Raw genomic sequence first — 65,033 nt, 5'->3', positions numbered from 1 at the left:
ATGTGTCTGTTTTTATGCCAATACCATGCTGTCTTGATGATGACAGCTTTGTAGTAGAGGCTAAAGTCTGGGATTGTGATGCCTCCTGCTTTGGTCTTCTTCTTCAAAATTACTTTGGCTATTCGGGGCCTTTTGTGGTTCCATATGAATTTTAGGATTGCTTGTTCTAGTTTTGAGAAGAATGCTGGTGCAATTTTGATTGGGATTGCATTGAATGTGTAGATAGCTTTGGGTAGTATTGACATTTTGACAATATTTATTCTTCCAATCCATGAGCAGGGAATGTCTTTCCATTTCTTTATATCTTCTTCAATTACCTGCATAAGCTTTCTATAGTTTTCAGCATACAGATCTTTTACATCTTTGAGTTAGATTTATTCCTAGGTAATTTATGCTTCTTGGTGCAATTGTGAATGGGATCAGTTTCTTTATTTGTCTTTCTGTTGCTTCATTGTTAGTGTATAAGAATGCAACTGATTTCTGTACATTGATTTTGTATCCTGCAACTTTGCTGAATTCGTGTATCAGTTCTAGCAGACTTTTGGTGGAGTCTATCGGATTTTCCATGTATAATATCATGTCATCTGCAAAAAGCGAAAGCTTGACTTCATCTTTGCCAATTTTGATGCCTTTGATTTCCTTTTGTTGTCTGATTGCTGATGCTAGAACTTCCAGCACTATGTTAAACAACAGTGGTGAGTGTGGGCATCCCTGTCGTGTTCCTGATCTCAGGGGGAAAGCTCTCAGTTTTTCCCCGTTGAGGATGATGTTAGCTGTGGGCTTTTCATAAATGGCTTTTATGATGTTTAAGTATGTTCCTTCTATCCCGACTTTCTCAAGGGTTTTTATTAAGAAAGGGTGCTGGATTTTGTCAAAGGCCTTTTCTGCATCGATTGACAGGATCATATGGTTCTTCTCTTTTTTTTTGTTAATGTGATGTATCACGTTGATCGATTTGTGAATGTTGAACCAGCCCTGCATCCTAGGAATGAATCCCACTTGATCATGGTGAATAATTCTTTTTATATGCTGTTGAATTCGATTTGCTAGTATCTTATTGAGAATTTTTGCATCCATATTCATCAGGGATATTGGCCTGTAGTTCTCTTTTTTTTACTGGGTCTCTGTCTGGTTTAGGAATCAAAGTAATACTGGCTTCATAGAATGAGTCTGGAAGTTTTCCTTCCCTTTCTATTTCTTGGAATAGCTTGAGAAGGATAGGTATTATCTCTGCTTTAAACGTCTGGTAGAACTCCCCTGGGAAGCCATCTGGTCCTGGACTCTTATTTGTTGGGAGATTTTTGATGACTGTTTCAATTTCTTCGCTGGTTATGGGTCTGTTCAAGCTTTCTATTTCCTCCTGATTGAGTTTTGGAAGAGTGTGGGTGTTTAGGAATTTGTCCATTTCTTCCAGGTTGTCCAATTTGTTGGCATATAATTTTTCATAGTATTCCCTGATCATTGTTTGTATCTCTGAGGGATTGGTTGTAATAATTCCATTTTCATTCATGATTTTATCTATTTGGGTCATCTCCCTTTTCTTTTTGAGAAGCCTGGCTAGAGGTTTGTCAATTTTGTTTATTTTTTCAAAAAACCAACTCTTGGTTTCGTTGATCTGCTCTACAGTTTTTTTAGATTCTATATTGTTTATTTCTGCTCTGATCTTTATTATTTCTCTTCTTCTGCTGGGTTTAGGCTGCCTTTGCTGTTCTGCTTCTATTTCCTTTAGGTGTGCTGTTAAATTTGTATTTGGGATTTTTCTTGTTTCTTGAGATAAGCCTGGATTGCAATGTATTTTCCTCTCAGGACTGCCTTCGCTGCGTCCCAAAGTGTTTGGATTGTTGTATTTTCATTTTCGTTTGTTTCCATGTATTTTTTAATTTCTTCTCTAATTGCCTGGTTGACCCACTCATTCGTTAGTAGGGTGTTCTTTAACCTCCATGCTTTTGGAGGTTTTCCAGACTTTTCCCTGTGGTTGATTTCAAGCTTCATAGCATTGTGGTCTGAAAGCATGCATGGTATAATTTCAATTCTTGTAAACTTATGAAGGGCTGTTTTGTGACCCAGTATATGATCTATCTTGGAGAATGTTCCATGTGCACTCGAGAAGAAAGTATATTCTGTTGCTTTGGGATGTAGAGTTCTAAATATATCTGTCAAGTCCATCTGATCCAATGTATCATTCAGGGCCCTTGTTTCTTTATTGACTGTATGTCTAGATGATCTATCCATTTCTGTAAGTGGGGTGTTAAAGTCCCCTGCAATGACCACATTCTTATCAATAAGGTTGCTTATGTTTATGCGTAATTGTTTTATATATCTGGGGGCTCCGGTATTTGGCGCATAGACATTTATAACTGTTAGCTCTTCCTGATGGATAGACCCTGTAATTATTATATAATGCCCTTCTTCATCTCTTGTGACAGCCTTTAATTTAAAGTCTAGTTTGTCTGATATAAGTATGGCTACTCCAGCTTTCTTTTGGCTTCCAGTAGCATGATAAATAGTTCTCCATCCCCTCACTCTCAATCTAAAGGTGTCCTCAGATCTAAAATGAGTCTCTTGTAGACAGCAAATAGATGGGTCTTGTTTTTTTATCCATTCTGATACCCTATGTCTTTTGGTTGGCGCATTTAATCCATTTACATTCAGTGTTATTATAGAAAGGTACGGATTTAGAGTCATTGTGATGTCTGTATGTTTTATGCTTGTAGGGATGTCTCTGGTACTTTGTCTCACAGGATCCCCCTTAGGATCTCTTGTAGGGCTGGTTTAGTGGTGACGAATTCCTTCAGTTTTTGTTTGTTTGGGAAGACCTTTATCTCTCCTTCTATTCTAAATGACAGACTTGCTGGATAAAGGATTCTCGGCTGCATATTTTTTCTGTTTAGCACACTGAAGATATCGTGCCAAGCCTTTCTGGCCTGCCAAGTTTCAAAGGAGAGATCAGTCACGAGTCTTATAGGTCTCCCTTTATATGTGAGGGCACGTTTATCCCTTGCTGCTTTCAGAATTTTCTCTTTATCCTTGTATTTTGCCAGTTTCACTACGATATGTCGTGCAGAAGATTGATTCAAGTTACGTCTGAAGGGAGTTCTCTGTGCCTCTTGGATTTCAATGCCTTTTTCCTTCCCCAGTTCAGGGAAGTTCTCAGCTATAATTTCTTCTAGTACCCCTTCAGCACCTTTCCCTCTCTCTTCCTCCTCTGGGATACCAATTATGCATATATTATTTCTTTTTAGTGTATCACTTAGTTCTCTAATTTTTCCCTCATACTCCTGGATTTTTTTATCTCTCTTTCTCTCAGCTTCCTCTTTTTCCATAACTTTATCTTCTAGTTCACCTATTCTCTCCTCTGCCTCTTCAATCCGAGCCGTCGTCGTTTCCATTTTGTTTTGCATTTCGTTTAAAGCGCTTTTCAGCTCCTCGTGACTGTTCCTTAGTCCCTTGATCTCTGTGGCAAGAGATTCTCTGCTGTCCTGTATACTGTTTTCAAGCCCAGCGATTAATTTTATGACTATTATTCTAAATTCACTTTCTGTTATATTATTTAAATCCATTTTGATCAGTTCATTAGCTGTTGTTATTTCCTGGAGATTCTTCTGGGGGGAATTCTTCTGTTTGGTCATTTTGGATAGTCCCTGGAGTGGTGAGGACCTGCAGGGCACTTCCCCTGTTCTGTGGTGTATAACTGGAGTTGGTGGGCGGGGCCGCAGTCAGTCCTGATGTCTGCCCCCAGCCCACTGCTGGGGCCACAGTCAGACTGGTGTGTGCCTTCTCTTCCCCTCTCCTAGGGGTGGGATTCACTGTGGGGTGGCGTGGCCCGTCTGGGCTACTTGCACACTGCCAGGCTTGTGGTGCTGGGGATCTGGCGTATTAGCTGGGGTGGGTAGGCAAGGTGCACGGGGGCAGGAGGGGCAGGCTTAGCTCGCTTCTCCTTAGGTGATCCACTTCAGGAGGGGCCCTGTGGCAGCGGGAGGGAGTCAGATCCGCTGCCGGAGGTTTGGCTCCGCAGAAGCACAGAGTTGGGTGTTTGCGCCGAGCGAGCAAGTTCCCTGGCAGGAACTGGTTCCCTTTGGGATTTTGGCTGGGGGATGGGCGAGGGAGATGGCGCTGGCGAGCGCCTTTGTTCCCCGCCAAGCTGAGCTCTGTCGTCCGGGGGCTCAGCAGCTCTCCCTCCCTTTGTCCTCCAGCCTTCCCGCTTTCTGAGCAGAGCTGTTAACTTATGACCTCCCAGACGCTAAGTCGCGCTTGCTGTCGGAACACAGTCCATCCGGCCCCTCCGCTTTTGCCAGCCAGACTCGGGGGCTCCGCTTGGCCGGCGAGCCGCCCCTCCACCCCAGCTACCTCCCGCCAGTCCGTGAAGCGCACACCGCCTCGCCGCCCTTCCTACCCTCTTCCGTGGGCCTCTCGTCTGCGCTTGGCTCTGGAGACTCCATTCTGCTAATCCTCTGGCGGTTTTCTGGGTTCTTTAGGCAGGTGTAGGTGGAATCTAAGTGATCAGCAAGACGCGCGGTGAGCCCAGCGTCCTCCTACGCCGCCATCTTCCCTCCAACCCCAGAGATCAGCTTTTAAAAGTATGCAAATATATACAGCCTTGAGGGGCCATGAGCATAAGCGCCCCCTGGCCTCCAGAGTCAGGCATCAAGAGGCATCTTCTAGGTAGCAGCTGCAAAAATCAGGGCAGCAGACACATATAAAGGCTCCTTTCTGGAAGATACTGGTGCTTTGGAGTATGGCAAAGGGAGAACGTGAATATGATGCCTGCCAGTTCTGTGCCCAGAGAGTGTTCCAGCAGCAGTGTGTGTGTTGAATTAGATGTCTGTCCCTCAGGCCAAGGTGATCCTCCACTTTGCTCTGAACACAATTGGGTGCCTCAGCTAGGCCCTGGGGTGGGTAAGTCCAAGTGCATGAGCCCTTTAATAGCTTTTTCTCAGATCACTACCATTTTTTTAAAGTTTATTCATTTATTTTTAGAGAGACAAAGATAGCATGAATGGGGGAGGGGCAGAGAGGGCGGGAGAGAGAGAATTCCAAGCAGGCTCTGTGCTACCAGCTTCAGAGCCCGACGTGGGGTTCTAACACATGAACTGTGAGATCATGACCTGAGCTATAATCAAGAGTCAGACGCTTAACTTACTGAGCCACCCAGGCACCCCACAGATTATTACCTTCTTCTGGGTCTCAGGATGCATGCCCTGTTGGCTTTCATAATAAGATGTTTTGGGAGCTCTCAAGTGCATGTCTTAAAATTTGGGATGACTGATTTGCAGCAATGTGGATGGAACTAGAGTGTATTATGCTAAGTGAAATAAGTCAGTTAGAGAAAGACAAATATCATATGATTTCACTCATATGGAATTTAAGAAACAAAGCAGATGAACATAGGGTAAGGGAAGAACAAATAAGATAAAAACAGAGAGTGGGACATCTGGGTGACTCAGTCGGTTAAGCATCAGACTTTGACTCAGGTCACGATCTCTTGGTTAGTGAGTTCGAGCCTCCTGTCAGGCTCTGTGCTGACAGCTCAGAGCCTGGAGTCTGCTTCTGCTTCTTATTCTTCCTCTCTCTCTCTCTGCCCTTCCCCCACTCATGCTCAGTCTCTGTCTCTGTCTCTGTCTCTGTCTCTCTCAGAATAAATAAACATTAAAAAAAAAAAAAACAGGAAGGCACACCATATGAGACTCATAAATACAGAGAACAGGAGCACCTGATTGGCTCAGTTTGTTAAGTGTCCAACTTCGGCTCTGGTCACGATCTCACAGTTCATGAGATCTAGCCCCATGTGGGACTCTGTGCTGATAGTTCAGAGCCTGGAGCCTGCTTTGGATTCTGTGTCTTCCTCTCTCTCTCTCTGCCCCTCCCCTGCTCACATTCTCTCTCTCTTAAAAACAAATAAGCATTAAAAAATACTTAAATTTTTTTAAATGTTTATTTATTTTTGAGACAGATGGAGACAGAGTGTGAGTGGGGGAAGGGCAGAGAGAGAGAGACACAGAATCCAAAACAGGCTCCAGGCTCTGAGCTGTCAGCACAGAGCCGAACGCGGGGCTCAAACCCATGAACCGTGAGATCATGATCTGAGCCAAAGTCAGACACTTAATCAACTGAGCCACCCAGGCGCCCCTAAGAATATATATTAAATACAGGGAACAAACTGAGAGTTGCTGGAGGAGAGGTGAGGGGGGATGAGCTAAATGGAGGATGGGCATTTAAGGAGGGCACTTGTTGGGATGAGCACTGGCTGTGATGAATCACTGGGTTCTACTACTTCTGAAACCAATACTACATGGTATGTTACGAATTTAAATAAATTTTTTAAAAAGTTGGGGTGACCGATGTGGGGTTTGAACCCTTCATCCTTCAGGGAGAAGCTCTAGGTTTTAGTACACTTCAAGTTATGGGTTGTTCTGCCAGGGTGTGTTTTATGGTGAGATTGTGTCCCAGTCTCTCCTACCTGCTTTGATGTGGTTTTCTTCTCATTTGCCCAATGCATAGTCACCACTCAGCCACATTTGATATTTTGAGAGGAAATTGTTCCATATGTAGCTTTAGATTCAATATGCTGGTGGGAGGAAGTGAGTTCAGGATCTTCTAGTCACCATCTTGAATCTTTCAGATGAACCTAAGAAGTAGTTCTTTGAAAAGATAAAGTGACAAACCTTTAGCTACACTCACCAAGAAAAAAAGAGCACTCAAATAAATATAATCAGAAATGAAAGAGGAGATGTTACAGCTGATACCATAGAAATGCAAAGGCTCATTAGAGACTACTATGAATAATTATAAGCCAGCAAGTTGGACAACCTAGAAGCGGATAAATTCCTAGAAACATATATAGCTTATCAAGACTGAATCATAATAAAATAGAAAATCTGAACCAGAAAGGAGATTGAATCAGTAGTTAAAAACCTCTCATCAAGAAAAATTTAGGACCAGATCGCTTCACTGGTGAATTTTACAAAGCATTAAAAAATGAATTAATACCAATCCTTCTCAAACTCTTCAACAACAACAACAACAACAACAAATAGAAGACAGGAAACTTCCAAACACATTTTATGAGGCCAGCATTAGGCCAACCCTAATACCAAAACCAGACAAGGATACTACAAACAAAATTATAGGCCACTATGAACATAGATGCAAAAGTCCTCAACAAAATATTAGCAAACTGAATTTCAACAATACATTAAAAGGATCTTACACCATGAGCAAGTGGGATTTATTCCAGTGATGCAAGGATGGTTCAACATCTGCATATCAGTGTAATACACCACATTGACATAAGGATAAAAATCATGTGATCTTTAAAAGAGTCCCACACTAGTGACTATGAGTGAACAAGAACATTTTCCCTCAGTGGAGGAGTTATCCTGTATAAGTGATGCTGACCAGCATTTTGAAAACAAGAATAGACAGAACATGAATAACCTGTTTCATTGGAATCACTACATAACTTTTAGTCTGAGTGACAAACCAGGCTTAGGGTGACTCTCAGCAAAATGGTTTTAAACCTTGTCTCCATTTTCACCCTCTGGTTATCTCTCCCCTGGGTTTAAAAAAGTGAAATATTTATATTACTTGAACTCCTCACAAGGTCTCTTGACACCAGAATGTTTAGCTAAGCAGGATTCCTCTGACACTCGAAAATGCTTTTTTTAATACAATGTTTGTGCTATTTCCAGATTTTCCTCATTCATAAAGCATTCCAACATAGAGGAAATAGTACCAGGACTATTGCATTTTATTAAAAAATGCAAGCTGTCTTTGAAGGGCCCCAAATGCATAGAGTGAAGCCACAAAATACAGGTCTATGTTGGTTTTTACATAAAGCCAACAATTCATTTAAGCCTCCAAAAGCCATCGTTGTTGCCAAAGTAATTCACTAGAAATGTTTGGGGAAGAATAGTGTAAACAAAGCCCTGAATAAAGAGATGTTGTCCAATCCAAACTGGGTGTTCATGAGACTCTGCCACATCCCCCTGGACCACTGAGGCTGAAGGTGGAGGAGAGTGGGGCTCATAGAAGCAGGTGGTTCACTGAAGTCTTTGCTGCTGAGCACCTGCAGCCCAGCTCATCCATCCCTTCTTCATAGTTCCCAGTGGGAAGGCCACCACTGCTTAGTTTACATTTATTCATATAATAAAATACCCCAGCTGGAAAGTATGCTTTGACAGCACACTTCCTCTGATGGTGTTATGTTGTTATATTCCACAGCCACTTACATACTTATTGTGGTTGGTAGAACAATGAGCTCTCAAAAGCATATACCCTCTAAGCCCTAGAACTTGTGATACATGATGTTACAAAAGGACTTTGCAGAGATGATTAAGGATCTTGAGATGGAGAGATGATCCTGGATTACCCAGGTGGGTCCTGTGTGATCACAAGGGAGAAGAGAGGGAAGCAGGGAAGGAAATGTGACAATGGGAACAGAGGTTGGAGAGATGGGATTGCTGGCCTGGAAGGTGGAAGGGAGGCATGAGCCAAGGAATATGGACAGACTCTAGAAGTTAGAAAAGGCAGGAAAACAGATTTTCTTCTATAGTCTCCACAAGTAATACAACTGTGTTAAAACTTTGGAGTCCTCTAGAACTGTAAGATAATAAATTTGTGTTGCTTGAAACCACTAGGTTTGTGGTAATTTGTTACAGCAGCCATAGGAAATGAACATAACTGTAGATGTTTACATTTTCTGCCTTAATATTTTGCCTTTTGTGAGTTACCTTTATTGCTCACAGAGTTAGAGTGGGGCCTGTTTTCCTACTCTTGACTCTGGGTTGGCCATATGATTTGCTCTGGCCAAAAGAATGAGCTAGAAGTGATGGTGTGCCAGTTCTGGGTATAGGCCTGAAGGAACTTTGTGTGTCTGCTCACTATTGCACTTCTGTCATTGCCATGATGAAGGCAGGCATAGGCTAGATGTTGGTTTGAGGACAAGGATGGGGGACATTGGAACACAGCAACCCCAATTAAAGTATCCCAACAGCCATAGGCCCCATCTAAATCATAGCCAACTGAGCACAACTTAGGTCATCTGGGATCCTTAGTGACCTCCGAACTATAATAATAAATTGTCACTTTAAGCTATTGAATTTTGGGATGGTTTGTTACACAGCAGTAGCTAAGTGATACAGTGATGGCAACTTGGAAAGCAAAGCGGTTTTTTTGTTTTGTTTTGTTTTGTTTTTGTTTTACAATCTCACTGTAATGTTTGCTTCTGTTGAGTGCATGGTCCAGGCCATAAAAATTTAGGAAGTTCATTTAGGCTGGTCACAATCCTACAGTCTCATCTTACACGTGCAATAACCAGGAACAGAGTAATCAGAGGCTTCTCCACTCACCTGCCCCCTCCCTCCCTCCACCCCCAGAAAGAACTCACATTGTAGCAGTCTGTAGATCTCCTTTTTATTAGTTTATTGAAACTGTAAAATATAATAAGTTATATATACAGGATGAGACAAAACTATTAACAATTAAGACTTCACTGGTTAAGGCCCACAGCTCCAGCTTAGGGTGTTTCCTAAAAGTTTTTAAGTATAGCAAAATAATGAATGTCTCCATACAAAATGTCAGGGTGGAAGTCCCTGTTCTGGTCAGTGATAATCATTATGGTCACATTGATTTGAATTCCACAATGTAGGCTAAAGCTCATCAGAATAGACTATTCTTGGATTTATGTCCAAATAAGTAGATGACAAAGGAACGTTTAGCTCTATAAGGACTAACTTTCTAAAAATGGCAGGTTGAGAATCACTGAAACATGGCATGATGCTGGCTAGACATCTGGCCCCAGCATTGTAAGTGTGAAATGAGGCAAAGCTCTGGGTCCAGGAACAGCCGCCTCTGCTTCTTCACTGAAAATATTGTTCTTGGGAAACTGCAAGCTGTCTCCCTGGAACAGCATTCTTATCACATGTGACATTTGCAGCCTGATTCAGGGGGACAATCTCATCATCATCATCACAAAGCAGGAGAAAGGGGTGCCATAGGATTTCAAAGAGGGATTAAAAGGATAATTAAGTTTTGCCATGGAGTATTTAGCTTGTAGGATATAGCAAATAGGTTCTGAAAAACAGCAAAGAGACACAGAAAATGATGATATTAAATATTCAGGACCTAATTATGATCCTATCACAGTATGTTCTACATTCATTGGTGGGCAATTGCTTGTTGGCTCTAAATGTATGACTGATTTCCTCTCCCCAAAGCATTTGCTCAGTCATGTGACTTATAATTTTAAAAACATCGCTTTGTAAGTCAGAGACTGGTTTTAATTTGGTAATAACTATAGTCAGATCTGTCATTAGGAAGCTCAGCAGTGAACTCTAAATTAAACCCCTGGTATGATCACTACCCTGGCTCCCATGTTCTTGGCAACTGCAGGTGTAGTAAGAGATTTTGCCAAGAACAATGCCAGTTTATTACTTTACCTCTAAGTGTATGTCAAACAATTATAGTTACTCCGAGTTTTTCTGCTTCTAGTCTCATCTTGATGACTCATCTGTGTTCACTTCAATGTGCACCTTGAAGGCCTGGCATTTCCTGAAGTCCACTTTCCTGTTGCCCACCTAAACCTTACTTTTCCTGATTACAGAATCACAGAATAATCTCTCTTTTGCAAAAGAGAAACTGAAGCCCAAGAGGGAGAAGAGAATGGCCCAAGCTGGCACAACTAGAATCAGGTCCTTGGATTTCAAGCCCAGGCCCTGCCTGTGTGGTGAGGCTCCATTTTCCTTGACTGGCTCAGAAACCCTCATGTCACAAGGCTCATTCACAAGTCTCAGACACTCAGAATCTAAAATTATGCATGGCTGAATTCCTAGGAAGTCACCATTTCTCTTTCCACATATAGCTGACCACTCATTTCTGTTTGAAGCAAAAACAGGCTGACACATAATTTAAATGGACTGTGTCTTTGAACATTGCTGCCCCCAAAGGGTCAAATCTGACTAGGGATGAGAGTGGAAAGCAATTCATGTGTAATACAAAACCACTGGGTCTCAGGCCTGGGAATCAGGCAATAGGTGAAACTGGCCACTGACTGGACACAGGTCTACTTGACTGGACAAACACATGCCTTGTAGATCAGTAACAGAAGGCAGGCCACAGAGTGAACTCTTCCATTAGTGATTGGAAGGGCTGTAGGAATATGAATGACCTTAAGAACAGCCACTTAAGATATTAACAGACTTGTACCAAACCTGACACACTATGTGGAGTGTGACATCTGCCTTTGGTAGCCATTTCACCAGGCATTCGAGCTTCTTTCTTCATGATGCTGCCCTCCTTCATCACCCCAGTGGGGAGCCATCTCCCTCCCTCAGAACTTATTATGTTTTCTTAGTATCCCCTCATCTAGACTGTTTGATGTTTTCTAGCAAGATGGTTTGTAGACACGTCTTCTGTCTCTCCTGAGGTTGTAAACTCCTTAAAAACAGGTACTAGATTCTTCACCTCTGCCATCCCCACATTGTTTGGTTCATCTGAGCACCCAAAAACATCCCTTGAATGAGTTGAATAAATATTCATCCTGCCTGGTGAGGTACAGGTGGGTAGCTGGGACTATCCCAACTTTAATCTTTTATTTTTGGTTAGATTAGAAGACAGGCCTCATTTCCTCTTGTTCCTTGGAATGGCCTAAGGCAAATCCTCGTGACAGCAGAAAAAGCCTGACTCTTGGCAGTCTGTTGCCAGCACTCACAGCTCCAGAGCCCTTGGTAGATCCTTGGTGCCTCCCAGGGAAGGCAGACTATAGGCAGGCTCCTCAGGATGTAGTGGGTGGCTGGGAGGCAGGTGGCACAAGCCCAGCCCACTCCAGTATGTCTGCACACAAGGACTCCACAGCATCCAGCCGTTCAATCTGCACCAGTTTTGTGAGCAGCTCTGGGATGCTGTAGCCTGCTGTGCTGATGCGATCAAAGAGCTGCATGCCATCTGTCATGCCCCCAATCTCATCCCTCTTGAGTCCAAAGCTCTCGGCAAGGTGGCGCCATGTTTTCACAACAGCCTTCTCGGAGTTGTACGTGGAACTGAGCATTCGGCTTGTCTTCTCAAGGCAGTCAAATGGCAGCTCTGTGGGGCTGAGACCTGCGGACAAATAGCCACAGTCAGACATTGCAAATGGCAGTCAATAGAAGCTCAACACCATTAAAAATTATTTTTAAAACTTAAAAAAAGATTGTAAAATAAAACACAGATGCAGAAAACCATATAAAATAAGTGCATAGCTTGAGGTGAACTACACCCAGGACTTTGCCAGCCACATGAGAAGCCTTACCATGGATCCTAACCCCAATAACAGCCCCTTCCTCCTAGGAAAATAGCCACTATATTGACTGTTACAATAATCCCCTCAAGAACACTGTCAGCAGTCACCAAAGCCTTGAATATGGGCTACCCTTAGGTCACCGTGCTTTACATGGAGCTGGGCTGAGGAGGGAGTCAAAAGGACAGACAGTATTATGCCCTTTATGGAGACAGCAGTCACCTTTATGAAAAGTGCTTTCAAAGACAGCCCAAAATTGGTGTTACCTGAGCCAACTTACTGCAACCTGAGTGGTCCAATGGTTCTCAATCTTCCTGCCTGTTAGACTTACCTGGGAGCATTTTTAAAAAATGATGTATTTTTACTTTTGGCAGCTGGAGTAGACATGCTTTTCCTGATTGCTCCTAGTAAGTACAGCTAAAAACCCTAGATGCTCTGTACAAAGCAAACACAAAGAAACTCTGGAAAGTGGTGAGAAAAGACAGACTGGTAGAGAGCTTGGGAATAGAGCAATGACATGGTGCTGAGCCTTTTGCATCATTATCCCAGACATGGAGCTGAAGAGTCCGGCAATCCAGAAATATGAACAATAACAAACCAAAATTGTCCAACAGATGCCTGCTCCAACTAAAGCACTAGGAAAAAAGAAGCTTAGCAAGAAGAAAACATTTAGACAGTAACTGCTTTGTTACAGCCAAACACCACAGAGAAAACTGTGGCCCCACCCTCAACAAGGCCAGCAAAGCCTGGATGTCCACTCTCCATAGGCTGTTACATTGCACCAGGTTTCAGGGAAGGCAAGGTCAAGAGCCTGGACTTTATCATCATCAGCTGGTAACAAGCCTCCCAGCCCAGTGGTATCAGTGGAGACCACTTGGAAAAACAGTTTCCCACCCCACCCCTCTGCCATCAACAAAAAGAGATTCCTACTTGGGTGTAAATGAAGGCTGAGTGGGAACCTAGATATTCACCTCCATAGAGGTATCAGAGGAAGCCAGATACAACAGAAGGTTTAAATAAGACACAGAGTCTCATAACATGACATAAAACTCTCTAGATTTCAATAGAAACCCACTTATCATACCAAGAACTAGGAAGATCTCAAATGTTCTTAATTTTACTTTTGAAAATATTTCCAAAAAGGGATAAGGAGTGTGAGGCAGGGTCAGCCAAATTCTCTGTGGTTTTTGTAGCTAGAAAAATCTCAAATAAAAATAGAAAATATCAGAGATAACAGAGATGCTAGAATTACCTGACAAGGATTTTATAGAAGCCATGATACAAATGCTTCAACAAATAATTACATACATGCTTAAAACAAATGAAACAAATAGGAAGCCTTAGCAAAAGATAGAAAATACAAGAACCAAGTAGAAATGTTAGAACTGCAAAAATACAATCGAGATAAAAAGTTAAGTAGATATGCTCAATGGCAGAATATAGACTGAGGAAAGAATTAGTGAACTGGGTAACAGAATAGAAATCACTTATTTGAACAACAGATAAAAAATAAACTGAAAAACACAGAGCCCCAAGGACCTGTGGGGCTATAACAAAATATCTCACATTTTTGTCATGGAGGCCTAGGAGAGGAGAAAGAGAGTGTGGATGAAAAAAGAAATAACTGAAAATTCCCCAAACTTGGAAAGAGACATAAGCCTACAGATTTAAGAAGCTGAGAAAACTCCAAACAGAATACACCCAAAGAAATTCATATCAAGATACATCATAAATTCATGGAACTAAAGACAAAGGAATCTTGAAAATAGCAAGAAAAATCAACACTTTACCTACAGGGGAAAAGTATTAGAATGAGAAAGTATTTCTCATCAGAAACCTGGAAGCCAAAGGGATGTGGTACTGTATTTTCAACTATGGAAATGAAAGAACTGTCAACACAGTGCCCCATGCCCAGTGAAAATACCTCTCAAGAGTGAGGGGAAAATCAAGGCATTCTCAAAATGAAGGAGAACTAAGAATTTGTCACCAAGAGAACTACCCTAAAAGAATGACAAAGGGAGGTCTCTAAACAGAAAGGAAATGCTAAAAGAAGGAATTTTGGAACATCAGTAAAGAGCACAGTAAGCAAAAATATTGGTAACCACAATAGCTTTCCTTTTCCTTTTAGGTTTTCTGAGTTATGTTTGCTAGTTTGAAGCAACTGATGTGGTTCTAAATATATAGAGAGGAAATATTTAAGACAACTATAAACAGGAAGGACATAAACAGAAGCTGTTGTTTTTTTTTTTAAGTAGGCTTCATGCCCAGTGCGGAACCCAGTGGGGAGCTTGAACTCATGACCCTGAGATCAAGACCTGAGCTGTGATCAAGAGTTGGATGCTTAACTGACTGAGCCACCCAGGTGTCCCAGGACGTAAGGTTTTTATACTTCCCTTGAACTAGTGAAAGGATGACCTCAGTGGATTATATATGTATATATAATACAGTACCTAGAGAAACTGCTAAAATAGCTATGGAAAAAGATGCACTCAAAACATATAGTATACATCACTCAAAAAACATCAAAGTGTATTTCTAAATTATGTTCAAGTGACCCAAAGGAAAGCAGGAAAAAGAAAACAGAGAAATGAAAAACAGGGACAAAAAAGAGTAAACAAAAAATAAAATAGCAATCTTAAATGCTAACATATCAATGACTATGTTAAAAATATCCTAATTATATGCTATCTACAAGAAGCTGATGTCCAATATAATGATATAGGCAGGTTGAAAGTACAAGAATAGAAAAAGATATACTATGTAAACACTTAATAAAAGGAAAGCACAAGTGGCTATTACATCAGACAGAGTAGACTTCAGAATAAAGGAAATGACCAGAGATAGAGAGGGACATTAATAAAAGGGTCAATCCACTGTCTGTGAAGACATAGCAATCCTAAATCCATATGCATCAAACAACAGAGCTCCAAAATATATGAAGCAAAAAACTGAAGAACTTAAAGGAGAAATAGACAATTCCACAATTACAGTTGGGGACTTCAACACCTTTCCCTTAGTGATTCATAGAACAATTACTAGGAAATCAGCAAGAATACAAAACTCAACAACAGAAGGAAAATCCAACCATGAAGAAAATCCAATCAACATTATAGAACACTTGACTCAACAATAGCAGAATACAGGCCTTCAATTTCAACAAAAGAATTTAAAAGAATTGAAAGAGTGTATTTACCTACCACAATGGAATCAAACCATAAATCAACAAATAACAAAGATAACAGGAAAATCTTCACACACTTGGAAAGTAAACAACAACCTCTTTTTTTTTCTATTGTCAGGGATGAAATTTGGTTTATTACATTTATTTCTCCATGGAGTTATTGCATTTAAAGACATGGTTTATTTTTCAAATGAAGAGACTTCTTTTCAGAGATCTTTATTAGGTTCCTGTCAGTTCCCTTGACTTTCCTTTAGAAGAAAATTGCATATGGGGGTGGGGGAAGAAAAGATATATGGATCCTCCTCTTTCTGGGAGGTTTTAGAACCAAAGGCTGTTGGTGTTTCCCATGCAGGGATGAGTCACCAGCAGTCACTTTCTCCTCTGTGTCCTTTCTGCCGTGAAGAGAGCCACTGGCACTGGGAATAACTCCACAGTGCTGCCCTCCACTGGGCAGCTGAGGTCCCTTGGCCTTGCCAGCCTTATCACACAGGCTGACCCTGGGGCATGTGTATTTTTGGAGAAGAGATGCCATATTTCAGCAGGCAGCCAAGTAGAGTTCTTGGCCCCTAGAACTTATTTCTGACCAACAGAGCACCCAGCCAGGGAGCCTGCCCCAGGCAAGGTGTGCTGGGCTCTAACTGTGCGGAGAACTGAGAGCACCAGGCTCCACTCCTGCTGCCTGGGCCAGACCTTGAAGTCCAAGGAGGGATGCCAGTGAGACCAGGACTGAGTGGCCTGATGAAGCCGGGAACATTCCCTAACCTCAGTGATGAGGGGTTTTGTCTCCTGGGTGAATACAAAGGTGATTTAGAGCCTGGATTGAGAAGAAGTGGGCAGTGTGGATTCCTGTTTCAGGTTGAAATGTTTATATTCCTAGTCCTGCTGCCCATACCTGGAGGGTACCTGCTGTGATACAGCCTGACTTTGCTTGCTCCAGAAGCATCTTTGTGGATGGAGACCATTACACAGGGAAAGGGCAAGGCCAGCTAATTATTGGGTAAGTGACTGAAAACACCAATGTGGGGACAGCATCTGGGGACACTGGAGGACACTGTTCTCTAGATCATCATGAATCCACAGTGCCCTAGACAGGCTCTGCCCTGGGGATGGGTGTCATCTTCTTGTCCTGTGAGGGAAAGGGCTGTGGGGAGTGCCAGGCAAAAGTTTAAAAAAAAATTTTTTTTTAACGTTTATTTATTTTTGAGACAGAGACAGAGCATGAACAGGGGAGGGCCAGAGAGAGAGGGAGACACAGAATCGGAAGCAGGCTCCAGGCTCTGAGCCATCAACCCAGAGCCCGACGCAGGGCTCGAACTCACGGACCGCAAGATCGTGACCTGAGCTGAAGTCGGACGCTTAACCGACTGAGCCACCCAGGCGCCCCAAGGCAAAAGTTTTAAATAGCTTCATGCCAAATCCCATGTCCTTCCACACCTGAAGTGGGTTCCCCAGCTACTGGGATAAGGAGCATGACAAGCTAGAGTGGGCGGCCTTTCTCAGCCCTCATGGGGCCTCAGGACTCCTACCAGAGCTGTTTCCTACATATTGATGATTGGGACAAGATCCTTGGGGAAACCTGGCTAAGTGTTCCCCAACAGTGCATCCATGCTTACCTTCAACAACTCCACACACATTGGCATACACATCCAATATCTTTTTCCTTCGACTTTGAATCTATAGGAAAAGTTAAGAGAATGTTAATTTTCACAAGGGAAAGTGGTAGCCATCAAAGATACAAATTCTCCATTGGAGTGTTGGCAGCTTCTCTCCCCTGACTTCTAGTCAGAAATGCTGAATGGCACCCTCACATGAACATCTCATCAGGAAATCACAGGGAGAAAGCCTTTTCTTCAGGTCTCTGCCTGAAGCACATTCAGTATTCACAGAGGTAGAGGCTGCTGCTCCCACTGGACATTCAGGCTCACAAGACTGTGTGGGAGGGTAAGTGGGGAGGACCCCAGCCGGCTGGCGGTGGCCTGAGATGCTATGGCCGTGTCTGTAGCTATCCACAGACTCTTCTCCCAGAGCACACAGCTTGGGGTAAGGACACAAGGCCCATGCTGGATGAGTGCAGAAGGGACCCTGGCTGAAAAGTCCCATGCCCCACAGGAGCCAGTACCTCTCAGAAAAACTCCATAGGCCTCCAGGGTCCCTGCAAGTGATGGGTGCCATTACAGACATCCCTGAACTCAGGGCAGCCCAGAGCATGGCATCCCTGTCCAGACCCAGGCCAGATCCAGATTCCCAATGGAGGGACTTTTTTTTACCCTAAGCTACATTACCTAGCAACATGCTGACCTGGGGTTGGGAGAATAGGTCCCAAGGGGCTGCCAACGACCCAAGTGCTACACACTCAGGCAGCCTGGGCAGAGCTGTGCTTCTTTGCCCATGCACCCTGCCATGAGGGTGGGGGCCTGATTTAGGTGACAAGCCCTTTGGACAATTTTACATGAAAAATGCATATTATGTATGTGTGTGTATTCATATGCCCATTCCCACCCCCACCCCACACATATACATATGCTTGTCTGCTTAGATACACACCAGTATGTTTGCAAAGGTTTTTTCCTGTCCTATGGTATCCCAAACAATTTTAACTTTTTTCTTTCTGCTTATTTTCATTTTCTTTTGTAAAGTTCTATAATAGAGAGATAAGTTTCCTATTTTTTTACTATATCGTTTTGAACCTGCCACTCTGTCTAGGTTCCTGGCGGTGGGTCTACTGGGGAACGGTGAGCGTGCGTGCGGCAGCGCCAGGGCCTCACCCCGGCTGACTTCGTGGCTGCTGACTTCTCCCGGGCCAGGTGAACCAGCGACAACAGGCACAGCTCTGGGGAGCCCTGCTTGTCAGTGGCAGGCTCCTCATCACTGTCCATGCTCCGGCTTAGAAGCTGCTCATTCTCCGATGATGCGTCATTCTCGCTGTGGAAACAGAAGGGTGTGTGTTAACTGCAGCCCTGATACGTCCTCCCAGTGGGGAGACAACCGGGTCAGGGACTTGTTCCCCATGCTTTTACTGAGCAGCTTCTGGGCATGAAGCGAGAGAGACGTGCCCCGCTCTTACTCCTCGTCCTCTGCTATTTTCCTAACTAGTGACCCGGATGTTGGGTGGCCTGCAGGTGTCCTGTCAGAGGACTCACAAGGTGTCTCATGAGCCCCGCAGGGCTGGGGTCCAACAGTGAGGGGGACGGCATCTGTTCATCTGTCCACCCCCACCTAGCTCAGTCAAGCTTTCTTAAATACGTCACAGCTTCCTATATTTAATGCAGGAAAGTGCCAGGTTCAGCCTCGTGTCTAAACGCAAACAGTTATGTGGCCAGCACCGAATCTCTGCAAGCTCTCTGGAATAACCCAAAACAAAGGTGAATGGAGCCTGCCTGGGGACCCCCTCTTGACTAGGGGGTGACCTGGCTGAAATGTGTGCATTGTGGTGGGGGGGGGTCACAGAGAGCCTGGTGAGAGGCTCCTGGAAATCCCCCAGGAAGTCATGTGGGCCCACGTTCCACCACTGCTCACTGTCCACAGCCCTAGGCACAAGTGGCGTGGAGCTTAAACTCTCAAAATCATTCCAAATATATAAAAAACAGCATTCTTTTTTATAGGCATCCTGCTGGCTTCCTGTGGTCTGGCTGAAGACTTACAAAGAATTATTCTTTTCTAGCAACTGGGTTACAGTAATGAAGCCCACACTCAAACACAACTGTAGAGACCAAATAAAGGTGAGGCCCAGTAGGTTCAAGGGACTCACTTGGAGTTGGCTGGCCTGCTGCTGTCTCCACTTGACAGCAGGCTAGGAACAAAAGCATGGTTGTCCCCAGAGACCACTGACTGTCCCAGGTCCTTTCCCTAAGAACTGAGAGCAGGCAGAGGGGAGAGGGGCTCTGTGCCTTGTCTTCTATAGCACCATCGTTGGGTTTTAAGTTTTACTTGACATTTACATATGAAACAATTATTATTTTTCCAAATATTTTTCCAAATTCCCCAAATTTCCCTCATTCTTTAGATGAAGCTTAAGTCATGGGACACATCCCTGCCCTTTTTAGTATTCTTTTTTCCTTACTTTTGAGAATGAGAAAAGGCTGGAAGAACAGAAGAGGAGAGGCCGCCACAACACCAGGCTGGATAGACTGGAGGGTGGAGGAGAAACTTGTCCCCAGGGAGGCACTCTGCAGAGCCAGACCCTGCATCATGGACCCTGCATGCCCTGGGGTTCTGAAATGAGGTCAGTGGGAATGGAGGCACTCACAGGAAATACCTGCCATCTGAGGGCCTGCTGAGGTGGACACACTTTCTTTTCTTCCAGCATGCAAAGATTTCATGATTTAAGTCTGCTTTCTGACCTTGTGTCAGGGGTCTTGAGAGATGCTGGGGTTTTCCAAATGTAACATGTTTAGAAGTGCTTTATTAACACCAAAGCTCTACATGAACATGTGGATTCATGATCATTCCTACAAATGAAAGCCTTTGCAAGAGTTCACCCACCACAGGAAGGTCCCAGGCCGGAGGCCAGGACAGGAGGCATTGCTCCTCTGCTCTTCCTGTAACTAGTTTGGGGGTCTCCCATGGCCTCTGTGCCCCAAATACATGGGCATTTGGGTAGATGGTGTCCTGGAATGGCCAAGTGGGTGGAGGCTGGACAGGGTGCTGATACCATGCGGTGGGTTTTCGGAACCTAAGCAGGACCAAGTTCAAATTACCATCTAAGGGGCTAAGGAAAAGTTCACTTCCCTCTGCCCTAGACATTAGAGCCAGGGCTGATTCTACATCTTAATGTGCACTATGTATGGTGCAAATTTCATATGCCAAACCTCTTCCTTAAGAGGCCTTACTTCACAAGCATTAGTGGTTGGTCTGGAGCCTGTACAATGTGGGCTCTGAAGTCAGAGCTCCAGGGGCTCTGGCTCTCTGCCCTGCCACTCATGGATGTGTGACCTCAGGCATGTGACAGCTTCCAGACCTTGGCTTCCCACAATCAGGGATATTATTAGCACCTTGCTCATGGGGTGCTTACACTTAGCATGGTGCCTGGTGGCCAGATGTCTGGTAGCCATCATCATCACCTGTGCCATTCAGGGTTTAGGGATACTAGTGCTGGCCTTAGCACTAGTGATGTCAGTGTCAGTGCTGGCCACAGTAGGCTGCTGGAGAAGAAAGGGGCACTCGCAGGCTTTGGGTCTGCACGCAGAAGGTGGATGTAGAAGAAGAAAGCCCAGGGCATCTGGCCCTGGAGCAAGGTGTTAACCACCTGCCCCTCATGCTGCCTGGCCCCTGCTGCAGGTCAGTGGTGAGGGTGAAACCTGGTACTCACTTGCCTTGCCGGTCTTGAGGCCCTGCTCCCTCTGGAGCCTCCAGCCAGTGGCTAGGCTTCTCCATGTGCTCCCCATCTGGCAACCCAGCTCCCCTTCCTGCTCAGGAACCCAAGAGGATCCCTGACCTCACCTTGGGCTGGGGGCTGCTCCACCCCATGGTAAGTGGCTGCCTTGGCTTGGCTTACCTCTTGGCAGTCTTGGCTGGAGCTGCGGTCAGCTTCTCAAATTCGTCCTTCTCGGAGAAAATCACCACGCTGTCTGCAGATAAATGGAAAGGTTGGGGGTGGGAGAAGGGAGCTGGAGTCGGCCCGTGACTCTGAGCTCATCCTTCCCTGCTCACTTCCTCTTTAGCAGGCCTGACTGGTGTCTAAACCACACCACCCTCAAAGCCAAGCACAATGTGGGGGCACTGACACTTTTTCCTGCAGCCCTGTTCTACGTTGCATGGGAGCACCAGTGTTATGAGGCCAGGCTGGTGAGTGGGGCAGACAACCTCCACCCTGGAGATGGACACCCGTGCTGTGGGGGCTGTGTATGCAGACCTTGGGCCTCTTTCTTCTCCTCTTCCTTGCTCACTTGGGCTTCCACACTCTTCACTGGGTGGCTGGTGCAGCATGCTGGTTGGAGAAAGGGAAGGGTGTGAGGAGCCTGGCTCGCTGACAGGGTAAGCTGATGGAGCAGTCTGAGAGTGAGGGTTTGTGGGGTGGGTGTAGGGGCATTGGGGAGCAGTCACCTGGGGCTGAAGGCTTCGTCTTCATGATGTAGAACATGATGATGAGGACAATGGCTATGGCCATGATGAAGATGGTGGACATGGCAATGATCAGGGCTGTGGCCAGGTGCCCTTGGCCTGAGAGCTCTGCTGGAGGCAGGGAGAGAGGGCAACATAGGGCTCAGGACTCCCTACAAGAGCCCATCAGGCCGGCAGGACCCGCCCTCTGAGAAGATGGCAGCGCCTGTGGCAGGAGATGCTTCCAGGGGACCCTCGGAATCCAAAACACATGCTTAGCCTGAGACCCAAGCTGTACAGATTTTCTTTGGGAATAATGTCAGGACTGCCCAGGAGCTCTCCTGGCTGGTCTTAACTAAGGCTGATCCAGACTTCTCTGGAACCCCATGGTTTGGGTTCACTCATTTGTTCCTGAGGTGCTTGCTTGTGCTTCTCCTACTTTGGGAGCCCTGGGTCAGGTGGGATATGGAGAGGAAGAGACCCATGAGCAAGTGTCCTGAAGACAGTTCCACCCAAGGTTTTTCTGAGGGCTAGAAATTCTATTTTTGGTTTGGCTCTGTCCTGTGTCTCATGCAATTTCAGTTGCATGTAATAATCGGAGTCTCAGGGCAAAGGTGGTACAGGTGCTGCCACACCTCTTCCTCTGTTCTATCACCTCCACCATGATTCTTCCCCGGGGCGGTTCGCCAGGCGGTTCTCACTCATTTCCCCAGTAATGCCTGCTGTTGATACATACAATGCCCTGATGTGTGTTCTAATTCTCTGAAATCACAAGATTCCTGTTGTCATGAGGCAGGATCCAGGTTACCCACCATGGGAAAGGGATAAGATCTAAAGCACTGGGGACCATGTAAGGGAGGTGGCAGCCCTTTAGGAAGAGGCATAGAGCTTGTAGCCCCAGCACTGCTTGTTTCCACAGCTGCCCATCCTCCCCAGTGGGGTGTGTCTGCAGGAAAACTGGCCTCAGCTTGTCATGTGGGGAGTATCATTATTTGGATGCCAGGTATGGATGATATAAATATTGTAATATTCTCTGTGGTGTGCTATTCCTGCCCCTCACTTGGGGTCTGGAGGAAATGAGACTCATATATCCTAGCAAAGTCTTCCTGCTTTGATGCTCTGTGAAAGTACAGGTCAGGTTTGGAGAGCAATGCCAAGGCTGGCACGCTGAGTGCACTGTGGGATTTTGAAGGGCCCCCAAGCCTCACTGAGACCAGGGCCCTAAATATGCTTAAATAACAGCATTAAAACTGCCAGATGGCAGCATGAGGCCTTGATCTGAGAGAAACATGGGTCTTGGGGTCTCCTGCCCTCCTCAAGATTTTCCATCCCTAAGGGAATAGGTAGTGAAACGTAGTTACTGGAAACAAATATTAAAGTGTTGAACTCAGCAGGTTTATCTGAAAGCCAGCAACAGAATGGCTATTGCTGTCAAGCCCAGCCACGGCCAGGAAGCTGGCTCCCCTCTGAGGGGCCGCCTGTGCTCTGAGCACCACCCTGCCATCCCCGGGATGTGCTTTTCTTGCCAGCATGTTCTAAGGGGCCCAGAACACCCATGGAGAGATCCATTCCACTCCTTGCAGAGATCATGACCACCTTCCTGCTACTGGGGGCACTGAGGAGCCCTACTGCTATTCCTCATAGCTGCTTCCAGCCTCCCTTTTGCTCTTATCCAAGCCCCTCATTTCCAGCTGGCTAGCTGCAGAAGTGCAATCCTTACCTTTGTGAGCGTGCTGGAAAGGAGAGAGGGTGCTGCTGCCAGAGGTGCTGGGGAAGTTGGCAGAGACTCCGGAGCTGGCTCCTGTACCTGCAATGAGAACCCAGTCACCGCGTATTCCTCGGGATGACCTGGACAAGCCCCACCTCCAAGGATGGAACGCAAGGTGTAGTCGCAGAGCCTGGAGATCTAGTATTCTGGATTATGCAGGGACTGCAGCAAGGGGCATGGGACAGGGAAACATTTTAATCTCCTAGAATGTTTCATAATCCCTAAAGAGTGTTCTGACCTCCCAAGGGTTAATCTTTAAGAGAAGACACGTAGGTAAATCTGCTAAGACTAAAAAGTGGTGCCTCACCAACTCAATATTTCTATGAACAGAGGTAAAATATATGCAATCTATAAAGATGAGAAAAGTACATATACATACAAGTATTACTGGAGGAAAGTAATAATTGAGAAATTTCTTCAATTACACAAAACAGAAATGTCTTTTTAATACTTTTTCTAGTTATAAAAGTAATATGTTCCATTATTAAAAATCAGGAAAAAAATGGGAACACAAGAAAGAAGTAAAAGAATTGCTAGCTGAAGTTGAAAATTTGGTGTGTTTTCCTTTAGGATTTTCCTAGGATTCATTTTTTTTAATGTTTATTTATTTTTGAGAGAGTTAGCATGAGCAGCAGAGGGGCAGAGAGAGAGGGAGACACAGAATCTGAAACAGGCTCCAGGCTCCGAGCTGTCAGCACAGAGCCTGACCTGGGGATCAAACTCATGGACTGCGAGATCATGACCTCAGCTGAATTCAGATGCTCAGCCTACTGAGCCAACGAGGTGCCCCTCCTAGGATTCATTTTTAAAAATACTTGTGCTCAAGCAGTTTAAGAACAGAGATGAACTTTGCCTTCTTTCAAAACTGTGACTCCTAAAACTTCCCTTCTCTATTCCTTCTGTCACTTAGCAGGGATGAAATGGAAGCTGGTTTTGTGACCAATTGCATCACTGAGAAATTGGTTAAAACAAAGCAAAAATGTTCTGCCACAGAAAACACAACATCCTGATAGCCAATCTTCCTGTAGGCTGGACTTGAGTTTTGCCATTAACGAAAATGATCATGTTTCAAATATGCTTCCTCTGTCTCATTTTTGTCTCTGCCAGTTCTGGAGTAATTTGTGAAGTGTCCTTGCATGATCCCAAGTAAGGGCAGGTGAGCTGGCCTCTCCAAAAGTCACACACTCGGTCCCCCAGCTGGCCCAGCAAGGAGTGACACCTGCCCTGGGACCCTGGTCAGCCAGCCTCAAGGCTTCCATGAGAGCCATCTGTAACACAGACAGTTTCTTTAAGAGAAGTCATTCAGGAGAAACCACACTCTGTAAGTGGTATTTCCAAAACTATCTGTGCACACAGCTTGGGTCAACTTGGGAGATGGGCACCACAGCCAACTGGGTGAGGAAAGTCCTGTTGAATTATCCACACATCTGTGTCCAGTAAGTAGACAAGGTCACAGGAGAGCAGGGCCAGAACAAAAGAGAAAACTGCAAATACAATGGGGACAGACTGAAGATTGGCTCCCGGGGTCACTGTACTTCTGTTAGGTGCCATGGGTCTCAGGGCTGGCCTGTCACTTGGGTTTGCCAGGAATGTAACTGTTGCTGCTGGATGAGAAATGTCATCTGCAGGTGGAGGAGTCAAGAGGTGGGCTCTTTAAACCACACACCTACTGTAAGGAAGCACTGAGGGGTGTGAGGCACACATAACCCCAGCAGCCCCTGCACAGGGGCCAGCCCAGGAGCCCAAGAAGGCTTGTCAACAAAGTCAGCTTGGGGGCTGCTGGGACCACCCTGCCACCCTTCCAGCCCAGGCCAGAGCAGTCTTGCTAAATCAGACCTCTCAGCACCAGAGGTGTCTCCTGTCTGGGGATCCATCACTTCTGGAGCCCAGGGGTCTAACTTATCTGGTGCTCCTGGTCTTTGCCCTTTCACCTGGTCTCTGTCACCTGCTGTGCTGCCCCAGACATGGATGTGGCTGTGCCAGGACCACCACACAATGGACGGAGCAGTCCCCTCCCCTGCACAGGGCACTCTGAGTTCTGTGGCTCCGGCTTCTCTCCTCTTTCTCAACTGCTGGTTATGGGGATCACTTCTTAGCTCTGCCATTACAAGAGGGGGGGCATGCTGAGGGGTGCACAGGGCACCAAGGCAGCAGGCCCATCTGTGGTGCCCAGCCCTGCACACCACCATGGGCTACCCTTGTGTTAGTGCAGACTGCAGAGCTGACCCACTCAGAATGGAGGTGGCCCGCACCTTCCTCCCCCCAACCATCCCCAAAGTTTTTAGCCTTTTCACTTGGCCTCAGAACCAGTGGCCTCTCAGGAAGTGCTGGTGGGAAGGCGCACCCCCTCTCCGTCTCCCTGTGAGGGCTATGTGCACACGGCAAACCCTGGGGCTGGGGGCTCTGCTGTGTGCACCTCACAGGCCATGCGGCTCCCCTTCATCATGGTAAGGGGGCTTCAACTGCATCCAGTCAAGTAGGAAAAGCAACATGGGGCATGGCTTTAAGCAGAACCCAATTTCTTTTTTGAAAGCAAACAGGACACTGAAAATAAAGCTAATCTATCTGGTAAGGGGCTGAAAGGAGTTTAAGCTATTCATCAGGAAAAAAAAATACCCATGGGCTCTGTTTGTGGATTTGTCATCTTTGTCTCTTCTTGTCCCTTTCTGCCAGGGCTTGCTGGCCAAGGCTGGGTGACAGAGTCTGGGGTTAGAGGCACAAATGTGCCCAGGCCTGTGGTCCAGGGAGGAACAATGAGAACAGCCCAGCCACACACAGACTTGTGAGATGCCTTTGCACCCGACTGGCAGGACTGCTCACACAGTGCCATCAGCAAACAAGGTGTCCAGGCTACTGCATGTCTGTAAAACACATCTCACTACACCCAATGGACAGCTCCTGAACTCGGTCAGGTGGCAAGGTGGGCCCTGCCTCCATCCTGGTTCACTAGACATTCCCCCAATTGAGCTCTAGCCAGTGTCAAATGAATGGCCCTGGCCTGCAGGTGCTGGGTGGGGTGTTCTCTGGCTGTTCAATGATCCCTGAGCCTACTAGAAAAATGTTCTGTTCTGAGCACATCCCAGGGAGAGAGGGAGGGTAGGCAGGAAGGCTGCATGATTAGAGGTCTATCTCTGTGGGTAGGTGCCCTGAGTACAGCAGGCCACCAGGCCACCAGGCCACTGCATGGCAATTTCCCTATTCCAGATTCCCCTTTGGTCTAATGAGGGTTAACTCAGTACTAACACAAGTATTTGGTGTCCGGGAGGTTTCCCTCCACTCCAACACATGGCACGTTTTGGGTCCACTTGGCCTCCTTAGAATGGATTGTTAGGTGAACATATTTCTCAGTAGTTTCTGTCGGGTGACCAACTACTGGTCTATCTTACACAGCATAATGCTCCCACTGGAGCCTAGCTTTGAATAAGCAGAGATAAGTCCTTTACACACAGAGTCAGAGAAGTAGATGAAAACCATAGGCCCAGAAAATAGGCAGACATCTTCACACAAGGTCTATATTAAAATGAAAGCAAGTGGGTCCTGGCTCTGCTTAGCTCACTGGTGTGTTCGGGGCAGACTGACTTGGACAGTAGGTAGGGGAGGTGGGGGTTCTACATGGTGTAGGCCCATTTTCCTCAAGAGGATTTTGAGAACTGTAAGCCTGTGGCTCAATGCAGTAATACCTCTATTCAATGTGATGACAGGACTTATGGGGCCTTTGTGGTTTGTTAATCCACACAGTTTATAAATATGCTGTATGTGTTAGAGACTGCTGGTCTTCTCTGCATAGGGCAAACAGGTTGGATTTTCAGGAGTGGTTTGTTTGATTCTTAGAGCTGTCGGCGCAGGTGCCCCCAGGATGCTGTGTTGGCCCAGTGCCCCCCAGTGGCGGAGCCTGGAACAATGGGCAAAGCTGCTGGAAACTTGGCAGGAGGGTGTCTCCAGGATCTCCCTGGAAATGCAGTCTAGGAACCCACCCCAGACCTGCCTTGTCGGGATCTCTTTCTTAGCAGGACTCTGTGATGGGTGTACACATTCCAGTTTGAGAGACACTGTGTTAGAAACAGCTGGCCGCTGGCATTTGGGAATGCCACAGCTCCACATTTAGTGGGCATTGCATGATGGCATCTGAATGAAACTTGCCACAGCTTTCCTAAGCAGAATTCTCCAAAACAGACTCTGGTTGAGTCTATCCTGGGCCCGATGCAGGGCTTGTCGTCACGGAGGAGGGATAATAAAAATGAGGACATTGGGACAAGTGAGGACCCAGCCCCGGACCTGACTCATTGGTCCCTCCAGCATTCTGTGAGGGTGAGCTCCTGTTGGTCTGGTCCCACTGGGGCAGGTGGGGGACAGAAAGTCAGTGTGGGCTACCTGGGGTGGGGCCATGCTCACCCATTGGGCTGTGGAACTCTGCCATCTGCTCCCTGAGCACCCTGTGTGGTACTGGGTGGACTCATCATCCACGGTTGATGCACCATCCCTCACCACATCTTATGACACAGATATCCACATTTTAAGGATGAGGAAACTAAGGCATAAAGTTAAGTAACTTTCCCAAGAGGGGAAACTCATAATGAAACCCAAATCTTCCTGGCTATGGCACCAGGCCACCTCTGTGTTATCACACCACAGATTCCTTTATGAGGCAGCCCTCAGGCATAAGTTCTTCAGAATGTGCGGGAAATAAAAACAGACAGTGCTGGTTCACCAAGTGAATAGTGCTCTTTGACTTGGGCTTCTTCTTTTTTTTCCATCTGGCGCTGATTTGCCAGGACCCAGATAGGGATGGGATTGGAAGTGACTGCGGTCATTGCTGCATCTGGAAGGAAGCTGCACACTTTCCTATGGGCAGGTCACAAGCAGGGAGGAGGGGAGGCTCCTCTGGGGGTGCTATGAGCATCCAGGGGTCTCCCTGTTGCACTCTAGTTGGTTTAGAGAGAAGTCTCATTTGCACTTGCTTTGTGCTTTCAATACTGCAAGTATTTTGTGCACGTAGGTCAGCCCTATTGGCATACTGAGAGGATATTAGTTTCTCAATTATACAGGAGAGAAAACAGATGGAGGGTGGTTCCTGGCTTGCAGGGTTTTTCACAGTCCCTGAATACCAGGCTCCACAGTAACGTCCACTAATTTCTGTTCTCATGAGAGAGAACAACTGGCCCAAAGGCAAGATGATCGCAAACAATGGCCCCTTCACCCTACATTTCATAGAGCTGTGTAGGGAAGATGCTTCTGTAAGATGGAAGAGGAACCCCTGTACAGAGAGAGGGGGAGTGCCCTAGAGGGTGGGGGGAGATGTGACAGCTCCTGGCTGGCCTTCTCTGGTATGGTGTCTTCCAGACTCCTGCATGGGTGTCTTTCAGGGGGCTCCTGTCACCACTGGCCAGCTCCAGGTCTGCATTATATGCTTTGCCCAGGGTCCATGCCAGGCTCTCTGACCACAGGTTTGTACACTCTGCTACTCACTGACTCTGGGTAGTTTCATGCAGCAAGTGCCCAGGTAAATCACATCAAAACTAGAGGGAGCGTCTCAGCTTGGAGGCAAAGGAGTTCTTGACCACTGACTGTAGGCTCAGGAAAGGCAGCACCTGATGGGACTGGGACAGCCAGCCAGCGATGTCAGGATCCTGATGAATGAGGCTTCACTGACTCTCCTGGCTCTCCTGGGGTGGAGCTGTTGAAGGCAGTCCTATGGATTTGAGTCCCAGGGTCTTCATGGAGGCTGTGGTCACAACCAGCTTTTCTGATTCTATTGGCTGCTCCTGAGCAGGAGCCTTGGTTTGAAAGATCTTGGGACTGAAGCTTGGTGCATGGGGGAAGTGCAGACCCCAGAGCTGGAGAGAGAAACTCTCACATGCACACTTGAGACCCTGACCCAGACAGGGCTCCATTCACCATGACACCCCACAACCTAGCTGGTTACCTCTCCCCATTTTCCAGATTGGCAGACAGAGGTCTGGAGGCTTGCCCCTTGACTCTTGGCTTCAGTGTCTTTGCTGGCCTCTTTTAGGGCTGGATGCTATGAACCCACTACAAGGCCTTACTGGAAGCTGGTTTTCAGTTAAGCAATTCAGGGCTGGGGGCTGGGGAGAGGATGCACTTATTTTCAAAGTGTCAAGGGCTCAGGGGCTCTGCTTTCTCTCCCCGTGTCGTGGACCCCATTGTTGGACGGCAAGAGGAGGGAGGCACCCCTCCCCTGCCTCAGAGCTCTTCCAGCCATCTGGCTGGTTATGGAAGGCCTGGGCAAGAACAAACCTCATGTGTGTGAGCTTGTTTTCCAGGTTCTTCACGCAAAGAGACTTTTCTGCATAGGTGGGGGAGTGCCTCACATCTTCCCAGTGAGAACTCCATCCCGGAACTATCTGGTATTGAATCAGTTGGGATCCTCTAGCAGGAGGCAGTGGCATGGTGAGCAGACTTCACCACGGGACCTGCTGGAAGCCTGGAGCCCTTGGCCCTCCCCCAATTTGTGAATTAATGAGCATGTGGCTGGGTACAAAGCTTAGCTTTAAAGATATGCAAATCCATTACTGCCAGTGCATCTACTGAAGTTATCTAGGAAAGAGGGATGGCCCCCCAGGGGCAACCTGCCACATGCTCACCTGCCCACTTGGGGATCTCCTCCCCCTGAACCATAAGGTGCTGGGGGGGGGGGCGCGGTGTGGAGTGGTGCTCCTTGTTTGCTTCTCTCCTTCCCTCCCTCCCACTGCTCTTAAGGGCAGGCCCTTGTTCTACTCCCCTAGGCAGGAATATGGTGAGAACATGGAGTGGGGGAGAGGCAGGGTCCCCGCACAGCCCCTCTTCTGCCCTGTGGTAGGAGTGGGCCTGGGGGAGAGCAAGGAAGGGCTCCTGCAGCCCAGGGACAGCTGTCCACCCACTCTCTTCCATGGCGTCTCTCCAGACCATAGATCCAAGGGGCCACATGCTACATTCTCTGGAGCAGAGGTCCCTGGCCCTTCCTCACAGATACATGCAGTGAGAATCAACCAGAATGAGAAGGGGAAAGAGACAGCTTAAGGTGGGACTCTGAATCTGCGAGCCTCACTGATTACATGGGCTTTGTGGAGTCCAGTTCATTCACTGTGACCACTCCTCATCTTTCCCTTGGTCTCATCTGGTTTGAAATGTATGTACAAGAACTTAAAATTGTCTAGTACTTTGCAGGACTTTGCAAAAATACCTTGGCAACTGTGATCTCATTGGTCTTTCCAATAATTGCATGAGATGGAGGGTTCAGATTTTAAAGCCCCATGTCACAGATGACAAAACTTGTTCAAGGTGTCAGGTGACTGACTCATGGTTCAGCTATAGCAGACTTCCCTTCAGGGACCTGCTGCCTGACTGGCCAGGCCATGGGAGCATTTTTGTTTATGCCTTCACTGTATTCATCTGCCTGGGTGCTGGGACTGGCTTATTTTTACAACACCGCATAACAAGAGATACCAGTGCTGAAGCAGCAGTGTTCCAATGGAAGGACAAGGGCACTCACATTCCTTGGTGTTAGGGGGTGCCAGGAGGCAGGAGTAGCAGACCATGCCGTAGATGTTCCTGGGTCTATTTTCCAACATGTAGTAGCTACAGGGAGGGCGAGACAAGACAAAGCAGACAGGTGAGCCAGGTGTCACCACAAGCAAGTACTGATCACTTGGCATGCCCATGATTCAGGCATGATCCAAGCATGATCAAAGTGTAACCAAAGTCAGGGATGAGACACATGCCATGGGAATCAGGAACCCTCAGAAATAGCAGCCCATTTTGACCACTGAGTTTCCCTGGGAGTTTTCAGCATGTCTTGAAATGGAAAAGTAGTTTTTCCAACAATAGGCCACTTTGGGCCTTTAAATCTCCTTTCCTTTTTGATTGTTTTCACTGATGAATTTGTTGTGTGTGTGTGTGTCCTCATCATCTTCATCCACATCATCGACCAAAGTGTCTGTGTGCCTACCACATGTAGACCCTGATTAGCTCTCTGGGAGTTCCAGCCAGCGAGCCAGATCCCCCTGGAGGAGGAGCTTCCCCCCCTCAGCAAAAGCCTGTCTCAGAACCTCTAGCCTGGCGGGATTACTGGCAAATATGTCTATGAGCCCTTACGATACTGGCACCTCACAGACCTTCTGCATGCCTGCTGAGATTGAATGGAGCTGGCTGCACTGTACAGAAAGCAGCAATGTCTAGAGAGGTCAACGCAGAAGGCCTTAGGGTTGGCCTGACATACAACCAGGTCATAACTGAAATTCCTTTGTTTCCACCTCAGGAAGCACCTGACTCAGACCCTGCATGAGCTCAAGTGTTCACACTGGGGTGGCATGTACTGAATGAAACAGAGAAATCATTCACAATAAGACTGTGAAGTCGTTTACCCCCATTGATGCCACGTATTTGGAGCCTCCCAGTGTCAGTGTGCCAGCCCTGATGACCACGCTAGCCTGCAGAGCTCTGTACCCTGAGTCAGGACCCCTTGGACCTGGCGATCCTCACCTCCAGTGCTCACAGGCTCTGGCTCCTTTCCACATGCAGACTTTGGCACCTCTCTTGGCATGTGCCTGCTTTTCATAAACACACATTCAGCGGTGATCATGAAACCATTTATCACATCATGAGAGGTCGATTAAGTAACGTGAGCTGGTGCCAACATTTTTCCTTATGATTTCAAGAGATGAAAAATCCCTCTTCACTATTGGCTTTTTCCATGGTTGGTTTTTAATCTCTTTCTTATTAGCCGTGCACACCCAGGCCCCCACTGATGGCAGGGTAGGTGGCAGCATGGCAGGGGTGCTGGGGTTGTCTTTGGACTCCAGCCTCCATGAGCTGGACCATTACCAATAACATTATGATCATAATTGCCTGCCCTTCCTCAGGGCCTTTTATCCTCAGATCCCTGTGTATCTCATAAACATTAATTAGTCAATCTTAAAACAGCCCTCAGAGAAGCCACAACAGCCAGTTTTACAGTTAAGCCTTCTGGAAAAAGCCTCTCTCAAACATTCTGCTACTCTCCATAAGGCATCTGTGCCTGGGACACAGGAAGTGACAGTGGGGCCTATGGAGCACCTGCTCCCAAGAGGTGGCACGTGTCTGTGTGTGGCCTCATGAGGGTGACAGGCTTCAGACCAGCCCCCTGATTTCTAACATCCAGACCCACTGTTGGCACTTGGGGCTCTGAGTTAGTCCTCACCTCCCCTTCGGGCACATTCTTCTGCTGGATCAGGACTGTTGGTGTGCCTGGCCTGGGAGTCCCTCAGGGCCAGCCTTGCTCATAGCTATATTCCTACTAACTGTGCAGGGCACTGAGGAGGCATGGTTCTAGGCCAACATTGGTTGGAAAAATCAAATGAACAACACTAAGTTCTCCTCCACAGAAGTTCAAAGTTCACAGCCTGACGAGGGCCCTGAGGGCATTCTGTGCATCTTTCTTCCTCCCTTTTAAAAAAGAAGCAGCACAGCTAAACCTACCCTGTTTGACATCTGAGCTCTGAGCTCTGTCTGAGATGAAGAGCCGCAGCTGCCCAGCGGGTGGAGAATGCCTGGGCTTAGAACACGGCTCCCTGATGGGTCCTTGGGGCCGCCACGCTCTGTGCACACTTGGGGGCGGGTCTGCTGCCCTTCCTCACACACAGTTCCTTCTCGCTTTCATCCCAAGGCGGGGGGGTCTGTCTGACTCCCATGGGGGCTCGGGAGGGCTGCAGCAGGGCCTCCTGTCCTGATACTGTGTCTGGACCAAGCTGTGTGACATATTAAATAACGTAGCCAAGAAACAAAATACTGAAAGGTAATACATCGAAAAAAATAAATTGGTTCCAGAGGAACTTCCCAGCCTAAGTCGGCATGTGAACTGCCTCTCGCATTTCCAGGCATGTACCACTGCCCAGAACATTGTCAGGTGTGTTTCCTCTTCAGGGCTAACCTCAGCAACTCGTGCTGCAGCTTACACCCAGACCTCTCAGTCTGGCTACACAGGAGTGGAGAATCATTGCTGGGCTGCTTCTATCTGACAGATTCCCATCAGCTTGAAGCTGGGTGTTCATTCAGGGGTCTGTGGCCCTGCCACAGAGTATTGGGTCCCTCTGTCTTTCTGTAGAGGCCTGATTTCCTACACTTTGATCTATGTTTTGACTTTTCTTAGTTCTTTTTTGTTTTTTGTTTTTTTCCTCAAGGGTTGATTAAGGTAAGGAGAAAGATAAAACGCAGTTTAAATGGGGCCTCTAGAATCTTCTATGAAGGGGTTGACTTATTCCATGTCAACAGATATATAGATTTCACCCAAAGATTTCCTTTCCTCAGGGCTCCTAAGCTTGTAATGGATGTGATGGAGCCATTGGATGTTGTCTTCCCACACAATGAGGCACGTAGAACTGTGTCCTTCACCTGGCCTTCCAACAACCCTAGAATGCCTTATTTGAAGGGAGTGGACGTGGACTGGAAACCGGCCAACAGAAGGTAAGATGGGCCACTGCCAGCCATGGATAAGACGCTGCCCTGGCAGGGGGTGGGGGTGGGCTATGAAATAAAACCTCCATGTCTTCCTCTTCTCCTGATTTGTTCCCTGTCCTCCCACACAGCATTTCTCAACAGGAAAGCCATGTATGCTCATTGTTCTGCCAGCATCTCAGCCGCATACTGACGCACAGCAGAGAGGGCAAAGAATAAGGGGAGCATGCCTGCCAAACCACAAGGGGGGCAGGGCCAAGGGAGCCTATGGTGTTAGGAAGACAAATCCGTGGCGGCCTGCATTGTGGCCTGGCAGCCACATGGACTCCATGAAAACAGCCTTTCACTGAGTGAACAGCGCCAGCTTACCCAGACTCCTGGTAACCCTCCCCTGTGACACAGAGCATGAGAGCCTCATTTGTTCTCTGGGCCTATGGTGGGTAACAGGAGACGGGAGGTCCTGAGGCTCTGGAGCCTTCTCCTGACAAGCACAGTACTCTATAGAGCCCCTCTGAGGAGGCTGGGGGACCAGAGATAAAGTAGGGGCCTTCTGCTACAGTGGCCTTGGGGTTGGGAGTGACTTATTTGAATGGTCTGTCACACTACAGGGCCAAACTGGAAACCAACTACATCTTCATATCTGTGAAGGATGCAGTGAGATGAAAGTTGAGACGTATCTCCGGCACAGTGGCCTTCATCCACTCAATGAGTGCTCTGGGTGATTCAGTCAAGGTGTGGAAGAAGGAGGTCGCTGTTCCTGTGGAGCAGGGAGCGAGTTACTCAAGACTTCAGAGCTCGGAAGACCCTTTTAAGAGTACAGATGCTGGCTTCCCCATTAATCTACAGATGGTCATTCTTATCTTTTGAAGCCTTCTAGAAGCAGGGCACTCACAACTATTCCACTGGTAATCTTTCTGGTAAATATATTGGGACCAAGGAAATTGTCTTCACTGTCACAGAACACCCTTTCTAGTGACCAAGCTGGCACCTGCTTACAGGACAAGGTTATTTACTGCATTGGTTCCTGGGCTTGTGCTTTCTGGCTAGAAAGTCTTTGTAGCCTAAAGATAAGAATGAAACAGCCTGCTCAATATGCATAATCATTGCCCCTTCTAGATCATCTGTAATTATGCCATGGCTGAATCTCAGAGACCACTGTGGGATGCATGTATGGTCTGAGCCACTGCTGGGACAAAGCCAGCAATGCTGTGAGTGAGGCTCCATTCTGCATCTACCCATGCTCCCCTTCTGTTTCACTGGAACAGCCTGTCTGGACAACACCATTAATGCAGAGATGACTTGCAGATCTGACTTGAACTTCATACCTGTTTATCCATCTCTGTGTCAGATAGCTTGGTCTGGATGTTACAACCACCTCAAGTCACACACACACCTCTTCCACCCTCCCTTCACCTTCCCTCCAAAATTCCTCCTCCTCCAGTATCCCACCTCTTAGCAAGTGGGTCTCACTGTCCACACAGCTGGCCAAGGAAGACATCTGAGATTCCTTTTCAAAATATACTTCCCCCACCCCCCACGCCCTTGGTCTGCAACTCTGGTCAATGCTATCTTCCAGTGAGCGCTCATGTTTCCTCTCCTTCCAATTCCTAAGGCTCCCACTTTGCCCCAGTTCTCACAACGCCCCTGGGCTCCTATGTCTTCCCTACACAGCACATTTTCCTCACTGCTGCTAAAAGGATCATTCCAAGGTACAGTCCAATTGTGTCCTATACCAGCTTAGAAGTCTGCATGGTGGTCTGCTTCCACACTGAGCTAACGACCAGTGTCTTCAACATCGTTCTCCAGAGCCATTTTCCCTCTGGCCCCTGCCCCCCTCTCTGGTTTCTCCACAACCCCTGGGCATGCCTCCTCTGCAGCCACAGGGACCCTCAGCTCCACATCACACCAGGTTGCTTGCCCCTTTGAGCTTTGCCCTGAGCATCTTGGAGAGCTCTGTCCTAATTCTTAGCCTAACTCCCACCTTCCCAATGTCACCCTGAGAAGTCTTCTGAGACCCCTTCCGACCCACCACCCCAACCATGAAGCGAGGGGTCCTTCCCAGACTTCTAGAACACCGTGTACACCTACCATACTATGCTGTGGTTACTGATTTTCTTGTCACCTTCACAGAAAACTGTCTTTCCTCTTTGCCTCACTAGTGCCTACCTAGTAGGCTCTGACTTCACAGGTTTACTAAAACAAATGCAGAAGCGGTTATGCTAGGTCGTGAATGTCAAGTCAGATTCTCACCCTGAGAGACTGTGAGAATAAGTTGAAATTTTGCAAAGAGGGTTATTTACTTTCCAAGGTGAGCATGGCAAGGTGTGCACACTTTTCCTTGGCACACTTATAGTTAATCCGTGAAACTCTGTGTATCTTTCATGAATTATGTATCTGCACCAATAAAAACCAGTGAAGATGAAGTTCCAGGAAGCATATATATTTTCAGAGACTAGTTCTAGTCACCTAATGTGAAGAGCATACTGAATTTGTCTCATTCAAGCATGGCGTCTGTGCAGAGCAGTCCTTCAATGGATGCTTGTACCATTGGGTGGGAATGCATTGATTCTGCTTCTCCTAACATGTTCCTTTTGGTGGAGCCCCCACAACACAACAGCCTCAACAATTAAATTAAAGACTGTCACCTATAGAACTTTTATTTTTATCACATTTTTAAGAGAATAGTCTAATTCCTGTGTATTACCTGATTTTTTGCATATTGAAAAATAAGGTTCTGTAATAAGATTCCATGTTTTCTTTATTAATTTGACCAATATGTTTGAATCATACTCTGTGTCAGGGACACTGACATAGAGTTGTCAAGCAGATATTTGGAAATGAAGGTCTGTAGCTCTGGAGGTAGGTCTGAACTGAAGACAGAAAATGGGAGAGACTAGGGCTGGGGGATGGTCCCCAGTAGAAAGATGGTGGTGGAAGCCATGGGAATCAATGCTTCTCAGTCACAAATTTGAACTAAGGTCAATTTCTGTAATTTTAAAAGATCTCCTCATTTTAAAGAGTTATTCACTTTCAATCTATTCTGAAGTTGGTGGGTCTTTATGCCTTCCTTATACTTCCTTCTTCTTACAGACTAATGCCTGGTGTTCTTGTTTGGATATATCCTCCTTGTTTTCTTTCTCCTCTTAATCCAAGACAGAGATCTAGAAAGATAATGCGCACAAATGGGTTGCAAAGTATAGTGTGCTATTCAAAATGCCACTATTACCATGACCACCATCATTATCATCACTACTACCATCATTACTACCATAACCTCCATCACCACCACCTCTGTCACCACCACCCTCATCATCACCACCACTTCCTCCATCATCACCACCTCCACCATCGCCACTGTCTCCATCATCCCCACCACCTCTATCATCACTGCCACTGTCTCCATCACCATCACCACCTCCATCATCACTACCACCACACCACCTCTACCACCTGTACCACCTCTACTACCATGCCGCCTTTGTCACTGCTTTCAGTTTTATCTGTAACCCTTTTTTTTAAATTTTTTTTTTTTCAACATTTTTTATTTATTTTTGGGAACTTGTAACCCTTCCAAGCATTGTGCTATGTGGCCACTAGAGGGAGACAGCAGCAACAGCTGTGGCTTGGTAGATCTGAGTGTCAAGATTGCACTTTGCTCTCCTAGGCAGAACTTGCTAATGTGTCCTGCCTGTGAGAAGGAAGATTATCTTTCTGTCTTTCACACTAACTGCATTTTCACTTTGCTTTTATGGGATAACTTTTGATAAATAACAGAATTGTGGTGGAATTATAGGCACCAAATGACTCACATATTCCTTAGTAGGAATATGTACCCTCAGATTTTTCCAGAATACCAAAAACACTAAATTTAATCAGAATTTTAGTTTTCTTTTCTCCAAAGCATTCCACATGTGTTATCTTATAGTAAGTATTCAACAAGTTTGTTTGTTTTGGGTCATCAGAAGACATTATTATGATGAACATCCGCTTAAGAGATCTGGAAGCTGAGCCTGGGTGGGCTGCCTATCCTCTGAAAGATGTGGGACTCACCATCCTAGACCCTGTGCTTCCTGACTCCAGACACATGCCCTCCTCCCTGCTGAGCTGCTCCTTATAGAATGGGCAAATGCAGGAGTGATGCTACACTGCAGCCTGAGGTGCTCACATTCAGGGCTTTCTGCACAAAGTGTCCTGGGGTGTTGTCTGGTAGCAGCCATGCTTACCCAGGAAGACACGGCCCGCACTCAGCATCATTCTCCATGTCCCCTGGTGTCAGCACGGTGGCCCGGAAGAAGCCCTCACAGTCTTTGTGACGCCTGCATATCTGGTAGCCTCCTTTGGAAAACTTCTCCGCTGGGCAGGGGACACAGCCATAGTCCTCATCTTTGGTGCCATAACCACAGGACTGGCCAAGAAACCGGACAGAGGATACAGGTGAGTACAGCAGCCACACCCACCACGACTGGGCCTTCAGTCCTTGGGGCACCAGCACACCAGGCACAGTGGGTGAATTGGGCACACTGCGCACAATGAGCACACTAGCTGTTTCCAGAAGCTTCTCTTGCTAGGCTTTGGCTTCCTGATCTGCCTTAACTGCAACCCCCTTGCATCTCCAACTCTGAGCTTCTTTCCCCAGTGCTTCTAGGCTTTAGACACTGTCCCTCTCCCAAGGGTTTCTGAATAAAGGCAGCCAGCTAAAGGGATAACCTGCCAGTGATGCAGCCTGTGGCATCTGATGTCCTCAGCTCTGTACAAGAACCGTGAATGCTGACACTGTGGGTGTTTTGCTCAGCACTTAACAGAACAACATAATGAGGCTTTCCCAAAGAAGAGGGGCACTGCAGCACTCAGGAATCAGTATGCCATTCCTGGAGGACATCAGTCATCCTCCAATCCAGATGGCTTGAAACCTACTTGATCAAAGAAGAGTAGGAAAGTAATCATCCTTTAAAAAACTAAAAACAGGTCCTTAGAAATCTGTAACAAGTGCTCGGCCATCTCCCTTGCCAGGGAGACACCGTTTCTGTGCTCACTGCTGCTTCAACCCTTTAATTGTGACATCTGAGGACTATAGTGACTAGCCTGATTTAGCTTAGGAACCACAAGTAGAGTGATACAGATGAGGGCAACACTCATGTGATAGAGAGTGCCAGGCCCAGGCACAGCTAGCAGGGGCCTTACCAGGTAGGGCTCCTCTCCAGGGCCACACTGGGGACACTCGTGGCACAGTCCCGTGGTCTGGTTGTAGTACTCATTCTCTCCGCAGCTGGAGTATTCTGCTCTGGCTGAACACAGCAGTGACACCTGCCACAAGAAAGGGGGTCCTTTTGGCCTCTGTGCCTCCTTGGAGACACACTCAGGTGTGAGCACCCCATGCACGTGTTGCAGAGGAAGGAGTCTGGGTGTGGGGGCCTGCTACTACTCATGTGGTACCAAATCCTAGAAACTGCAGCTAATAAACTGGGCAGGCCAACTCGCTTCCCATCAGCTGGTTTCACTCCTGCATCTCCTTTTACCCCTCCATCAAAACTCCATCCCATCTTTGAGGCCTGCTCCAAACTCTCTTCACCCATGAAATCTTGCTTCCAGCCTCTCTAAGGTTATGGAGGAGGCAGCCCTCTTCCTGGAGCCTCTAGAAAGGCAGGTTTCAGTCACATGCAGCCTCTCCTCTTTGGGGAGTCCCATGATGGGGGCCTGGATCTTTCTCAGCTATAGGACCACAGGCATGGTGCTCACCACACAGACACTGGGTTACATAGACTGCAACACAAGGAAGCATTTAAAGACCCCTAGAAAGGAAGATACCGAGGAGAAGTCTGATTTGGACCGGGTGCTGCTCAGTGCTTTGCACTCTCAAAAGAGCCTGGTGAAGGAGGTGCCGTTAACATTAATCCCACTGCACAGCTGTGGAAACTGAGGTGTAAGAGGCCAAGGGACTGGCCTACAGCAGTGTGGAAGGTGAAGGAGCTCCCACTGAACCTCCTCCCGGGCCATACTGCAGGTGCTCCGCAGGGTGAGGGTGCACTTACCACCAGGACAGGGAGCCAGGGCATCTGCTTGCAGTCTCCCGCGTGGGCCATCTTCTCCTGGGGCCTTGCCTGAAAGACACACTTCATGGCACCCTGGTGCCTGTAGGGCCTGAGCTGCCCCCGCACTGGCTGGCCACAGCCCAGCCCCCACCCTCAGTCTGGCTTCCTCCGCCATGTCCCACTGGGTGTGAGGGGCCTCCCTGCAAGTGAGGCAGGAAATGAATGCACCCTAAAAGAAAAGGCAGGTTTTAAGCTGAGCCCCAGGCCACATGGACTGACTCCATCCATGGTCCTCCCAGTATCACCCCCCCCACCTCCAGCAAGGACGAAAGGTCCAGAGTGCACTGAGAGCCAATTATGGAAGCCAGGGCAATGGCAGATGGTTCACCTGCTCACAGAGTCTGAGGAAGCCTGGCTTTACACAGTGTGTCAAGGGGTACTCAGGGCTGGTCCTGACCTTCTGGCTCCAGAGCAGTCCTGGAGATGGTGGCAGGATAGCCTCTCCCCCAAGCCCTCTGCCCTCTCTCCCGGACCCACAGTCAGACTCTTCTTGTCTCTGTTAAGAACAGATTGTTGTCAGAGTGATTAAGGACTCAGTGCATGAGTCCAACCACTTAATTTTATAGCTGAAACAATTGAAGCCCAGAGAGGGTAGTGACATGCCCAGGGCCACACAGCCACTAAACAGACAGAGGGTGGCTACAGCCCAGGTGTTTAGATGCTTTCACCAACTGCTAAATTAATGCACTGCTTTGAAGGAGGAGGTATTGTTTTTCACTTTTCCATTTTCAGACTGGGAGGCCTGTGTTTCTAACTGAAAGCAGTCTTACCTGGGAGCCTGACTATACAAAGACATGGGACGTGATACACAGAAGCAGGTCTGGAGTGATATTCACTAAATTTTCAATAAAGATTTTTTTTGGCAGGAGTGAAATAGGGTGGGAATGACTATGGACTGTGGTGGGTTATGGGGAACGCTCCCTTTCCACACATTTCCTAGTGTCAGAATGATGTGAACTTTGTGACCAGGAAAAAAGGCAATAAAGACATTTCACTTTGGGAAGAAGCATCTGATTACTCTGAGAACAGGCTGAGAAGGATGTCCCAAGGGTGATTCCAGAGACAGGGGCCCACTGGCTACTACTGTGTCAGTAAGGGGAATGGGGCAGGGCCCTGGGGGGCTTGGCTCTTTCCAGCATCTTGTCCCTGCTTACCTTGAAGTGTCTTCACTTGTGAATAACATTGGTGGGGAGGCTTTGGGGAAGGCTTAGGTTTCCAGAATCTCTTGAAGAGATACAAAAGCTGCCTCTTCTCTCTTTCTACCACGCTTGCTGTCTTGCAATTCAGTGCCCCATTTACTTTTGAGACACACTAAATGAACTGAGGCAAGATTAAAGCACCCAGCCACCCCAGCAGTGAACTTCTGGGTGTTTTCCTTCTAGCAATGGAGCAAGCTGGGACAGGCAGGGAGGGAGGCAGAGGGAGGCCCCACCTGCAGTCCTGCCAGGTGGGGAGGGTAAGGTACAAAGTCCCAACCAGATCTTAGGAACCAACTCCCTGCCTGCCACCCCAGCTTCATGATGGTGGCAGCCCAGCCTTTGCTTCAGGATGGTGGGTAGCAGAGATGGGTTTGCATTGGGTCTACAGACGGGGTAGAGGCTCTTCCCAGAAGAGTTGCAGCCCTGGAGGCCTTCCAAGAACAATACTAAGGGTTTCTAATGTAATTGACTTCCAATTATAGCTGAGCCTGGGAGGGCTTCCCTGTAAATACTGAGAAGGGCTGGGCTGGGTGCACCGGAGTGTCAACCTAGAGCATTTATTGAAAGGCTCGTTAAAGATGTTCCCAGGCCAACCCAAGAAGACAGAAAAGAAAAACAAATACACAAGGCAAAACAAAGCCTGTCGTGTTGGATGCATTTCTGCCACGATTACCAGTTCTCAAAGAAGGTAACGGGGTGGAGGGAGGAAGGCAAGGGCAGCCCTCTGGTTAGGGTTCCATTTCCAAGGTCTGACTTCCCTTGAAGCTCTGCACGTGGGAGCTGGCCTGGCCTGGGAGCTGTTCCCAAGCTGTTCCCAGAAGTGACCTCCTGGTTTTTACTTTGGGGACCCCCAGTGCCCTGAGCAGGGCAGCACCCTTGCCTGCCAGCCATCAGAGGTGACAGTGGAAGGAGCTGAGCCCCTATAGCTCCAACAGTGATGGAGAAATGGAGGTGTCCCCAAAACATCTCTTCCCACAGGTGAATCCAGCCACCACCCAGTCTCATGGCCACGATTTTGTTTCCTAGTGCCTGTGGCCACTTTCATGATAGCACGGAGACCCATGGCCAGGTGAGCCCTTTTCAGGAAAGCTCTGCCCACCCGGCCCTCGTTCACTGCTTCTCCTGCCTTCCACGGAGTCTACTGTTCCTTCCTCAGCACCATATCCTCCTAGAACAACAACACTACAATGGAAACAACAGCTGATGACTGTGGACCTCTGACCCCTCCCCAGGCACTGCTCTGGCTTAACTCTCACCACCCCAGCACAAGCTCTAACTCAAGGGTCAGTGAGAACAGGCTCGAACTGTGGACCCACATGCAGAGACGAGTGCGGCTAGGATTACTGGCCTGTTTGTTTCCTTTCCATTCTGTGACCTCAGCCTGCAGTCCCAGACCTGCTGTTAACCAAATAGGAAAAAAAGGGTAGTGATTAAGAGCAAGGGCTGAATCACATCTTGGCAAGTTATGTAGCCTCTCAGTGCCTCAGTTCCCTTATCCATAAAACAGGCATAAGATGAATGCCTACTTCATATGGGGAGGAAGGGAGGCCTGTGTATTCCCAAACTTGAATTTAGCCTCCCCTGCTGTGACCACGACCTTAGCTCCAGCCTCGGCATTTCTGGCACATGGTTTCCCTATAACATCCTCACTTTATGGCAAGACTTTGGCTAACACCAAGCAGGCTGACCTCTGGAGACCTGGGCTGGAAGGATGCTCTGGGAACAGCGGTTGGGACCCTGCTTCACAGTGCTCCTGGGAGAGCTTGGTGGTTAACACAAAACCAGAAGATTCAGGATGGCTTTCAGAGGTGTGGCCCTTAAGAAGCTTGTGGTTTATTAACCAGGAGGGTTGGATGGAGCTGAGATATATCAACTCTGGGATGTTGTTCAAAACTACGAAGGCTCTCCAGTCCTGGGCTAGAGCTGGAGGGCTCACAGAATGAGGCCCACCTCCTGCTCTCCAGGTGACTGGAGAGTTAAGGGGTCAGAGGGTCACCCACACGTTGGGGGCTAGAGGTCCAAGATGCTCAGGGCATCCTGTGGTGTGCAGGGAAGGTGTCTGATTTGCAGTGTTTGACTATTTTAGTAAAATAAACACTCTCACCATGGCCATTTCAGTTGCTGATTGAAGCCACCCATGAAGACCACTGACTGAGAAGCTTTGGAGGGGCAGGTGGCTTGCACCCTCAGAGGCACCTGATCCATTTTTGAAGAGATCAGGGCAGGCAGAGTCTCACCTAGGTCCTAAAGAGTAGGTAAAAGTTCGCTTGGAAAGAGGTGGGAAAAAGGTCTCCTAGGAAGTGGAAGTAGGGGGCCCAAATGGCTGGAGGCGAAGCCACAGCTGGACCAGAGGGCTGAGCATGAGGTCAGATGACATCATCAGGTTGCCATGGGTCTCACACAAAGGCTGTGCGATGCAATGAGAGAGTGGCGGGACCAACTTGCCATTGCAGTGACAGAAGGGGCCAACTCTGGCAAGAAGTGTATGTCGTAATGCCACCCAACACACACACACACACACACACACACGCCCCAAAGCACGTGAAACAATATTTATACTTACCGAACACAATGGACTGTGATCTACTCCATCCTACTATTTTTATTCCGACAGAACAATGGCAGTGGTTGTAGCCCAAGACAGCGATCAGGAAAACCATCACTGGGACATGATCAGTAATCTGAAAACCACTGGCTTAGACAGGACAAGGCAGGAGGGAGGAAGCCTGAAAGATGCTGATGGTGCCCTGACCTTAGGGGGTCAGAGGGTGGAGAGGAAGGCCTGGAGGGGCCAGGACTAAGGAAACTGAGAACCAAGTTGACCCAGGTCTCCGTTTGGCTGCTGGGTGCATGGGAGGCATGTGAAGTTCTTCCTGAGTTGGAACGAACACAGGTGGGAGATGTCACAACTGTGAACACATTGTAGAACCTGGAGGGCCTCCAAGAGGAGGCAGCCTCTGGCAGCTGCACACATGAGTTGAGCTTGTGAGAAATATCTGAGCAAAGGAGAGACGTGGCTGTCACAGTGTCAAGGCAGCCTGAGTTCTATTGGTCCATCCCTTGCTGTCATGTGGACAAGGACTTGTTCATGAGAAAAAGCCCTGGTCTAGGCCTCGAGGAGGGGTGGAGACCCCATTCCCAGGTGCCTTCTTTTCTCTGGATAGATAAGTGCCAGGCTGGAGACTGTTGGATCACTTCCTTTGCTCAAGGAGACTTTCTGGAACTCAAGAGAAAGCCACGGTTCCTGCAGATGGGGAAGCACATCCTTCTTTGCCCACAGGGAAGGAAACCAGGGGCCAACAGACACCACATCTGGCAAAAACAATAATGAACACTTGCAACTTTTCTGTAAGGTGGAAATTATTTCAAGATAGAAAGTAAAGAAGAGACACCACATTCCAGCACACGGCTTCACCTCTAAATGCAGTTAACTTGAGAGGTGAAGAAGAGTCTTGCTTGTTTGGATATAAATTGCTCATGACAAGTGTTCCAGAGAAGCCAGGAAGTGAGGCCCATGCATTTAGCTGTGCATGAAGCAGGACCATGTGCACAGAGAGGCTACGGGGAATGGCAGAGCTGCAGCCTCCCTGGGAGGGACTCACAGGCCCACACAGCCCAAGACCCCGGCACCGGGTCCCCACCTGGGCATAGGGTGCAGGGACTCCACATGCCAGACTGTGCCAACCCACTGCCTCAGGCCTCTCCAGCAGCACAGCCTGTGCTCACTCACTCCCTGAGGCCAGGTGCACCCATCTCCTCAACCTCATTTACTGGTGTCGGCATACAGGATCCACCATCCTCCTTGCCAGCACTTCTAGAGTACTGAGTACCTCCCAGACACTAGGCCGGGCGGGCACCTCAGCCTGTATAACCACCTAATCCTCACCACTGCTAAGCTGGTGGGAACTTCTACAACTCCATTTGCTCACACAGAAGCCAAGGCACAGAGAGGCTGTGTAACTTGCTCAAGGCTGTGCAGCAGTCAGGCAGAGCCAGGATTTGAATCTACACAGTCTGTCCCCACAGCCTGCCCCCACTGCTCACCACTGCCCTGCTGTATGTAAGTAAACATGTTCCAGGGTACCCACAATGTAGGCAATTTTTTTTATTCTAAGGGAATGACAAGGTTTGCAGGACTGTGGGCTCCCTTAGGGGCCATCCTCAGGAGGTTTTGCTTTCTTGTCCTGCTTGGTATGACCCCCTCAGAGAGCAGCACACATTCTCTATAAAAATGGAGTATTTCAGCCCCCTTTCCAACTGAGTCATTGTTGTGAGGAATCCAGGAGACCCCAAGTGTGACAGTCCTGAGCGGGTTTGGCAGCACCACGAAAGTAAAAAGTGACAGTGTTCTTAAGAAACAGAGGTCACAGTGACCACTGTGTGACAGCATCTCAGGCTGTGGGAGGGGGTTTGACTTCTTAGCTCTGGGTTACTGTGGGGATGGTTGGGAGTTACTGCCATCTGCATGAGTGGCTTAGAAAGAACAATAATGCCATCTTCCTTAATAGCATTTGACAGTCTCAAACGCTGTCTCCTACACTGCTTCCTACAAGCATCATTAGATAGCAGGGCTCCCGTGTTCCAAGAGCAGGGGCTCAGGAAGGTTACGCGACTTGTTAGCGCTCAGGGCCTGGTGGCTCCAGGTGGGGACCCTGCTGGTGGAACCCAGTCTGCTGCTCATCTGACAGTAGTAGCAGTCTCCTCAGGAGATGACACCCCACCTCGTACTCTCAGAAGCTCTCTGTGGTATTCCCACCCATTGATAAGGCCGCATGCATAGCAGAAGGATTCTGCGTGTTTGTGTGTCAGGGTCATGGGTACTAGCCTTGCCTTGGGGATTGGACAACTGGCAGTCCATGTGAGGTGTGAAAGCCCTCAGCATCAGAGGGGGAAGAGGTTGTCCATGGTCCTCAGGCCACTGCTAGCTCATCCTTTTGCCTGTAACTGCCGAGCTTCGGACACCAGTGAGTGGGAGCAGTTTCCCTTCACACAGCCACGTGTGGACTGGGCCCGCCTCCAAGTCTGAGGTTTGCCTGGATATTCAGGTAAGGTGGAAATAAAGTAAAATCAGCAGGCAGGAAGCCACTAAGAGCAGTGTCCATCCAACCTTGATGCCCAGGTGGGATCTCTGGGGCAGCTGCAGCACCACCCGGCTGCAGTGTTGAATCTCAGACCCCTTGCAGCCCTGCAGCATCAGAATCTGCTTTTCAGCTAGCTCCCTGGGTGCTCTGTGCACACATGAAAACGTGAGAAGTGTGGGTCCTGTGACCTCCCAGTGACTTTGTACTCAGGCCGTGTTTGAGTCCCCTTGGCAGACCCAGGAAAGGGCTTCTTCTGGGTCTCTCCCTCCTTAAATTCTAACCCTCTCCCAAGTAATGAATGCTGTCTTTAGCCTCACCCTGCCCAGGACTGTATGCTAGACACTGGGATTCCTTTGCTTTCATTCATTCATTCATTCATTCATGGTTTATTCAACAGTGACCACAAGCTGCTACTGTGTATAGAGACCCTGGGGATGGTGAGAGACAGAAAGGTCCCTGCCCCATTGCATCTTCATCTGCCTGGGACACAGATACAACACACACAATGACACAAAACTTCAGCCCACTTCTTGCATTTCTAAGGGCCACTCCCTTGGGTCTAGCTTCATGCTGGCTATAATGGGGTGCAGGGCAGGCCACCACTAAATATGCCACTTTCGCATATGGCATATTTTAAGTTACTCAAGAAACAGCTGGTGCAAGAAGGACACTCTGACCCTCCTCTGTCCCCCTCAAAGCAGGACATAAATCTCCCATGTGAAAGGTGCCCTTGCACCTGTAGGTAGATACATCCTCATTGCCAGAGTTGGGAATTCAGGGCTGAGAAAGCTGTGTATACAAACCCTGTACTGCTTCACTCCTTTACCACCCCAAGCCCAGGCTTCCTTGTCTTGTCAATTCCTCACTAATTTACCATTTCTCTGTCTAAAAGGTACAAAGCTGCTTGCTTTGGTCACTCGAGTCCCATATTTTTATAAACTCTTATAGGTACAAAACTAAATGGTTTCCCCCCGATTAATCTGTCTTCCATCAATTTACTTATCAGACCAGCCAAAGAACTGAGAAAGGAAGAAGGTAAAATTTTCCTTCCCTACAGCAGTTTGTCTTTGGGATGACCTTTGCCCTCAGGGGGCTAGCTCTGCTTCAGTGGACACCTGTCATCACAGTGGCCTCCAGGGGTCCGGCAAGCACTATGGCAGGAAGGAGGCTGTACTCCATTTTAGTCATCACCTTTGGAATACAGAGAGTCACTACCAGATACAGCAGACAGTTGAGTCTTGGTGGCTTTACCTTCTTGATCCAGTTGCCATCCCCCTCCCCCCAGCTCCATCTGATTGCCCTGGACCTATGAAGATGCTGCCTTTCCCTTAAAGGCTGCTTCTCTCTGGGAAGGTGGTATAAGCCCCAGAGCCACACCTCAGGCACTGTCTGCCCTGAATCTGTGGGAAGGGGTGGAGGCAGTTGGGCTGGGGAAGACTTTGTAGGAATGAGGGCTTCTGAGTTACCTTTCAAAGCATGTAGAGCATGGGTCCCTCTTGTTCCTGGCCCCTTCCACCTCTACACCATGCTCACTTGCCAGAGAATTCTCAGAAGGCGGTGCTGGCTGACTGTTTGCCCTCATCCTCATCTGGTTGCAGTGACTGGGGACAGAGGTCCCACGGGCCCCCCAGGCACAGTGCTGTCCTTGTGACCCACACCGCAGGATGGGGGACAGGAGACAGAGATGGTGAGGTCTGTGGCCAGCCCACCCTGGTCCTCAGCACAAGCGCTTTGTGGAGAGGCAAGGCACTGGCAGCTGCCTGTGTTCTGGGGAGGTGGCTCCCCACTCCCTGCCCACCCAACACTACCCTCTTCTCCCCGGCCTCCCACACTCTCCCCTCCCACAGAAGAATGCCCGGGGGAAGGCTGCTGGTGGCCTCCTCCCCACTCATCCACAGGATTCCTTTGCTCCCCAGACTCCCCCGGAAAGGCCTCCACTTGCCACCAACAGAGACAGATTCACTCACCCTCCAGGAGCCTGTGGAGGTCATTATAAGAGCAGCTGAAAACATTTCCATTTGACGTGACTTATGGCTCTCAGGAAGCAACCCCCCCCCATCCCCCATCCCAGTTGGATCATGCTAATTAATGCTACATTGTGAAGAGGTGAACTCATTGTCTTTCATTTCTGTTTGAGTCAAGTCAGTCTCACTGGAAGGCCTACAAGACATCCTGGGACCGTCCATCCCATTGCAGCAGGGAATGGGGACCTTGCTGTCACACCAGCCCATAGGAAGGGCCCTGAGCTTGCCATCTTGAAGTTCTTAGTGATTTTTAAAGGAGACTGCCCCCCCCCCACCCCGCCCCATTTCCATTTTGCACGGGCCTGCAAATTAAATGGCCTGTCCTGTTCTTAGCCACTCTGGCTGGGCAGGCAACGCTGCCACACAGGGCCTGACTACTGGGCTGCCCTGCCCAAGAAAGTGCAGCCAGGGGTCAGGGACAGCACAAGAAAAGGGGCAGAGGTGCTAATGTCTTGCCAAGACTGACAGGTGCTTCCCTGCCTCCCAAAGCTCAAAAGCAGAATCCCAGAGGGACAGAGAAGGAAGGTTGAGAGAAGTCCCTGCAATGCAGTACAGCGGGGTGTCTTAGAGCTTTAAATCACAGCGCATGAGGGTTTTAAAGGGCCAGTCTCTGTTCTTGACCACTGCCCTGAGAAATCTGCACTTAGAGCTCCGAGGTGAAGGTTTCAGGGCCATGACAGGGAAATTGACTTCACCAGCATCACCAATGTCCATATATTCTCTCAACAGTGTGATTTTGATTGAAAACATATACACGTCATATATTGTATATATATGTATACATACATACGTATGCATGCATGTGTGGGTATACAAAACAATTTTTTCTAAGGTCAAAGATCTTTCCTTGTCTGTTGGAGGCACTGTGCTCAGGGGCCACCAGGCTCCATCCACTAGAATTCACCCCTGGGACAAGTCTAGGGCTCCACCTTTTGCCTCTCAGGTCAGCCTGCGGTGGCCTAGCCTGGGTGAGAGGCCACTGGGGGCTTTGGTCAGAAAATGTTCATCTGATAGCTATACTGTAAAAGGGTTAACAGAATACAGGGTTGATGGGTTCTCAAGGGGGAGCAGGAGGAGCTACCTCCGTGTTCCCAGAATTTTGGGGCAGGTGCAGGGAGGCAATGGAGAGGGACAGCTGGGTACAAGGGCCCAAGGAAGTCTACCTGCTCTGCTGGCAAAGCCACACACAGCCCACCAACCCCCTGCCCTGCACAGGAGATCCGTCTGCAGCTGAACCCTCAGGGGGCTCTGCTGATAAAGGCTCTGCTGATTTGAGTTGAAGGTTGAAAATGAGAGTCCCCAAGGTTTAAGTTTTAACTGAAATAATACTCAGGAAACAGACATTCTTGCACAAATAAAAACAGCACATGACATTTATTTTTGATAATTCTAGCTTTTTCTTTGAAGCATCACTACTAATACAAATAAGTGCATCAAACTATTCCAGATTCTGTGGGGAGCCTTCACTCTTCAGCAGCAGAATCGGGAAAAGCAGCACAGAGCAAGGAAAATCAGCATTTTGGACATTTCTGTTCACCAGATCTGTTCATCAGATCTTTCTATTTGACTTACCCTTTCCTGTCAGTTTTCATTTTCCTACGTAGAAACCAGTGCTGATGGTAATTGTTTATGAAGTGCTGTAGACAGCCATGGCCTAAGAACACTCCCTAAACACCAAAATTATTATTATTGTTTGTCAGACTAGGCCCGGGCTTCTTAGAATACTAATTACCTTATTAAGCAGGTGCTTCTGCATTTGTGCAGCGAGAGCTGGGGCTAGAGCCCAAAAGAGGAGGGAAGCTCTCCCCTGCATTTGGAACAGAACATGGCACTTGCATGCTACTGCAGTCTTGATGGCTGCCTCATGAAAATAACATGGCCAGAAAATACACATCTGGAAAGTTCAGAGGGAGAGCAATTATCCTTATCCAGAGCTCCTGCTGTAAAGATATGTGCTCACAGTTTCATTTCTATTTCATTTAATACCTCAAAGCTGAAAGGATCTTGTAGAAGTGATAAAGCCAGGTGAAGCTTTAAAAAGAGTCCCTATTTTTTATTGCCTTCCCAAAATCGACAGAAGGCATTTTTAGGGTGAAATCAGGAAGATAACTGTAACTCGAATGTGTTGCCTTAAATTACATAATGAAGTTTTTCTAGGGCTTTTATATAAACATACAAACATGAAATTTTGTTGAGACATAGTACCAGCCACTCTCCAGCCCTTCAATATGCATGCCATCCATCCTTCTATTTGTCTAATCTGTCCTTCCATTGATCCATCCACCCATCTGTCCAGCTATCCTTTCCAGCCATCCATCCATGCATACAATATTAATTAGATACCTACTCTGGACCAGGCTGAACAAACAAATTGTCACAGTCCCTGCCCTGGTACTGTCTCACAATATGGTGGATGCGGGGAGTTGGAAAGCCTGCCCAGACCCACGCAAGGAAGAATGGCCAGTGGTTAGCCAGGAATACATGGAAAGGGAGAGGAAGGAGGATGGGCATGGACTGAGGCTTGAGGAGGTATGTGCCCCACTGGGGCCACTGAACATTGCAGGGCATTCCCTCCAGGTCACTGCTCTGTCCTCTTCTCCAAGCAACAGACAAATGAGCTACTTCCTGAACTACATTCTGACAAAATCAAGATCTCTTTCTTATTTTCTGCCAAGGGGCTACTGTGCCAGGTTTCTCGCAGCTCATGGTCCTTGTTTCTTTGCTTTCACCAGCTCAGAGATATTTGGAAAGCAACGCTTTCAGCCCACCCCATCACCCCCAAATCTGGCCATTCTTCGTGTGTCAAGATCCACTAGAGAGCAGAGCATTGGCACCTTAAAACTGTTCACTGTGTTATGGAGGTGAGGCTTGATTCACAGATGTATCTGAAACATGAAATTTTACCTAACAGCACAACCAAAATGAGAACATAATAAACAATTACTGGAAGACACACTACGAGAATCCCAAGCCCTGTCGGCCAAGTAAAAGACATTAATTTGACGCTGAAGATATCCTTTAAGTAAAGGAAGTTGAAGGAGATAAACCACTTATTGGCACTGGGATCAATAGATCTTAAATTAGCTACAAAGCCGTGGCAAGCAATGAGGCAAGAAGGATCTAAAAATTGTTGCTATTATTATTTGCCCCCGAGGGGCCCTCAGACAGCCTGCTGCTCTCTGAGGATGGTTATTGTGGGTAATTGAGACGGCTCCCACTTGGGTGGCGGAGGCGGGGCAGGGGGGCCTCCCAGACGGGTGTCTGAAAGGAAAGGTGAGCTGAGGGTGTGCAGAAGGCAGGCCAAGGGCATGCGGCTCCTCCGTGTCTCCACCCCCATAGCACCCCCATCCGCTCTACCCTCCACGCCTCTCTTTGAAGTCTGAGCCCAGAGAGATAAGAGGGCCTTTCGCTAAGGAGGTGGCCATATGTCGTGGCCTTTGCACTCCGGGCTCTCTGGTGGCCCTGAGCCTCAGACAGATGCTGGAGATGAAGGCAATTAGGCCTTCTGTTCTATTCATCTTCTGCAGCAAAACCTAACAGTGCCATCATACAACATCCATGTGCAGTTAGGCACAGAGCAAGAGAGAAGCCGCTTCTGAGGCAGTGCGCTCCATCATCGCACACGTGTGATGTGCTGCACACGTTATGGCCCACATGTGGACAGGCACATCCAATGGGGAAGAGTTCAAAATGATTAAAGCTGTGTTCTCAGAGTCTGCATGTCTCCTAAGAACTGATGGCTTACTGTTCTGGTTAATGGCACATATTTTTATGTCCTTATTGTTCTTACTTTTAAAAAAATAATCAGCTTTCTTAAGGTATAATTCACTCACAGTAAAATCCTCATGCTTCCAGGGCACAGGTGGTGATTTCAATACAGTATATACCATGTAACCAGCACCCAATTGTGATACTTCCCAAAGGTCTTCACGCAGCCCTTTGCCATTAGCCTGCCCCTGCTGGGCCACTGTTGATCACTCCAGATGAGTTCTGCTTGTTTCAGCTCTCATGAGTGCAGTCATGCCACATGGGCTCTTTGTATCTGGCTTTTCTTTCACTGAGTGTAATTACTGTGGTTTCTCCAGGCTGTGAGAGCTAGTTCCTCTGTAATGCTGAATAATACCCCATGTATTGAAACACCATGATGTTCATTCATTCGATTTCTTTTCATAAGATTACATTTTTTTAAAAGTTTATTTATTTATTTTGAGAGAGAGAGAGCATATAAACAGGGGAGGGGCAGAGAGAGAGGGAGACAGAATCTGAAGCAGGTTCCAAGCTCTGAGCTATTATCATGGAGCCCAACGCAGGGCTCAAACTCATGAACTAGGGGATCATGACCTGAGCTGAAACCAAGAGTCAGACGCTTAACTCAGTGAGCCCCAAAGATTATGTTTTAAAAGTGGTTTTTGGTTGTTTCCTGGACCTGGGCAGTCCTGACCACACATCTGTTGTAGGTGACTAAAACATCAGACAGGTTCCAAATGGGGCTGCTCCTGGTCTTGGTCTAAGTCTGCTCTAGACACATCCAGAGGAGGACTTATGGTTGCAGCCACTTTCACTTGTCACCAGAGGGGCCTGGAAGGCACCATCTGGCAGCTTCCACACTGCTTCCATTGAGCTGCTCCCTTTGAGGGGCTCCACATGACCCCTCCATCCTGGCCAGCCCCCCAACTCTGTTGGGGCCTGCCACAGAGATGCTATACACCAGTTGTGAGGGTCCACAGATAAAACCCACTGCCCCTTCCACACCAGCCTGAGCACATGGCCAAAAGGGAAGAGTCGAAGCACAAGAAAAATGACAGCATTTTCCCAGAGCTGAATCAATGGTGCTTTCCAGTCACTTCAGAAAGATTGCTGGTATATTTGCCATGACAAATAACCATCCTCGACAAAATTCTTCTGTCCTAAGATGTCACACAGAACTGGCTCAGAGAAAAAGCAATCACAGTGCATGTGTGTGGCCCTCACTTCTGAGGACACTGTGGTCCTGGGGACCTGAAAGGCTGGGACCTCTTCCCAGACTAGGAATGAATGTGTGCGTCCAGGGGAGTGGGAGACAGGGCTAGATGGTGGGTGTGGGGTTATCAGCAGGTGCAAGGCAAGGTTCCCCCACTCAAAGGTTCTCTTCTAGTTAGAGAAAGCAGTGGCCTTTCCTGTGCCCCTTATCTGATGAAAACTCAGCCAGGGCTTAAGAGAAAGGTTTCTTCAGGCATTATGTTTAGGGAGTAGAGCCCCCAGATGTGTTTGCTGCAGGAAGATGTCCTCTTAGGACAATACTCCTGAGAGTATTTATGGAGGGCATACCCAGCACCAGGTCTGTTCGTACACACACTCTTTTTTAATCCTCTGAACATTGCAAGATAGGCACTCGCTATTCCTCATTTAATTTGTGAGCCAATGGAGGCTCAGAGAGGTTGAGTGATTTGCCTGAGGTCACACAGACAGAGGTGGGAGAGCTTAGGCATAAACCCAGACTTGCTTCACTTCCTACCATTCTGCTCAGCCTAGGAACAGGGGTCCCAGGAGCCACAGAGGAAGCCACAGAGAGAGTGGGGAGTGGACAGGGTGAGAGAGGCAAGTCAGTAAAGGAGCCTGGGGTCGGTGCAAGGTGGACTGGGCTTCATCTAACTGTTGCAGGCCTGTGAGAGCTGCAACAGTCTGTGTCCCCCACTGGCAGCCCCACTGAGTAGGCCTGTTGTGATGAGTGAGACTCCGTTCCCATTCCACAGGGGGGCCCTTGAAGACGCCTGGAGCTGTATGGTTCCGGTGAGTTCCTGTTATCTCCTCTCCCCTTTCAACATTGCGCCAGCTCCATGGATGCTTAACTCCTGGGTACTCCTGCAGGAGTTTGGACTCCCTTGAAGAGTTCATGCCCTGAGAACCTGGATAGGCGGGCACTGAGAAAACCTACCAGCAACACAGACATCCTCATGTGCCCAGTCTTTGAAGTCTGAGTTTGTTTGTTCCTGAGCATATGGATCGTTTCCCTGCCCTTGATCCTGGGATCAGCCACTCCTCCCACCTTAGTCCTTAGTCTCCTGACATGGAAATGGCCTAGCACAGGTGGTGTTTCTATGGGCTGGTGACCCGGACAGTACAGGGCCAAGAATGCATGCCCGGTAACCCCTGGGAGGCCCCTTACCCTGAAGTAGAGTCCCACCATTAAGCAAGCAACTTGTACATTTGGATCCTTCCTGTTAAACTCGGGGTCTTGTTCTACCGGTTTGAAAGAGGACTCTTTTTTTCTGTTCTTTCGTCAAGCACAGTAACAGGTGAGCCTTGGGGAGGATGAACTACCAAAGGCCCCTTATAGGTTCATCAAGGGTTCCCCAGTCGAAGCTGGTCTGACAAGCCTTGGGGGAGAGTGAGGGGTTTGTGTCCCTCAGCGCCCGGGGGTCACTGGTGTAGAGACTGAAACCTCTTCTTGATGGCTTCATTCATTCCTCATGTGGTTAAGTTACACATGAATATGACATAGATGGCTGTCATCATGCTATATTCATGCTCCTACCCTATGCCTTTCTTCAAAAAGCAGGAGCTGGAGTCACTGCGGAAGTGTTGAGTATCCTTTTTTAAAGGCAACTGAAAGTAGTACATTGCCCCAGCTGAGACAGGTAGCAACTAGTCTAGGTGATCCAGAATCAAGGTGAGGAGAGCCACCACAGGCTTGGGAGTGCCTGCTCTCTGAACAAGATTTTCCGAGCCAAGACTAAGGTGTATTTTCCTGGGCTGGTATGTGGAAGAACAGCCCTGTGCGTCCTGGGTGCTGGTGTCTGCTCTCTAGGCCATGGAGATGGGCCAGGGGCTTCTCAGGGTCTCCCTTCTGAGAGGATGTACAGTGTGTGCCATGCAGGGCATCACAGGCCTGCAGGACAGGGCTGGCTGCCATCCAGCCAGTGCTGCCCCAGGCCTGGGCTGAGTGCCAGTAGCCCAGCTGGGTCTGCCACAGGGGGCATTATCCTCTGCCAGTGATGGTCCTGAGACAGAGACTGGTGGCCTTCTGCAAGATCTTGGTGCCTCAGTCATCTTATGCCTAAAATGGGGACACAGGGCTCCCTGCCTGCCCACCTCTTTGATATTAGGGTAAGATGCTTTTATGTAGAAGCATTTTTTTTAAAGTTTATTTTGGGAGAGGCAGAGACAGCATGACTAGGAGAGGGTCAGAGAGAGAGGGAGAAAGAGAATCCCAAGCAGCAGGCTCTTCAATGTCAGCATGGAGCCTGACAGAGACGGGCGGGGCGGGGGGGGGTGGCTCAAACTCACAAAACTGCAAGATCATGATCTGAGTCAAAAACCAAGAGTAGAATGCTTAACTGACTGACCCCTCCCCCCCACACACCCCGCTAGCACCGCTGTGCAGAAACGTTTTGAATGGGAAGGCTTGATGCAGAGGGTGCTTACTAAGGAGTGTGCATACACAAGTACCATCCAGCCATACAGCAGCAAACACTCTTTTGCTCAATGGGAATGGTATTTTCTTTGAGAAAATGTAAAATAGACTGGCCAAGCCTGCAAGATGTTGGACATGGAGCCCATACTGTTGGCTTAACCTAAAACAGCTGTTGCTCTCATAGTGTACGAAGCAGGGCCTCCTGGATTGACAATGGGCTGTGGCTACACTGGAAAGGATTTGGACATTCATGCACTCAACAGACCTCAAGAAAGATGTACCATGCTCAGTGCTGGGCAGGATGGGCACTGTCAGGAGTAGGCACCAGTCTGTTTGCCACATCAGCCCACAAGGCAGTCCTGCCACAGTCCCCACTGTGTAGATGAGGCAACTGTGGCACCCTGCAGGGATCTGACCTTCCTGAGGTCACAGGGCTGGGCAAAGTGGCCAAGCCAGACACCTGACTGCAGAGGCCATACCCACAGGCCAGAGATGTGGTCTGCACCCTTGAGGAGCTGACATCTGGGGAAGCCTACAAGCTCTGTGACATGAGCACAGTGCCCATGGTGTCTCTGCTTATTGGCAGTTCCAACATTTCCCCTGGTACAAGGAGGGGAGGGTTTTTAGGATCCCCATGTTATACCAATTTGGTGATTGCAGGTGACTACCATGCCTTCTCAACCAGAAAGTGCATGGGTACAGTGGTAGCTTTCTGACCCTGGAATATTGTAGGGAACTGTGACAATATCCTGTTGTGACAATGCCTGTTATGAAGTAGCCTCACTCTCTGTGCCCAGGGAACAGGGGTCCTCATGTGGGACGAACGGCTGTGTGGCCATCAGCCAAACCAAGGCTGTATGTGTGGGTGAGCCCCTCCTGAGCCCACTCCCTCAAGTTCTTGTTCTAGTGGAACACTGTTTATTCCAGGGGCCAAAAAGGAATGCTATGCCAATGCATCCAAGTACACAACATTTAAAGACACCTTTTATTAGGTGTTTCATTACATATTTCACTACTCTGGCACTCTTAATGCCATTTATTCCCATGCCAAGAGCCCTAAGATGATGCCAAAGTATTTGGAACTAGAGTGTGCTGGTAAAATTTAAAAAATACATTTAAATCCTGGAAACCTGGTAATTAGAAAGAAATATTAAAGTCTTAAACAAAGAAAAAGTCTCTAAGTTTTTAGGGGAGCTGATCAGAGGTCAGGATAGAAAGAATAAATCTTAGTTTATTTGGACCACCAGAGTTTTAAATGTCAACCACCAAGAATACCAGGAAAAAGAATTAGAAATGATTTAAAAATAAAAATCCAGCTAATAAAAATACTGACCTATATTTATCTTCAAATGCCATGGATCCCAAATGGAGAAACAAAATATGGTATACGCCTGCAACAGAATACTATTTAGCATTAGAAAGGAAATTCAGACGCGTGCCACAACCCAGGTGAACTTGAAGACTTCATGCTGAGTGAAATCAGCGAGTCATCCAAGAACAAACGCTGTATGACTTCACTTATGTGAGGTCCCTCGAATGGTCTGATGCACAGAGACAGAAAATAGGATGGTGGGCACCAGGGGCTGGGGGAGCGGGTATGGTGAGCTGGTGTGTAACAGGGACAGGGTTTCAGTTGGGGAAAATGAGAGAGTTCTGCTGGGCTGTGTTGATCGCTGCACAGCAGTCTTTGTGAAGCCTCTGCCATCCTTGGGAGTTTTGCAGAACAGAGTCTGGAGATGCTGGCTTGGTCAGGTGTGTGGGCCTAGCAATTGTGCAGGTCTGCCAGGGCGGCTGCTCTCCTGCTTGGCCACCTGTGGCCCCTCAGGGGCAGCAGGCCATGCCCATGTAGGTTTAGTGAAAAAGAGCAGGGACTTGCCATGTGTCAGTACAGCCGTGTGGCTAAGTCTCCTAGGAAGGGTAAACGCACAGAAAGGGGAGAGGAGTGCCTCCAGAAGGCCTTGCCTGACTAGCTTCACAGGGCAGATGTGACGTGTGAAGCTTTGAAGTGGAGAGGGGTGGGAATTGTGAGTAAAAGCTTAAAAGGCCAGGACAAGAAAGACTTTGCAGGAGGGGCAGAGAGCGCGGGTTTGAATATAAGTCAAACACATTATTAGTTCTTATCAGACAGATTCGGTGCTTACTAAGCCTCAGCCTCAGGTCAGAGAGAAGAAGCAAGGATCCCGGAGCCCTATGGGAGCTGAGTTGCATCCTAGTGGGGGCCATGGGAGGGGAAGGTCAGACTGCAAGGGCTGAAGCTTAACAGAGCTTTCTCATGATGGGGATGATCCCACCCTATCCTCCCATAATGACTCTTCCTCTATCTAAAACACAATCAACTAGACTGATGCCTCCCAGCCACTGTGTGCATTTCCTCACTCCATTTCTTTGCATCATTACTGGAAGCATCTATCCTTCAGGCATGAATGAGTCAGCCACTTGGGACAACCTCCAAATGCCTGTGTCTTTGAGGACACGTCAGCCTCCTCCTCCGGGCAGTCCTCCACAGGGCCTGTGGACTACAACTCCCATATGATCCAGCAATTCCACTACTGGGTATTTACCCAAAAAATACAGAAACACTAACTCAAATGGAGACTGATGAGGGAGAATGGGGCAAGCTGAAGGCAAAATATAGGCTAACAGCACTTCCCCAGGTGGGATATGTGTGATATTCCTCAGACAATCCTGGCTACCCAAGAACAGAGGAAAGAGGTTCAAGTGCTTGCCATGGCAATGTGGGAAACTAAGGCAAATGAAAAATTAAATTCCCTTACTGCCTATAGTGAGTGCCATTGACAAGTCCTTGAGACCGTTAGAGTGACTTCCCTCTAGGAGCTCAGCTTCCTTCGTGATGCAGCTAGGGGAAAAAGGGAATCTTAGCTTAACATTATCCCAACCTCGAAGACCCTGTAAGTTTACTTCCTTTATTTCAACTCCCCCAAGATATATGCTGGCAATCATACTCCAAGCTATGGCCTCCCAATATACATCTGAAGGGCCTCATGACTGAGGTTTTACTAAATGGTAATAAATGGCGTTTCCCTAGCAACAGCTAGCCCCTCAAGGTCCTGGAAGCTTTGCTTCTAAAATTCCTTAGAAACTTTACCCCTAACCCCCTTCCAACCTGAGGATATATAATCAGTTACCTCTCATGATGCCAGTGCAGCTCTTCTTGCCCATGGGTACTGTCCCCATGCTTTAATAAAATCACCTTTTTGCACTGAAGACATCTTCAAGAATTAATTCTTGGCTTTTGGTTCCGGGCCACCCCATCATCACCCCAAAACTTCATTAGATCAGGCACCCCTTTGTTTACTGCAGCATTATTTACAATAGGCAAGAAATGGAAATAACCATGTCCATCAATAGATGAATGGATAAGGAAAATGTGATACACACACATACACACACACACACAATTGAAATACTGTTCAGCCACAAAAAAAGAATGAAATCTTGCCATTTGTGAGGACATGGATGGACCTCAAGGGCATTAGGTTAAGTGAATTAAGTCAGAGAAGACAGAGAAAGACAGATACCATAGGATCTCACTTCTATGTGGAATCAAAACAAACAAAACCCTACCTCAAATTCATAGATACAGAGAACAGAATGGTAGTTGCAAGAGATGGGGGGTGGGGTGGGGGGCAGGGAAAACAGTGACAGAAGTGGGTGAAGGGGGTCATAAGATACAAACTGCCAGTTATAAAATGAGTGAGTCCTGGGGATGTAATTACCTCATGGTGACTGCAGTTAACAATACTGTTATTGTATATTTGAAAGTTTCTAAGAGAGTAGATCTTAAAAGTTCTCATTATGAGAAAAAAATTAAACTGTAATGATGAAAGTTAACTAGATGTTTTGTGGAGATCAGTTTGCAATAAATACATATATGTATCGAATCATTGTGTTGTATACTTAAAACTAATATAATGATATATATCAATTATATCTCAATTAAAAAACTTAAAGTAAAATGGTCTTTGAGTGAATTGTTCTCAAAAGAGACTATTTTATTTTATTATTTTTTATTAAAGTAGGTTCCATGGCTAGCATGGAGATCATGACCCTGAGATCAAGACTTGAGCTGAGATCAAGAGTTGGAAGCTCAACCAACTGAGCCACCCCTAAATAGACTATTTTTTGTTGTTTTAGAGAGAGAGAGAGAGACAGAGAGAGAGAGAGAGAGAGAGAATCTTAAGCAGGATCCATGCTGAGTGTGGTATGGGAGCTTGATCCCATAAGCCTGGGATCATGATCTGAGCTGAAATCAAGAGTTGGATGCTCAACCAATTGAGCCACCCAGGGGCTCCAGAGATTTCTTTTATTTACTTATGTATTATTTATTTATTAAAACAATTTTTAAATGTTTTTATTTATTTTTGAGAGAGCACAAGTTGGGGAGAGGCAGAGAGAGAGGGAGACACAAAATTTGAATCAGGCTCTAGGCTCTGAGCTGTCAGCACAGAGCCTGATGCGAGGCTCGAACTCACAAACCATAAGATCATGACCTGAGCCAAAGTCAGACACTTAACTGACAGAGCCACACAGGCACCCTGAGATTACTTAAAAAAAAATTTTTTTTTAATGTTTTACTTATTTTTGAGAAAGAGAGAGACAGAGCATGAGCAGGGGAGGGGCAGAGAGAGAGAGAGAGAGGGAGACACAGAATCCGAAGCAGGTTCCAGGCTCCGAACTGTCACACAGAGCCCAGTGCGGGGCTTGAACTCACAAACCGTGAGATCATTACCTGAGCCAAAGTTGGACGCTTAACCAACTGAGCCACCCAGGCTCCCCATCCTGGGATTACTTTTAAAATAGAGGGCCTTACTACATTTCTTTCATGTACTATGGATTCCTTTACTTTTGCCAGTGTGAGAAGTAGCAAAAGTCTTTATTGAAAATATTCCAAAGACTTCACACACACACACACACACACACACACACACACACACATACACACATGTGCGCACGTCCACACACGCACACAGGCACACATGCACACACTTGGAATGTCCACTTAATGTTAGTAATGGTTGTTTCTGGGTGAGAGAATTAGGGATATTTTTCTTCCTTTCTTTTTTACACTTTTCTACATTGCTTGAATTTTTTTTCTATGAGCACACGCTATTTTGAATAAACAGAATAAAATAATTCTTCTAATAGAAAAAGCGAAGGCACACAAAATATCTGATGAGTTTGCTCTCTAGTTAATGGGAAAACATGGCTGTCGTGAGCCTGGCCATCCTGTCCTTACAAATAGCTGTGTTAGGCTAGGGCCTGGGGCCATCATTTACTCTAAGTAAATATCATCTTTCTGCTGTCATAGATCCTCAGAAACCAGTGCACAACTTGTGATTAACTTTATCATGAGAACATGTTTTTCCCTAACAACTGTGATGAGATTCCCACTCTTGCCCCATCAAATAAGAATAATCTGAGGGTCGAAGACTCATCTGGGGCTTCAGGAAACAATCACACCAGCCAGAGAGCCCACTTGGGGGATGGCCTTCCCCACCCCCCTTCAGACCCGTATGCCATATGGAAAACGGATGTTCTCATTTCTTCTCAAACACCAAAGAGTGACTCACTTGAAATAATGATGTATGTAGCTTATGATTTATCATGGGCTAGGTCTTCATGCCACCTTAGAAGCAGATGTGACTGGAAAATGACCTCAGAATAATATGTCCCTTCCAAATTAAAGATTCTATTGGCTCACTGAGGCTAATGCCCTCATTTCCTTAGGTTTTTGAAGAAGCTAGTGTGTCTGGGAGTAGGTGGAATGCATCCCTCTGTAGCTGTGGAGACTGGGTGTAGCAAAACAGACAAGTCAATGACCAGATGTTGTATTCACTGAGCTTTCCCTGGTGTGGGGAGGCAGCACTGATGGTGTAATTCTGATCACAGGACAGAGCTTTCCAGCTGGGGAACTGAATGCTACAGGCATAGTGAAATACCCAACCCTACAAGGCAAAGCAGACAATAGACCTCTGAGATCTGTATTTCTTTCATAACGGCTGAAGCCATTAAGAGCAGGTGAGCCCAGCCAGGGCCAGATTAATTAGGGAGGTGTAAGTGACTGTTTATTCCTTCATGTTTCAGTGTAACGTGACTGAAGATAGGATAGTGTGTAACTCCCTACAGCATGTCAGCAGGGCTCTGAGTGGTGCTTCTGAAGTGCCACACTGCCATTTGGCCTCACCTCTGTTCTTTTGGAACTTCCTCCTGCCCTCGCTCCCTTCTCAAGTCGTGTTCCCCGAGAAACTCCTTGAACTGGAGACTAAATTAGAAAACATTTGTCAGGGAGAGCTTTGGGGATCAACATTTGTGGGTGTGAGAAGTTGGGTTGCAATGCAGTCCCAAGAAAGACCTCAAAGAGGTGGGTAGGACCTACAGAGTTGTCCTGAGTTGGAGCAATGGGACCAGGCCTTTCCACCTCCACATCAGCCAAGCACTGGATGTGTGATGCCCCCTGGAAGGTGGGGGTGACCTTGATGAGGCAGTCTTCTTCCCTCAAGGGCCGCTGCCAGGTTAGGGGACTCAGCTGTGAGCCATCTACCATGCATCATCCCAGTCTCAGGCGGGGGGCACACCACAGGCTCTAGTGTACTGCCATTTCTTGTGCTTGCTCCCAGGCTGATAACCACCTACACTGGGGGTTTCTCAGCATCCTGAAGGGATTCTATGTAGCTTGGTGCTCCTCCTTAATGGACTCTTATCACAGGGGAGGCCCCTCTTTCCCATTCCCCAGTCACCCACAGGACTTGTGTGTTCAGAATCATCTTGACATCCATCTTGAGCATATGTATTGGCTTCTGAACCCTAATTCCAGTGGCCATACCATAGTCCTGGTACTTGAGAAACCCTAAACTTAGCAGATAATCACAAATAGCTGAACCATCAGTTATTTCTGTTATCTGGGTAGCCCTGTGTCTGGGGTCAGAAAAAAACTCAAGCAGAAAGGCCAGGATGTCTTATGTGATTATTATGCTAACAGGTAGTGAACTTCAGAACTGAGAGGGATTCAATATAAAGCACATCTTGATGGGAGAGGTTAGTCTTATCAGAGTTTAAATGTGTGCTTGAAATTCTTTCCTTCAAAATCCTACAGGTAATTGTGTTCATAGATATTGGCACATAGATAGAGATAACATGGTTTAGAGGAAAGAGCACTGGACCAGGGTGGTGCTTTCCTTTCCAGAGGCTTCAATTTCTTTAACTATAAAGTGAGCATATTATAGTAGATACTTCTAAACGTTCTTTCTTCTCTACCAGTCCATGAGATTCTCTTAGAACTATGATATTCAGTGAAAGATTTTGCCAACACAATTACAAAAATAAATGCCTGTGTTATGTTATGGACTACCTTATTATATCCTGATTCATTCAACAAACATCATCCTCCCAGAGGCTGCTGGGATACCAAAAGGAATACAAAAATGAGTAAGACACAGACTGGCCCTTGAGGCTCTTACAGCCTAATAAAAGGGCTTAAATAGTAGGCAAATGATCTTGAAAGCAGGACCAAGAATATTTCCATAAGAAAGCACAAACATGGGTTTGTTCTTGTTGTTTGCTTTGCTCTTTTGTTTGCTTTTTGGGAGGAGATCAAAAGGGAGAAATTACATTGCTAGTTGGGCACATTGAGGAAAATTTCATGGATAGAGTGACATTTGATATTGTCTTAAGAATGTGAGGCAGGAAAAAGAATTTTAAGTGTGGGCATGATGCATAGAAGGGCTAGGGTGGGGAGGTAATAGGTGGTGCTGGGGTGGTTTGTTTATTGCTTTGGTTGAAAAGGTGTGTTTGCATGAAGAGTATTGGGAGATCAGGCTGGAAGGTAGTTTGGAGACTGATTGCAAAGGGCCTTAAATATTAGGATTTGGTTTTCATTAACTAGACAAGGGTTTTCTGAACAACAGGAAAACATGATGTGTGTGTTTTTTTAAATCTCTCTTCTTCAGATTTGATTATTTCAATTGATCTGAATTCAATTCATTGCCTCTTTTTTCTAGTCTCCAAATGGTGTTAACCCCTCTGGTGAGTATTTCATTTTAGATATTGTACTTTTCAGGTATAGAGTTTCCTTTTTAAAAAATAATTTCTCTTTCTCTGCTGAGAATAGCCATCTGTTCACTCATTGTGTCCAACTTTTTCTTTAAATCACTGAACATGTTTTATATTAAATGTCCTAAAGTCTTTAATTCTAACATCTGTGTTGTCTTTGGGTCTGTTTCTATTGACTAACTTTTTCCTGAATTATTGGTCAAATTTTCCTTTTTCTTATGTCTGGTAGTGGTATTATTGTATGCTGGACATTATAATGATGTGTTAAATTACTGGCACATTCTCTTGAAACCATCAGGCTTGGCTTCATTCTTTATTAAGGCAGGTCTATTTAACTTTTTGTCTTTAGTCCTAAGGCATGATCCTTATACTGAAGGCATAGACTTTTAGGGGTATCAGTTGATAGCCTGAAGTTCTCAGTGAGGCTTCTCCACCCTGGTTGGGCCAGTAATCCAAACTTCCCCAGCTCTGTGAGACTTCTGAGGTCTGTTCAGCTCATAGCTGTGCAGGAGCTACTCTCTGCTGAGTTGTGCTGAATCTTGGCCAAGGATCCATGCAGAACCCTCATGCAAGTAAATGGGGATCCTTTCAGGGTAGCTCTTTCCTACTTGGTGTTTTGTCCTGCAAATTCCAGATAATTTTTCAGCCCCAAATTCCAGTATCTGCCTTTCAATCTCAGTGATATAGCCTCTCTGCTTGGCCTCACTCTGGTCAAGAAAGTGCCTCCCAGCAGAAAGCTGGGTGATGAATGTATTTCTCTTAAGGATCATGGTCTTGTGTTGTTGGTTGCCCAATGCCTGAAAACAGTTGAAGTTGCCTCTTATATTTGTCCAGTTTTGAAGTTGTTTTTGGAAGGCCAGGACAAAGTAAGATGATATTTTAGGAAAATTAGTTTGATGGTGTCTTTGCAGGACAGCTGTGAGTGATGAGACACTGGAGGTGGGCATATGAAAATAAGGACCTAAAGTAGGGTGGTGGCAATGGAAACAAAAAAGAAGCATCTAGAAAACAGGTGGAAGGGGGCAAGCTGGACAGAAGAAAACGGTTCTGAGTCTTTTCTTTGCTCTTTTACCATCAAATGTTTGCCCAAGAATCAACTGAAGGTGAACCAGAATGGTTGGTACAAGGGACAAAGAACATGGATATTCTCTGAAATAATGCTTTTCTATAAACTATTAATGGGACACAAAAGATTGCCAAGATCCTTGTACTTCTCAGCTCCCTCCTGAAAAGCATGATAAAAATTCTAGGGTCAGGAAAACAGAATTAAAGGAGCCCCTCTCTGTAAAAGGCTGTATCCTCCAAGACTTCTTACTATTGTCACTCAGGTAAGTTGATGAAAAAAAGTAACACTTGTCATCCACAACTCCTGCACTACCTCCTTATAAGATCCTTCAGTTACGACAGCCCAGAGAGCACAGGAAGCATTTCTATAGCATGAATTCTGTGTCCTGGACCATTTTCTCTTCAGAAAAAGAATCCCACTCCAG

The 65,033-nt window shown here is 47.3% G+C and overlaps 1 protein-coding gene across 1 annotated transcript; it reads right to left on the bottom strand.

The window, feature by feature from the left end:
• Window positions 1-9,373: 9,373 nt before the first annotated feature.
• Window positions 9,374-40,249, bottom strand: EDAR (ectodysplasin A receptor). Its single transcript, XM_049650159.1, has 11 exons — window positions 39,717-40,249; window positions 38,869-38,991; window positions 37,911-38,092; window positions 30,749-30,834; window positions 23,212-23,298; window positions 21,495-21,620; window positions 21,304-21,378; window positions 20,947-21,019; window positions 18,218-18,374; window positions 17,066-17,126; window positions 9,374-12,093 (listed from the first exon to the last, which is right to left on the bottom strand). The coding sequence occupies exons 1-11, from the start codon at window positions 39,801-39,803 to the stop codon at window positions 11,771-11,773; spliced, it is 1,380 nt and encodes a 459-aa protein (XP_049506116.1). The 5' UTR covers window positions 39,804-40,249; the 3' UTR covers window positions 9,374-11,770.
• Window positions 40,250-65,033: the final 24,784 nt, after the last annotated feature.

The sequence above is a fragment of the Panthera uncia genome (genome assembly GCF_023721935.1).
Source record: "Panthera uncia isolate 11264 chromosome A3 unlocalized genomic scaffold, Puncia_PCG_1.0 HiC_scaffold_11, whole genome shotgun sequence".
NCBI lineage: Eukaryota > Metazoa > Chordata > Mammalia > Carnivora > Felidae > Panthera > Panthera uncia.
Note: the sequence above shows the minus strand (reverse complement) of the source record. Positions and strands in the feature narration are given on the sequence as shown.

Bases quoted from the DNA above. Each gene is read 5' to 3' on its own strand.
- EDAR (XM_049650159.1), bottom strand. From the start codon at position 39,803: ATGAAGTGTGTCTTTCAGGCAAGGCCCCAGGAGAAGATGGCCCACGCG. The intron at 38,992-39,716 runs GTAAGTGCACCC...TTCTTGTGGCAG, and splicing joins CCTGGCTCCCTGTCCTGGTG to GTGTCACTGCTGTGTTCAGC. The intron at 21,379-21,494 runs GTGACTGCTCCC...TTCTCCAACCAG, and splicing joins GACGAAGCCTTCAGCCCCAG to CATGCTGCACCAGCCACCCA.